The 72,089-nt window shown below is 42.9% G+C and overlaps 1 protein-coding gene across 1 annotated transcript; it reads left to right on the forward strand.

The window, feature by feature from the left end:
* The first annotated feature begins 18,444 nt into the window (after window positions 1–18,444).
* On the forward strand, window positions 18,445–55,997 carry LOC124805584 (myrosinase 1-like). The gene is made up of 11 exons (XM_047266150.1): window positions 18,445–18,580; window positions 19,182–19,312; window positions 20,103–20,237; window positions 31,825–31,947; window positions 32,030–32,210; window positions 37,153–37,247; window positions 37,413–37,560; window positions 41,813–41,928; window positions 45,528–45,662; window positions 45,751–45,857; window positions 55,754–55,997. Exons 1-11 carry the CDS (start codon window positions 18,445–18,447, stop codon window positions 55,875–55,877), a joined length of 1,431 nt encoding a protein of 476 aa, XP_047122106.1. The 3' UTR covers window positions 55,878–55,997.
* The last annotated feature ends 16,092 nt before the right edge of the window (window positions 55,998–72,089 follow it).

Below are 72,089 nucleotides of genomic sequence, written 5' to 3' on the forward strand. Positions count from 1 at the left end.
TTCAGATTCATTGTACAATGGTGAGACAGAGATTTAGGAACTAATTTTTTAAATTGTAAGACTTATCCAGGAGTAGTTGTGTATCCTGACCGCAATTTATTGGTTGTGAACTGTAGATTAAAACTAAAGACATCGCAGAAAGATAGGAAATTAAGGAGAAGGGAACCAGATGAGGTGGAAGGACCAGAGGTTCTTGAGGGTTTCAGAGGCAGCGTTAGGAGACTAGAACTGACATGTGATTACATTTTCACGCAATTTGGGTGCATAGATCCTGAGAAATCAGTACCCAGAACAACAACCTCTGGCCGTAATAACGGGCTTGATACTTCTGGGCATTGAGTCAAACAGAGCTTGGATGGCGTGTACAGGTACAGCTGCCATGCAGCTTCAACACGATACCACAGTTAATGAAGAGTAGTGACTGGCGTATTGTGACGAGCCAGTTGCTCGGCCAACATTGACCAGACATTTTCAATTGGTGAGAGATCTGGAGAATGTGCTGGCCAGGGCAGCAGTCGAACAAATTCTTTATCCAGAAAGGCCCGTACAGAACCTGCAACATGCGGTCGTGCGTTATCCTGCTGAAATGTAGGGATTCGCGGGGATCGAATGAAGGGTAGAGCCACGGGTCGTAACACATTTTAAATGTAACGTCCATTGTTCAAAGTGCCGTCAATGCGAACAAGAGGTGCCCGAGACGTGTAACCAATGGCACCCCATACCATTACGCCGGGTGATACGCCAGTGTGGCGATGACGAATACACGCTTCCAATGTGCGCTCACCGCGATGTCGCCAAACACGTATGTGACCATCATGATGCTGTAAACCGAACCTGGATTCATCCGAAAAAATGACGTTTTACCATTCGTGCACCCAGGTTCGTCGTTGAGTACACCATCGCAACCGCTCCTGTCTGTGATGCAGCGTCAAGGGTAACCGCAGCCGTGGTCTCCGAGCTGCAAACGTCGTCGAACTGTTCGTGCAGATAGGTGTTGTGTTGCAAACGTCCACATCTGTTGACTCAGGGATCGAGGCGTGGCTGCACGATCCGTTACAGCCATGCGGATAAGATGCCTGTCATCTCGACTGGTAGTGATACGAGGCCGTTGGGATCCAGCACGGCGTTCCGTATTACCCTCCTGAAACCACCTATTCCATATTCTTCTGCTAACAGTCATTGGATCTCGACCAACGCGAGCAGCAATGTCGCAATACCACAAACCGCAATCGGGATAGGCTACAATCCGACCTTTATCAAAGTCGGAAACGTGATGGTACGCATTTCTCCTCCTTACACGAGGCATCACAACATCGTTTCACCAGGCAACGCCGGTCAACTGCTGTTTGTGTATGAGAAATCGGTTGGAAACTTTCCTAATGTCATCACATTGTAGGTGTCGCCACCGGTGCCAACCTTGTGTGAATGCTCTGAAAAGCTAATCATTTGCATATCACAGCATATTCTTCGTGTCGGTTAAATTTCGCTTCTGCAGCACGTCTTCTTCGTGGTGTAGCAATTTTAATGTCCAGTAGTGTAGTAAAGGTAGCTGAGGATCAAATAGGTGAGTAGACAAGACGTAGTAGATAACCTTGTATAACAGAGGAGATATTGAATTTAACTGATGAAAGGAGAAAGTATAAAATGCAGTAAATGGAGAAAGTGAGAGAGAATTCAAAAGTCTAAAAATGACACTGACAGGAGGTGCAAGGTGGCAAAACAGGAATGGCTGGAGGATAAATGCGAAGATTTAGGAGCATACTTCATGAGATTTCAAGATTGCTGGCATGTCGCGAAAACAGTCAAACGCCGACGCCATATGGCAACACCCCACTGTCGGGTTGCCTGTCAGCTCAGCCCCTGCAACTACATAACGCACCCACTCCGTCACTTGCAGCGCGACCTGCAGAGGGCATCCGCGTTTACCGGACCACAGCACTGAGGGCGTGTAAATCAGCAAGAGAGGTCGCTCATACCACGAATCTTGGCTGTATGAGCCAATGTCACGGGCAGCCAATCAGGAAGTAGTGTACCTCTGCCGTGACGATAAAGGCAGTTACGACGCAGCCAGCCAAGACAGGAAGTCTGCTCCGGATCCAGCGCCACCGACTGCACACCTCCGTTGCTGCCAAGGGACCTCGGAAACAGCTCGACGGCCTGTGTATTCTGCCAGACTCAGTTGGAAAGAGTGTGGAAACTGTGAACTCAGACAGACCATAACTATCGTGCTAATCTGTTCCAATATGTTTCGCTCAAGGAGAGCGAGGGCTTAAACACTTAGTAGTCAAATAGTAGAGCACGAATTCTAACTGTGATATTCTTCCTTTTATCGTTCAAGTACTTGCGTTTAGTTGTGAATTTATTTCCTTGTTAGGATGTAGTTAAAAAGTTGGTTACTAGTTTCCTTTGACGGTCAACTAAGACCATTTTTGTTGAATTCATTGTGTTTCTAAATATAGAAGATGAACTATATGCTCTCGTGTCTCTTGTAGAAGTTTTCAAAGTCGGGATACTTCAGCTGTAGACGATGATTTGAACGAACTTTCTATGCAACAGTTGCAGGTAGTGCCTGTGTCCATACACTTTCGCCATGGCAACTGCCGCGGGACCTGTGGACATGATCCACCCAGTATCGTTCTGCTGAAAAATATGCAACACACCAACGAACTACTGGAGTACTAACTCGTTGTTCTCGTCCAGTCGATACCTGTGGTTTCTGGACAGTCAGCGCAACTTAACGCCTCCATCAACAACGACTCGCCGCTGTCATCGCCTTTCTGGGAATTCGATCGTAAGGTAGAACCTTGGTCGCCCTACACTGCACGGGTGGGACAGAATTTTCTGATGCATAGCGTCACTGGGGAGACACAACAACGTGCTTTCCTCCCACCCAACTCCGTTCCATCAATTTATCAACTGATACAGCAGCTTCACCCTGAGGTAGAGCCCCATACCCCCCCCCCCCTCTTACGCCCCGTTACGTTCCAGTCCCCTTGACTACTTCGATTCCCAGGTACACGTACCGACGTACCGGCAGCATGCCACAAACTTTTGGTCGTCATAAACTGAGTCATACTGACGCCGTGACCTTGCATGATCCGCCATTGGTATTTGCCTCCCGCCTATCTGGTGGTACACCGTCTACTTCTCACCTCTCCTGGAAGTCAGACACGATGCCGTCGGGGCCGCATCGATCTAGACAGATTGCTGCAGCCACCAGTGCCAACAGTGTCTCTACCGACGGAACTGCGCCACCTGTGGAAAGTCGGGCCACAAAGCGGAAGTTTGCCCGTCTTCAAGGATGATGCACATGCACTGAATCCAGGTTGAGTCACCCACAATTAGGGATGGGCAGACGATGCTGCCGCGCCCATTGCGGTCACTTTGGTACTGTCCCGTATTACACCTACCAAAAAGCTGATGTCTATTTCTGTCTTTATTATTGGAGTGCAGGTGAACCTGCAGATAGACGCCAGTTCCTCCACAACAGTTATGGACTGGCCTATATACAGAAACCTGGGAGCAGCCCCATTGCCAAAATTTTGGCACTCCTGGGGTTGGACCTCTTTCATGCCTCGGACTTACATATCTGCAACCCAGACTCCTCCATTAATGTTGTGGATTATGTACAAAGGGTTTTCTGAGAACCTTTCTCTAGGGTAAACAGTTTCGAAGCACACATCACCCTTTTGCCCTCGGCGGTTCCAAAGTTCTACAAGACTTGTTCCATACCATTTGCTCTGTGAGACAGGCTACGCCAGGAATTGCAATGGCTTCAGGGCGAGGAAATACTCACACTGGTTTCCAACAGCAGGAAAGCTACACACATAGTGGTTGTGGAGAAGCTGAGTGGTTCTCTCCAGGTCTATGGTGATTTTAGTGCTACAGTCAATTCCCAAGCAGTGATAGACTCATATCGTATATTGGATGACATCCTATACTTGGTGGTGGTAACGTGTTTCCCAAGATTGATCTACAGGAGGCCTACCTACAGCCTCCACTGGACACAGCTTCTCAGGAAGTGCTTGTACTCAACATGCCTTTGCGGTTGTTTCAGTATAATCAGCTGCCATTTGGCATCATCAGTGCACCCACCAATTTTCAAACCTACCTTGAACACCTAATCCATGATGTGAGAGGTACTACCAATTACCTGGATGACATCCTGGTCTCTGGCACATCTCTTGACGATCTGGCATCCAACGTGGATGATTTTCTTCCGTCTTTGATAAAGTTCAGTTGCAGTGTATTGAGGACAAATGTATCTTCCTTGTTCGACAAGTGGAATATTTGGGATATCAGCTTAGTGCTTCTGAAATTCGCCCTACTCCTCAGTACATAGAGGATATTCAATGGTTTCCCACAGATAAATCTCAATATAAGTCACTGCTAGGAAAACTCAGCTATTACAGGCGGTTTATACCACATGCTGCAGCACTTGCCGATCCCCTACATCAGCTGCTCCACGGAAACGTGCTGTAGATCTGGTCACCACCATGTGACAGAGCGTTTTGCACACCACAGCATGCACTCCTGCAACCCACCACCTGCCTGACCCCATACAACCCAGCCCAATGATGCCTCGGATAGTGTTGTGCGGGCAGTCCTTTCATACCATGGACCGATCTACTGCTTTTGTTTTGGAGAGCTTGAATTCTGTGCAGTGCAACTACAGCCAGATCGAAAAGGAGGCTGTAGCGATTATCTTTGGAACTAATAAGTTTCAGATCTACATTGATAGTCGGAAGGTCACGCTTCTCACTGACTATAAGCCACTGATTCCACTGCTCCAATCTGCTGCCCAAGTCCCAACCAACATATCATGATACGTACAATGCAGGACCCTCTTTCTATCGAGCTACACTTATGAGATACGGTTTCACTCAATGGCACATGACGCTAATGCAGACTTACTCTCCAGGTTTCCCGTTGGATAAGACCCAACATTTGAATGGATCCAGAGGTGTGTTTCCACATTTCCACATTGATGTGGCTGCAGAGGCGGCAGTCACTCAACCTCCACTGGGTGTCAGTCTTGTCAGATAAGAAACAGTCAGAGTTCCAATCCTCTGAGAAGTTCTCCACTACGTCAACCTGCTGTGGCATTCAGACCATAAGATGCTGCCACATCCGGACTTCCAGGCATTCTGTCTGCAGTGCAAGGTGTCATTCTCTTCCAGGGCTACACATGTGCGTCCTCAACCTTCTTCCTTCTCCACGAAGGCCACTGGGCAGGTGGGGGGGGGGGGGGCGCAGCAGCAACACATCTATTGGAGGGGCAAGGATGCTGCAGTCATCAACACAGTCGCTGCCTGCCACACATACCACATCATGCAAGCTGCTCCAGCTTTGATACTACTCCTAGCCCACTACGATCACACCCTGGTCCTACAGCCATCTCGATTTTGCGAGTCCCTTCCTCGGAGCATCCTGGCTCGCCATCGTTGATACTGGCACACGGTTTCCCTTTCTAATTAAGATGACCTCCACCTCTGGCAGAGAGACAATCGAAGTTCTCACACCCACTTTTGCCTTAGAATTTCTCCCTGAAATCATTGTCATAGACAATGGACCACAGTATACCTCCACATTCTCTTCCTTTTCTGCCATGAATAACATCTCTCCACTCTTATGGCTCTATTCCATCCAGCATTCAGTGGCATAACTGAATGGTTTACCCGCACATTCAAAACCCAAATGGCAAAGCTATGTCTTCACCACTCCTTCAATGATGCACTCGTTCAGTTTTTGGTATCATGTGGGGCCACTCTGCAGGAGAGGATCTCCCCAGTGAAACACTTACATGATCTAACACATTGCTCCTCTCTTTCCGTCCTTCACAACCAAGAACAGCAGAGCCACCCAGAGAGCACTGCTCCTCCTTGCAGGACCCAGTGTGGATCAAGCACTTTGCTTGCGGTCAACCCTGCTGGCTCCCTGCTAAAGTGTCCAGCATCATTGGCCATGCAGTGCATGTTACACTCCAAGATGTCTCCTGTGGTTGCATACACATCAGTCAGGTCCGACCATGGTGTAGCTCCCTTCCACTGATTGAAAACTCATCTCAAAGTTCTGTTCCAAACACTCAGCATGACGACAGATTCCCTGGACATGCCGACCTCGATGCTTCTCTTCAGTGGGATGGAGGCAACCAATGTTACAGCCTGACACCCTGATGGAAGTCAATTCTACTGTGCCTGCACCTCCCCCACCAACCCATGATGTCACAAGTGATCTCGTCAAGGACTTCAACACCTGTCTTCGCCTCGCCTCTGTCATGCTGGGAGGGGGAAGTGGAACGTCGTGTCACAAAAGCCGCCAAGTGCCGACGCCACACGGCAACACACCACCGTCGGGTTGGTTGCCAACTCAACCCCTGTGACTACACGATGTGCCGACTCCGTCATTTGCATCGCGACCTGTAGATGGCCTTCGCATACGCCGGATCACAGTACAGAGGGCGTGTAAATCAGCAAGAGAGGTCGCTCGTGCTACGAACCGTTTTCTGCATCTGCCAATGTCAACTGCAGCGAATCAGGAAGAAGTGGACCTCCGCTGTGTGGGTATTTAGGACCATGTCCGCGATGATCACGGCAGTCACAACGCGGCCACCCAAGACAGGAAGTCTGCTCCGGATCCAGCACCGCCGACCGCACACCGCCGTCGCCGCCAGGGGATCTCGGAACCAGCTCGATGGCCTGTTGATATTTTGTCATACTCAGTTGGAAAGACTGTAGAAACTGTAAATTAGTACAGACCGTAATTATAGTGTTAATCTGTTCCAATGTGCTCCGCTCAAGGAGAGCAAGGACTTAAACATTTGATAGTCAAATAGTAGAGCATGAAATCTGGCTGTGAAAGCCTTTCTTTTGTTGTTCTCAGCGGCCAGTAAACCTTTGGCCGCCGAATTGGAAAAAATTATGTGTCCCACACTACAGGAGACACACAGCTCTGTATTTGCACTATGCCATCGAGCTGCGACTCAGAGAGAGACACAGGGGTGCTTCACACAGAGAGCTTCCCAGTGTGCCCCTGAGAGACAGTTTCTTTTGATTTTTAGTGGAAGGGGGGGAGGGGAGGAGTCAGGATTATGTATTTATGATAATATGCAGTCAAATCACCAGTGAGTTTTACATTTTCACGTACACCAGATCCTTTACACCAAGCATAAACAGCGCCATCTTGATCAGCCATACGATGTCCACGGATCCTCGCTACAAAAGGCATCGTCGAATAATAATAAGGCATAACAGTGTCCTTACTAAAAGCTTCACCAACACTGAAAGTACGGTATGCAATGATATCAAGTGTAATAAAAGTTTGAAGCCCACCAACACATTCAGAATCCAGTAAGACACTCACTTACATCTTAAATATAATACAACAAAAACCCTGAGGTATTTTTTAAACGAAAATTTTCGCAGTAGGTCACGCAAAGAATATAATATGATTATTAAAGTACTGATTGTAATGTAATTCAGCGACGACTGAGAGAAACGTCCAAAGACGGCGAACCTGATCGAAAGATTCTAGATAAATGTCACTAATGATCGCTATTAAAAGATGACAGTTACACATTCACATAGCATTTCAGATTGCCATCTGTTGATTCTGATGGGGCATGATACATCAAGCTAGTAAAGCAATTGCCTACACCAATGTTCTAAGATAATTGACCGATCAAATTGAGAAAAATTCTCACGCAAGGAGCCAAGAGAGATAAACAGCAACTCGACCTCAGAGAGGTTCTGCTTAGCGTCACAGCATGAATAACGAAAGAACGCTGGAAGCTTTTTTCGTTATACCCTCGAACAATTCGTCACCAAAATTTTCATTAGAGCATCTGTAAAAAAAATCTTAGAAGAATCTTAGAAAACAGACCAAACTGCGATTATTAACATAGAGTTTATTGGGTTCAATATTACGGAACAAATTAAACATGAACGGTTGCAACAATACTCTCTATTTACATCAAAAGGAGAGTACATGAAACATATAAGTTAACTTGTACATTATAGATTGTAGCAATCAGTTGTCCTTTTTAAATTTTATTATCCAGATCTGGATTTCGGCTAGAAGCTAGCCACTCTCAGTGCTAAGAATACAAGAAATACATAGTCAGCTTTTGTCATAATGTGTTACAAATAATGGCTTAACTCATATGGTTTGTATGTTACATACCACTATTAATTCGCTCAAAGCATGTAAGTCCCTGTTGATCGGGCTTCACCCACAGTTCATTGAATACTACTGTTTGCGGAAGGCAGACTACATGGAAACATATCGGTTGGCTGTATGGTGCCATCTACATGTACTACGTATACAAAATTCAAGGGAAGTAAACCACTTCTAATCTGCATGAGAATTACATAAAATGAAACATAAGTAAAATTCTTTCCATTATAGTCCCACTTATTTCATATTTTCCGGCAGATAATAAAATTTCCATGTTCACTCTTTGTGAGTCCGTTATTATTGTTAAAACATCTGAATTACATCAGATGGGTAAACTTTTTAAATTCTTTAAAATTTTTCAGGCACAAGAAGACACGTGCTGTATACTTCTGTTAGTTTATATGGCTTAAATATTTTTATCTTTATATTATATCTCCCTTTATTTAAACATAATAAGTATATTGTTCACCATATTTACTAAATAGTTCATAAATGGCGCAAAATGTCAGGGGGAACGAGATAACACCTGCCGTGTTGCCATAATGGAGCAACCACTTGCATAATGCTGTACGAGTATGATGATTATAATTCTGAACCAACAGAACTTTGTCCATGATACGTTAGCGCAGATGCATATACAGTATTATTAACAGGAATTCAGCATATTGGTTGTTTTGCATTTACAAGGAAAATCGGTTGTAAGGGATAATGAGATTAGTGCCCCCTATATCTATAGTGGAATAACCAGATTGCACCAACCATGCATCTGACTGACATTTAGCGCCATATATGAACTATTTAGTGAATATGATGAACAATATACTTATAATGTTTTAATAAAGTGAGATATAATATAAATATAACAATATTTAAGCCATATCAACTAATAGGTGTATACAGTACGTGTCTTATTGTGTTTTATAAATTTTTGAAAATTTGAAAACTTTTACCCATCTGATGTAGTGCACGTGTTTTAATAATAATAACGGACTCACATGAAGTTAGCATTGAGATTTCATTATTTGCCGGTAAATATGAAATAAGCCGGTCTACAATGTAAAGAATTTTACTTGCGTTGCATTTTATGTAATTCTCATGCAATTTTCTTCCCCCCCTCCCCCCCCATGAACCATGGACCTTGCTGGTGGTGGGGAAGCTTGCGTGCCTCAGCGATAGAGTTAGCTGTACCGTACGTGCAAACACAAAGGAGGGGTATCTGTTGAGAGGCCAGACAGAAGTGTGGTTCCCGAAGAGGAGCAGCAGCCTTTTCAGTAGTTCCAGGGGCAACAATCTGGATGATTGACAGATCTGGCCTTGTAATACTAACCAAAACGTCCTTGCTGTGCTGGTAATGCGAACGGCTGAAATCAAGGGGAAACTACAGCTGTAATTTTTCCCGAGGGCATGCAGCTCTACTGTATGGTTACATGATGATGGAGTCCTCTTGGCTAAAATATTCCGGAGGTAAAAGGGTCCCCATTCGGATCTTCGGGCGGGCACTACTCAGGAGGACGTCGTTATCAGGAGAAAGAAATCTGGCGTTCTACGAATCGGAGCGTGGAATGTCAGATCCCTTAATCGGGCAGATAGGTTAGAAAATTTAAAAAGGGAAATGTATAGTTTAAGTTAGAAATAGTGGGGATTAGTGAAGTTGTGAGGCCGGAGGAACAAGAATTCTGGTCAGGTGACTACAGGGTTATAAATACAAAATCAAATAGAGGTAATGCAGCAGTTGGTTTAATAATGAATAAAAAAATAGGAGTGCGGGTAAGCATAGTGAACGCATTATTGTGGCCAAGATAGACACGAAGCCCACGCTTAACACATTAGTACAAGTTTATATGCCAACTAGCTCTGCAGATGACGAAGAGATTGGTGAAATGTATGATAAGATAAAAGAAATTATTCGGATAGTGAAGGGAGACGAAAATTTAATAGTCATTGGTGACTGGAATTCGATAGTAGGAAAGGGAAGTGAAGGAAACGTAGTAGGTGAATATGGAATGGGGGTAAGGAATGAAAGAAGAAGCCGCCTGGTAGAATTTTGCACGGAGCATTAACTTAATCATAGTTAACACTTGGTTCAAGAATCATGAAAGAAGGTTGTATACGAGGAAGAGACCTGGAGATACTGGAAGGTGTCAAATAGATTACGTAGTCTTAAGACAGAGATTTAGGAACCAGGTTTTAAATTATAAGACAATGTTGACTGGAATACTCTCTTTCAAATTCTGAAGGTGGTGGGGGTAATATACAGGGAGCGAAAGGCTATTTACAATTTGTACAGAAACCAGATGGCGGTTATAAGAGTCAAGGGGCATGAAAGGGAAGCAGAGGTTGGGAAGGGAGTGAGACAGGGTTTTAACATATCCCCGATGTTACTCAATCTGTATGTTGAGCAAGCAGTAAAGGAAACAAAAGAAAAATTCGGAGTAGGAATTAAAATCCATGGAGAAGAAATAAAAACTTTGAGGTTTGCTGATGACATTTTAATTCAGTCAGAGACAGCAAAAGACCTTGAAGAGCAGTTGAACGGAAGGGACAGTGTCTTAAAAGGAGATTATAAAATGAACATCAACAAAACCAAAACGAGGATAATGGAATATAGAGCAATTAAATCAGGTGATGCTGTGTGAGTTAGATTAGGAAATTAGACACTTAGAGTAGTAAATGAATTTTGCTATTTGGGGAGCAAAATAACTGATGATGGTCGAAGCAGAGAGGATATAATATGTAGACTGGCAAAGAAATCATTTCTGAAGAACTGAAATTTGTTAACATCGAGTATAGGTTTAAATGACAGGAAGTCGTTTCTTTAAGTATTTGTGTGGAGTGTAGCCATGTATGGAAGAGAAACATTGACGATAAATAGTTTAGACAAGAAGAGAACTGAAGCTTTCGAAATGCGGTGCTACAGAAGAATGCCGAAGATTAGGTGGGTAGACCACATAACTAATGAGGAGGTATTTAATAGAATTGGGGAGAAGAGAACTTTGTGGCACAACTTGACTAGAAGATGGGATCGGTTGGTAAGACATGTTCTGAGGCATCAAGGGATCACCAATTTAGAATTGGAGGGACACGTGGAGGGTAAAAATCGTAGAGGGAGATTAAGAAATGAATGCACTAAGCAGATTCAGAAGGATGTAGGTTGCAGTAGGTACTGGGAGATGAAGAAGCTAGCACAGGATAGAGTAGCATGGGGAGCTGCATCAAACCAGTCTCTGGACTGAAGACCACAACAACAACAAGCAAATTTGAAGTGGTTTACTTTCCTTGTAGGTGGCACCATGTAACCAACCGATGTGTCCCCCATACAGCCTGCCTTCCGCAAACAGTAGTATTCAATGAACTGTGGGTGAAGGCCGATCAACAGGGACTTACATGCTTTGAGTGAAAATAATAGTGGTATGTAATATACAAACCATATGAGTTAAGCCATTATTTGTAACGTTTTATGACATAATCTGATTATTTATTTCTTGTATTCTTAGCATTGAGAATAGCTAGCTTCTAGCCGAAATCTAGATCCGCATAATAAAATTTAAAAATTGCTGCATCTATAATTTACAAGTCAATGTAACAGTCGCTGAGTGCAACGGCATTCCGAATGGAACGTTACCTAATATATGCTTACGCTAAACATCTAGACGACATAACAGCACCTTATTATGGCGAGAATAACTGAAGTAAGCTTTTCGCTTATTTGTAATATAGCTTGCATAGATTTGCGTCATATCAGTAATCTTGGCTCTTTTGTAAAGTCTCTAGAGAAGTTTGGCGTTAAAGACACAAAGACTTTCACACATAAAATGAGACGGAAATTTGCATTTATTACAGCAGTAACATTCTTATCGATATACAATTATTTTATGATTCATACTTTACGTGATTTCCTGGGGGTTTCAGAAATATATCTCGTGAATGACATATGTATTGTTATAGTTCATGGTTATAAGGAATTAATGGTTTACGGTATTTTTAAATTATTGATTTAAAAACATACCTCTTGTAATAACGTAAGCCCATTGCTAGTGCGCACAGTATCGCCCGTCTCTCAACAATTGCAACACTGGAACCCATCACTAAATCTTCAGTTTATACTAGAGTTTCATTCAAAAACAAATTCATGCAGCCAGTGACGAAAAACACGACCGCAAACACAATACACAAATCACAACGTCTATGCAGAACCGTGTAAATCAGGTGCATTATTCATTCAAGCTCTCACTTTTCTTGAAATATTACCATAGGTTCCGTATCTCAAAACACTTCCATATCTCAAAACACTTAGTTTGGGATCCTCAGTGTTTGGAACAGCCTGTGATTGACAGAATGCCAACTGGTTGCTTCCATCATTATCATCACCACTGTATACTGAAACACTGAAAAATATTACAGTTTACCTTAACTTAATATTATGGGGACGTTAAGTATCTCATGTGGTAGCATAACATCAAGAACAAAATATTGTTAAGTGCCAAGTAATGCTATAATGCTGTCTCTGGGCACTAAGCAAACAAATCACGTTAAATGATACTTATGTAGCGAGGTTATAACTAATGTGGAGATACTGAGGGGTTACTACCGTTATATTTTCCGGTCGCAACTCTCTCACCTGTTGAATCTAGCAGTCAGGCGTACTAGATGTGTGGCCTGCCAAGCAAGTGCTTTTAATATTTGTGCATAGGAAATGTTAATATGACTTATCGTAGCCACTGTTACTGTACCTTGATAGCAAAGCCATATCGTCCAACTATTTTTCTATAATCTTTTCTTTTTAACTATCTCAGCAGAATGGAATTAAATGCTGACTAATAAACTTTAAATATGGCCCCGTCTGTAACCATTTCCGCCGGACTCACTCCACCTCGGCGAGACCACATTCCCATTCTAGTGCATTCATTTTAATCAGAGGTTGACTATTCCAGTAATAGGGAGCTTATGGCAAAAATGGCTACCCTGTACTGAGTGATCATGACCAACATTTTGTTCCATTTCTCCTCTTTTACTTTCTGAGATTCTACCACCGCAGTGATACAAAATTTCCTCCAATACATTTAAACATAAAAGAAAACAACGAATTCTCTGCCCAGTGTGCATGATATTATGCACACATTTCAATATCCTATGGTCTCTTAACGTTTTTCCTTATTACTATAGTGCACTTGCTGTATTGGTACGGATATCCACTACCACTACTCTCTCTCTCTCTCTCTCTCTCTATTTCTCTCTTTCTCTCTGACTCTCTCTCTCTCTCTTAAGCTCATTCATTAATAACCTAGAGAATTTACTAACGGTCTGGCTATCACAAGAAAATTCTTGCTTTTTGGTACAGTACTTGTAACTAAGTCACCACAATCTAATTACACAGATTAAACCTGTAAGATAAAACAGTACAACCGACTTTCGCCAGTACGTATCACATCTTCCCCACGACGCAATTTCAATCCAGCTTAACAAGTCACAGACCTTAGGATTGAATCTGACACGTAACCTTTCCTACAGACCTACCACATACTCTGGAGGATTTATGCTCGTCTCCCACTGGAATGTAACCCTCATTGTGTTCCTGGGCAGATGGCTAACTCACCTTTTTCTCTCCCAGAGTATCAAAATTTCTAACTTGCTTCGCAAGAATGTAATTAATAACGGTGATTTTGGTATCATGATTACTTAATTATCTCACACACGGATCCTCAACTGAATGTTTGCACAAGCACTTCTGTTTTCCATTGTCTCTTGGTCAGATTGAAACAGAGTCAATACTCATCATGTGCAAGTGCTTGTTCCTAATTCAAATTCTGCACCCGCAATTCTTGGCATAAGTTTACACACGCGAGTACCTCAGCTTAAAATTATCACACGTGGATTCATTGTGACCGTTGGTCGCTTCCAAAGAATCGCTAGTTCCCCATGCCTACCTTTAAATGAATTTCCCACCAAAAAGTTTTGTTTCCGTCGGTATTCTGAAAACGGAAATCATTATTTCTAGCTACTCTTAAATATTCCACATGCATACCATCCCTATATTCTTTAGTTTTACGGAGCACACTGAAAATAGGTGTTTCAACTGCAGGAACCAGCGACGGAGTGTCGAAACTTGCCTGTTCACCAGGCCACCCCACGCTTCTTCAGAAGTGGGGGAGGATACTGTTACTGTATTGGTCAGCCACACTCCAGGCCCTCTAGTACTCTGGAATACTTCCTTTCCTTCTTTCTACGCAGCTTCACTGTGTGGTTGATGATGATGGCGTCCTCTTGGGTAAGATAAGGAAACAAAAGAAAAATTCGGAGTAGGTATTAATCCATGGAGAAGAAATAAAAACTTTGAGGTTCGTCGATGGCATTATAATTCTGTCAGAGACAGCAAAGGACTTGGAAGAGCAGTTGAATGGAATGGACAGTATCTTGAAGGGAGGATATAAGATGAACATCAACAAAAGCAAAACGAGGATAATGGAATGTAGTCGAATTAAGTCGGGTGATGCTGAGGGAATTAGATTAGGAAATGAGACACTTATAGTAGTAAAGGAGTTTTGCTATTTGGGGAGCAAAATAACTGATGATGGTCGTAGTAGAGAGGATATAAAATGTAGACTGGCAATGGGAAGGAAAGCATTTCTGAAGAAGAGAAATTTGTTAACATCGAGTATAGATTTAAGTGTCAGGAAGTCGTTTCTGAAAGTATTTGTGTGGAGTGTAGCCATGTATAGAAGTGAAACATGGACGATAAATAGTTTAGACAAGAAGAGAATAGAAGCTTTCGAAATGTGGTGCTACAGCAGTGTGTTGAAGATTAGATGGGTAGATCACATAACTAATGAGGAGGCGTTGAATAGGATTGGGGAGAAGAGAAGTTTGCGGCACAACTTGACTAGAAGAATCGATCGGCTGGTAGGACATGTTCTGAGGCACAAGGGATCACCAATTTAGTATTCGAGGGCAGCGTGGAGGGTAAAAATCGTAGAGGGAGACCAAGAGATGAATACACCAAGCAGTTTCAGAAGGATGTAGGTTGCAGTAGGTACTGGGAGATGAAGAAGCTTGCGCAGGATAGAGTAGCATGGAGAGCTGCATCAAACCACTCTCAGGACTGAAGACTACAACAACAAACCAAAGATGACCAGGGAACTGTCTCAAAGATAATTACAGATTCTACATCCACTATCTGTAGTCAGCAGACAACAAACCATTCAGTCATTTCTCAAACATCGCAGAACTGTATATGGGGGTCTATTTTTGAAGGAAGTGCACATACTAATAATCAAATATAGGAATTTCCCCTCTTTTCTACATCAGTATCCAGTTACAGTGTATTGAATAAAATTCTGTTACCATGAAACTGCTGTTCTGACAAGACCAACGAAGTATGTTGTTCTACAACGGGTATTCCCGTACCCAATGAGGAAAAATTTTTGTATCTCGGGTAGTACTGTACCCTTTCAATACCTATTCAGGTCCAGTGGGGGCTCTAGTTACCGCATGGCATCGAAACTTGGTAGATATTTTAATTTATTAATTTGAAAACGATTTACATTGGAAAACAAATTGGTTCCATTTGTGGCCATCAGGTGCAAATCTGGCGCTGTTCACTGTTTGCATGAAGGTATGACATGCGTATTGTCCTTTGACAAACCGTAATGCCAGTGAACAGTATTGCTATAGAGAAGAGAGACCGTGAGCTCTTGGTGAAAGGGTTGTATGTAAACGGCAGCAATTACAGTGCTGCATTGAGGGAGCACTGCCGACTGAAACGTCTGAGCAGAGGCCCGATGTCATTAAAAGCTCTAATGGGTTAGCGTGGTGTGGCATTTAGAAGAGGAAGGGGTTCTGCCCCGGAACAAGGTGGCCTTTGCATCTGGAGTGGTGAATACTTAGATCATGCAAATATTTTATACTTTGGACTGCTGTTACAATACTATGTTGAGCGTTTACCAGTGAGCGAACACTTTTGTGAGTCTATTCTGACGTACGCTGAATGTAATCTTAAGCCATGGCATGTGAAGTTTATGGCTTTTATATCAAATTTATGTATGAAGAGAACCATTAGGCTTCAGTTAATGTCATTTACCACTTTGTGATGTAACAAGGACCATTCCCCCTGAAAAATATATTTTTATAAATACTGAAACTTAGGTCGAGGGCTAAATAAACCTATGATTTGCAAGTGGTTGGCTGATTTTTTTTTCAGCCTCTTCAAACAAGTACAGTTGCTGATTCGAAGCCATTTTTAAAATTTTCAAGTAAGGAATATTTTGTGGTCTATTTTATTTTAGTACCCATACAAGATCCAGACGGTGCAACAACTGAAACCTCTATCTCTTCATCATCAGCTTGCGATGTCGGCACTTTTACCTGAACTGTCGTTGTCGGTGTTGGTCTGCGGTCGATCCTGATAAGAACAGCCCTGTCACTCAACTGTTCATAGTTCCTTACACTCTGCTCTACCTTTCTATTCATAACGAATCCGACTGCCGTTATACCATTTTCTTCTTCCGTTGATATTACCGTATACTCAACCGACCACAAATCCTTGTATTCTCTTCATTTCACTTCACTGAGCCCTACTGTATCTAGATTGAGCCTTTGCAGTTCCATTTTCTGATTTTCTAGCTTCCCTGCCTCGTTCAAGCTTCTGACACTCCTTGCCGCGACTCCTAGAACGTTATCCTGTCGTTGGCTATTCACTCTTTTTTATCATGGTCACCTCCCCCTTGGCAGTCCTTCCCCGGAGATCCGAGTGGAGGACTATTCCGGAATCTTTAGCCAATGGAGACTTCATCATGACACTTTCAATTACAGGCAACATGTCCTGTGGATACACGTTATGTGTCTTTCATGTGGTTTCCATTGCCTTCTGCATCCTCTTGCCGTTGATCATTGCTGATTCTTCCGCCTTTAGGGTTAGTTTCCCACCGCACGGAGAAGAGAGTGATCTGGACCTCTGTCCGCTCTTCCGTCCTCTTTGCCAAAGCCTTGGCAGAATGATGGTGACGTCTTACGCCGGATCTTCGGCCACAGATACTGATTATTAATCAAAATTTAATCTGTGGCCAGTTTCGAACCAGGGAGCGAGGACGTTTTGATTACTTATCAAAGACGCTACCCCCCCTTTTTTTTCGTTGCATTTGTTCGGTGCGGATGTCCCATGACATCCGTTCAAGTACAGTGTTGATCCGTTGACTCAGTTTTTTTATTACAGAGGGCAGATAACCCTCTGACCGAACACGCTGAGCTACCGTGCCGGCACCACTAGAACGGGAATATGTCCAGAGAAAGAAAACAATATTTTTCTGGGGTAGGTGAGGAAGTTCGTATTCGCCATACTTCGGATACTCTCTGATCTTGGATGAAATTTCCTAACATGGGTCCTCAGTTTCTTTGCCCAGCAATTGGCCGCGGGTTTTTCTGCACCCTGCTGAAACATTTCAAAAGATACCATATATATTTATAATCCGAAACATTTCTTCTACTATAAATTACAGTTTTTCTGTGTGTAGCGGTCTTTTAGCTGGTACAGTACTTAAGGTGTAAAAATTACACACTTTAAGAGACATACAATCATACAAATTGCTAGTAGGAGGTGAAATGTCATACTGGCTACAAATTACCACAGCAATGCACGTAAGTCGCCTATGAACGGGTGGAGGAACAGCTTAACTCAAATAATTTTTTTACTGTGATGTTTGACTATAACACAAAAGTTTCCTTTGAAGAGTAAATTACAGTTACGCTAAAGTGCCGAATGTGTAAGGAATGATTCTCTATTCTATGAGAAACTGCCTCTTCGTAGAATTTCATCAATATGTAGATTTTCCCAAAGCACTTAAATCATTATTGTGTTTTTAATTTATAATTTGTACTTAGCTAATGTGAGCCACATGTTCCCTTGTAAGGATTGACGACTGTACTTTTCTCGGGAATCAGTGTCGCTAATCATCGGACTCAAGAGTTTCAAGCACCATCGAGATGGGACACTGGAGAGTATCCATCCGGTACTGATAACAAAGCTTCTAACGATACCACTGAATGACACACAGCTTCTCCCAGAAGTTTTCCTCCATACCTCTCCGATAATATCAGTCAGAAACACCTGTGCGTTACAACAGAAGTAATCTCAAAAGAAATCTGCTGATTAATGGTGATAAGAGAAAACTGACTAATGTATTTGCGGTTTTGTAATGATGTTACGAAACCACACTGTAACTACATTATATATATGTAAACCTGCAGTAGCTCACCGAAAGACGCTGGACACTGAGAATCATGAGGCTGCTGACTGTGTTCACGGCTGTGCTCGCCGTTGCTTCGGCACAGACAGCCACTAACCAGTTCCCAGATGACTTCATGTTTGGAGCTGCGACAGCCGCATACCAGATCGAAGGAGCCTGGAATGAAGATGGTGAGTTTAGAAGTATTAGCTGTATTCCACAGCAAAGTAAGAAGGAACAAAAGAGAACTTGGTACTGGAGAAAGCTCCGTTATTATTTCCTTCATAAGCAGGTCCACATACTCAACGTAATTCTTGAGAGCAAAGACCATTTTTAATTTATCCGTACAATGTCAAATTGTTTATACAAGATGGCCTACATTGTATAATGTGTTATATCACATTACGGGCAGTTTAGGCCAGTGGCCACATCCAGATCCCTATTAGAAAATTATTTGTGGGAGAGAGGTCAAGTTTTGGTGTCCCTGTAGAACTAAATAGCTTTTAAGTATCATCGACGCAACTGCTCTTGAAAATTGCCACAGGCATAAATTGGCTAGTAATGTGATGTGACATTAATGCGATGAAGATCATCTTGTATAAACAATTTGACAAAGTTACAGTGTTTATTTAGAATGGTTTTAACATTCAACCGTTCCCTTACGTTCAGTATTTACAACAGCTTGAGTCGTCAATACGTTCCATGTTGTTGCTTGTCCAAAACAAACCCATTTACAAATTTCTATGAAAATACTTATATTACGTATTGCAATGTTCTGGCATGTCTGTACAGGAAAGGGAGAGAGTATTCAGGACTACTTCTTCCACAACTATCCTGAATACATCACAGGAGACACCGGGGACGTCGCCTGCGATTCTTACCACAAGTACCAGGAGGACGTGCAGATGCTGAAGGCTCTCAACGTAAGTACATTTTTCAAAGCGAAGAGGACTTTCCCTGTTTTTTCTCGTGACTGCGACACTATGTTTCTCCTCATTTTATCTTCCATTCATTCGACATAACAAAACGCTGGTGACGTACTTATTAATTTTATGTGCGTATGAGGTGTTCTGCATCTACAGAAAACGGGGCGTAGGTTCGTTTACAGGTATAAGTTGCTTTGGATATACACTTAAAAGTGAACTAAATGTTGCACCTCAATTACGTGGTTCTGTGAAAAAATTCCTTATCAGTTACTAACGAATGACATGCTATTACGCATATAGTACTATGTAAGTTGTGTGTGTAGTTCTTAATTTTCAGTGTTCACTATCGCATCCATCCGTCTATTGAATAACTGCAAGGTAGTCTTGTTGCGTGTTATAAAAATTTCCTTCTCACGTTCTTCATGTCTATCACTGCACGTTTCTAAATTTATTTATAAGTCACTTATTGCTCTTTAGAATGACAAACAATTTTTGACCTTCATTTCATCGAATTTTATGTTATATATCGCAAAGACAAGGAAGATTTACATTAAAGAGTCTCAGCCTTTTTTAGTTTACTAGATAAAGCATAAAAATGTTGTCCACAAATAACGATCTCTGTGAGACAATTTCGCTCTTCTGTGTAGCTGTCTTGTACTGTATTGGTTAATTAGGTGGTTACCATTTCAATGTGTCTTATTTGTTGAGCTCAGTAAATTAATGATCACGTATCAGCTATCTATCAACAATATTTAGCCGCAACTTTTAATACACTGTGTTTGAACAGGCGGACGTATACCGATTTTCGATCTCCTGGGCACGAGTGTTGCCTACCGGGGACGTGGACGTTATCAACCAGGCTGGTATCGACTATTACAACAACCTCATCAACGAGCTACTCGCCAATGGAATACAGCCTCTGGTAAGTAAGAAGTGACAGAATTCACACAGGTAGTAAACTCTCTTGCATTTAAAAGCACCTAATATTAATATATAGCACCCCTGTAACCGATTCCAATACGGAACAAACAAACAATGCTTTTTTTTTACAGCTATGGCAAAATTACCAGGGTACTTCTGACACAGGCAGACAATATGCGAATTTTTTTCCCTGATATATAAATATTAAGGCTGAAACATCTTATCATTTCGGGCTACCTAACTAGGCACAGACCACATGAAACACATCAATTTTAAAAAGAACTGACGAACGATAATTTTGATTGTAACACTTTCGGCACTTCGGATCATGCGTTATGAACATTTCACATAAATATTAATGGGATTTTGATATAAATTAACAGCGATTGTTCCCAGACCTGCTCTGAGAAACGAGTTAGTTCTACATGTCTTTCAGTAAGGAGGTCATAGTGTGCAGGGAGAGCTGGAAGGACATTACAAGAGATTCAGCCATGCAGCTACATGTTTCCTTCCCCGTGAGGCAATGTCCCATTCGGTTCAGTAGAAAGGAATTGAGGTTGGCGAACGACGGAATCCTTAAACTAGAATGGAAGGAGCGAGATTGAACTTCATCCTTCTGAATTTGAATCCAATATGTTAACTACTTTGCCGCTTTCAACAGCGATAATAAAAGCAATGTTAATAGTAAAACAAATATTAGCAGCTGTATAGTGGTGTCAGAGGCCTATAGAAATTTCGTGGTAGTAGTACGTACAACAATAGCGTCTAACAAGCAATAATAATTAACACCTAAAATTGCTTTGCTTATGTAAGTAATAGGCCAATTGTGTAAAAATAAATAGGTGAACCTAGACTTATAAATAACATATTTTCAATAAATGTGGTATTTATTTTAATCTAGTACAATTTACGAAGATTGTGTATGGATATCTTCAGAATTAAAGAAGGTGTTCTCATGTGGAAAGTAGCTGGTTTAAGTCTCGCCCTAGGTTAACACTGTTATAACCGACTGCATGAGTGACACTGGGCAGTTACGTTTCAGGGAGCGTTGTGACTGAGGGGTGAGAGAGGATGGCAGGCTGTTTCCACGGCATGATGAGGTGGCGATCATGTCCCTGTCCCGCAGGAGTGGATTAGTATTTGGTCAGCTGGTAGTCATCGTTTGATGAACTGGCTCAAACACGTGCTGGCACCTTGCTTAGCTGATGTCTGTACTCAGCGCTGGGCCTGCAACAATACCAGTGGTGCGTACTGGGATCTTGCATAGGAAACCCGTCTTCCATGAACGACTGCACCCAGGCGACCAAGGCGAATGGCAAGAGGTCCTTCCAACAAATCATCAGAAGGCTGCAGCTGTTTCCGGGATGCAACCCGCTACCTCCTAGCACGACTCCAACTGCTACTGGTGCGGACCAGCAAACCAATTGTGCTGTGGCATCAAGTCAAGAGGGTGCACTTACTACAGGAAGCAGGGTCGCGAACACACAGCTGCTGCTAGTGGCTCCATCTCTTCTCTTCATCTGCCATAGCCCCTGCGTCATGGTGGTATTGCAGCAAAGCAAGTGCATCGGCTATAAAATCAACAGTTATTTATTATAGATAGCAGTGCATTTGTGGTGCCTATGTGACTGACAGTCCTAGTCATGTACTCAGCAAGACCCCTGAAATTCACATAATGGAGACATCAACTTGCTTCTGCATTCATTACCACTGGCAAGTTACATCTACCAGGGCTAATTCATGGCGCAATAATTTCACAAGTTTGGTGTGTTAACCCAAACAACGGCATGCCAAACTCATTGGCCATTAGTGGGTAGTGCAATGTTACACTCAACTTCTCACAAATTTTACTCTTAATCTGGTAGTGGTGCTACGTACCCGCCCTTCCTCCCTGGAGAAGATACCCTATCGTACGTCTAATATGCAACATAAGTTCCTCTTAAAAACATCTGGCAGTGCAATTTTCAATATTCAATGACTAGATTTGATTTCGAACCCGACATGTTGAATGTCTCTTGATGCTCTTTTGTTTTCTACCCTTACCCCATGTAACAGATCATTAGCTCCTAAGAACCTTTCATAACTTTGTGCTTTTATGCTTCTGTAAAGTTGGCCAATGGAAAGTTGCTCAGGATCTAATAGGGATTCAGTCAAGATAATGGTTGGAATAAGAACAAAGTATTCTCATCGTAAATTTGATCAGTCCTTCAGCTTTATTTCTAATCAGTTGGTGGACTTCTTCCACCTACTCTATTCTGGAAGTGTTACCTCATCAACATTATCTTGTAAGTATTACTGTGTGAGTGTAGTTTGCCCAGCAACTTGCATGGACTGATGTCGGCATCCAGCTAGTATCCAGTACCAGCTAGACCAGGTCAAGCCATGGTCCATAAGAAAACTTCGTTACCCCGAATGATGAGTAAACATTTGCTTAAAATAAAGTATTTTCAATGTTTGTTGGCCCACTCGTAAACTTGCCACATTCTGTCAAAACATAAGCTCTTGACAATTTGCAAACCTTCCCTTTTATTCCATGGCCTTATATCCTCTTATATTCTATGAGATACCATTTTTTTTAATTCACTATATTCCCTGTCTAGGCATCCAGTCTACTGCGATCTGTATTACAACTGGATGAGTCAGCTGGAAGCCTTCCTCCTCAGATAAATGAAGGCTAGGCAAGGCAGAGTTAGAGTCAGTATGGCTCAAGATAACTCAAGGTCACAGTTAGTCATTGTTGCCCTTCCTGACGTTGTTCAACATGCTGCATTAATTGCTGCACAGGGATTACCTCCACTTGAGTGGTTATTAATTGTTTCAGGTAGTGGATGAGGTCTGGTTTCTGTCTTATGGTTCAGCAAGGTTAGGTTCTACCTGGGGAGTATCTCCAGTAGCTCGTCCATCCTGTCCAGTTCGAGCTGTGATATGTTCAAGTGAGTATCTATTGTCATTGTGGCTCGTATGTGGGAAGTTAGCGATCTTATGTCACATGCTGTCCCACTAAATTTAATTTCCCACTGTCGTCCTCCTGCGGGCCTTCCTTGTTCATAGCAAGTCTCTACTTTTATTAATACACTACCATATGATGAATTAATCCAATCCAGACCTCGTTTCTGGAAATAAGGCGTCTCTTGGACCACGCCGACCCCTGTTCTTCGCATCAGTAACTGTGCTGTACATGTTTTGTGCATATGAATCACATGAGCTGAGCAAACTGTAACTTTTCACTCACAGACATGGTTGCAACTTTTCCTTTATCATTACTGCGTGACTGTCTCTCTCTCTCTACTCAGACATCAGCACCACACCACATGTGTTCACCTGCGCCAACTACCCTATGACATCCTATTTTATCGCATACGAGTATTTGGTGCAGCATTTGCGTGACTGCCCAACACTGGGATCATAAACAATGTGTACAATAATACCTGCTCTATCTTCACTTCCGCCTGGTCTATCTTCACTTCCACCAATGCCATATGATAATCAAAAGGGAGATTTTTCCCTCTAAGCTCCACGTCAGTCCCAGCTTTCTCACCCCAGACAGATACCGTTCTTGTCACAACAAGATGAGACCCAAGTGTCCATGTAACATATGATGAACAGCTTCTGACAAGCTCGTCATCTCCACTCTCACGTCCCACATGCGGCTAGTGTTTATGGTAGTCTTGTCATGGTGACTGTGCATCCACTACTTCTACCTATATGTGCCTGACCTCTAATTCACATACCTCATCACCTGCCTTGTCAGCTTCCAGAACACATGCATGTTGTTCAACACTCTACTCTCTAAGCTCGCTAACTGCATGATATGCCAACTTACCCAACGCCTTCACTGCCTTCATGGTCCTGTTTAGTTCCTTTATGTCACCAGCATCTGCTGTTCCACATACAGGCTTCAAAATCCTTTTCCTGATGTCTGCTAAACCATTGTTCTGCCGTCCTAATGAATGTGCAACCATCTCCACTGCTTTCAATCTTTTCTCGCAACTGCCGATGCGCTTTATGCAATTTCTCACTCTCTCCTGACATTTCCCCAAGTACTCACTGTTCTTTGTTAACTGTCACAAACCAAAAAACACCCCCTCCAGTCTCCTTATTTCGTTCTGGAATTCCCATACATTAAATATTAAACTCAATGTCCACTGACGACTAGTAATCACGGGATCATCACACATGGAAAACAGAACTCTTCCCCCCAGGAGTGGATTCCGCAGTGCCTCAGAGTACCCCAGGCAAAGACTTACAGCAATACCATGAGCAACATCTTCCCCATACTTGTCAGTGTATATCAACCTGCGGACAGGGACTGTCCTTCCACCTTAAAACAGACTGCAGTCACCAGTCACCACCTGTTATCAAAGTAAAACAAAAGAAGCATATTCTAAAACAGGACTGCTTCCGGTACCCCAAACACAATATCTTAAGCAATTATTAAGACACACAATAAAACTACGTCTCCCGCTTGCTTGATCTCAGTGTATATTGCACTCCCTGCACTCGTTCATTTACACTTTAACGTGTGCTCCTCCACTACCTCATGTTTGCTTCTCCTCTGTTTCCACCCTTACTATCCTTGAGATCGCCTCCAGACTGTCTCTGAGTGATCATAGACATCCAATACTCTATTGTCGGCCTCTTCAACAATGGTAGCCTAAATCTGACCGAATATGTGGTTTCTATTAGCTGATAAGAATCTTGGTGTCTCATCCCGAATATTTTCGTCTCGTCTTTTGATATATAAGCACTAGACAGTATCACCCACCTCGCACTCTTTGTTGTGGTAACCCTCATATGCATTTGACAGCTGCCCCAGTCTCTCCAATGCCTTGGTGTCCCACTCAGTACGCGCTTCTATGTATATGTGTTAAAACAATGAGATGGGAAAGAGGAAGGGTGATAAAAATCAACACTAATAAAACTCACCTCACTCTGTAGCCAATCGACATAAACAAACTTGCGCACCACGGTGCGGCGGCGCCCCAGTTACCAGCACATACTGAAAATCCCAACAGACCTCACGCTCGCTGCCGCGGCAGTATAGCCACGTGAGGGCCCGGCATTCACGAATACAAGTAGCAAAAGCTGTCGACAAGAATACTACAGTCCAAGAACAAATAAATTAAGCCAACATAACTCCAGCTTCTTCTAACGTTACTCGCCAAACGGCGCCTTTAGGAGCTAATGCTAATAAGCCAGCAAATTATTCATCAGCTACGGGTTTAGAAACTCCTTAACGTGTTTAAGTAGTTTAAAACAAGAAAAATTTACAGCACTACTCCCCAACGAATCTCAAGGACAAAAGCTAACTCGAAACAGATAAAACGGAGAGAACAACTTAAGATCCAGAAAACATACTTTGAATGTAAGGCCTTACCAATACAGATCCGTTAACGCAATCATTATCTTGAAGGATGCATAAGCCTTAGCTCTATAGCTTACGGTAATTAGCATAACCTTTTAGCCACCAAGAAATATATCAAGGTCTTCAGCTTGTACAATAGGGTCTAAAACTATTCAAACACATATTAACAACAGCCTCCAAAATAAAATAAAATAGATGTTTAAGAAAAACACAAATCTCTAAAAAAATAATAAATGAGATGCAAAAAATTTTAAAGATGTATCTAAGTCTAATTAATTTTCCAATTTTACGCCACAACTTGACCCATAATAACCTCATAATTCCTAAAATCACACAAGATAAGTTAAATACACATCAGTGCTCTCTGAGTAAATAGAATTGTACCTCCTCCATCAAATTAAACTACAACAAATCTCAGAGAGACATGCGAGGCAGGAACTGAGCAGACAGGTAAATAACACAGGCTGTTGCACAAGAAGTGCTGTACAGTCCCAACACTTAAAATATCAGTCAACGAACGGACGGGCAAATCCGTAGTCACTGCAATCCAATCCAATCGCAGACTCACAACACCAACAACGACGACGATTTCTCCAAGTCAAATACTGTCTTCCTCAACGCGCAGGTGTGATTTTCCAATGATCTGGCCGCCATCATCCAGCGTCGTACTCCAGGACTCGAGTCTTAACCAACTCCCCGGCGGGCACGCTGGGCCTTTTTTTTCCCCCTTCACGTCGCCACGGCACCGGTAAGTCCAGGGTCACTGTACTATAATCGTACCACCTATCGAGATCCATGTAAACCAGACAAATTATTGAGTCAATGATTCGATTCGAGCTATCACTGCTCATTAATTACTGGCGTGGTTTCAACCCATTCAGAAATCCATCCAACAAATGCTGCCACATCGTAATAGCATTTTTTCAGCCTGGCGGCATCCTCTGATATGCTAAAGACTGCAGGGTAAAAATGCTGCCTTTGGTCAGTCATTCAGAACCATCTACAACTAATGGTATCCGCTTGTAAAAATCCATGATAGAAACATACGTTCACTAACTCAAGTTGCCAAAGGTCTCTGTGGTGCTGTGTATGAGGTATGCATTTATTACAGTCTTCCTATTAAGATGGTGGTAACCTAAGCGTAATCTATATTTCTTGGAATCTTCTGTAGACGTTTGGGCGCAAGGACAATTCCTGCTCCGCATGGACTATTGCTTGTTTGTATTATCCAATCAGACAACTGCTGGTTAATAAACTCCTCCAAAACTGGTTACAAATACTGGAGTATTGGATATGGTTTCCTGAAGAATGGTGCTTCTTTCCCTGTCAAAGCTGTGTATGAGTAACTGGTGTCATAGGCAACGGACCCCACGGAATGAATATATCCTCATATTCCACCAAGAGCTCCTCCCTTTAGGTGTTTCACCTTCTTACATAATACAGACATAGTGGTGTCGTATGGCTGCGTATGGCATACCCCTCTGTGGAGCTATCCTCCTCTCAGATAAGCCCAATCTAAATATCAAGATCCTTTTTATAAACTTTACATCTTCAGCCCAAAACTGTCAATACTGATGAGTACTACTTTCCTGTCACCTCTCTCTTACATGTCTATAATACATTTTCTCCTTTTATAAAAAATATTTCTGAATCTAATACATAGTTAATTTTTAATGGTTATATTATGTATAACGTATCGAATGGTATGTCTGGCTTCAGCCCCGCCCAAATCGACGTCCCAGTGCCCTTTAGGATACAAACCTGCGATCAAGCCTTAATGTATTTGTACGCGGTTTGATCGGGCTGGCCACTATGATTGACCCAACTCGCGACAAATCAACGTTGGGTATGGCTCCCACTAGCTCTAATGTCTACCTACTAAGTTCCGCCACACGTCACCTATTTTCAATATTGTCATGATGTTCATGAAAAAAGTCCAACCCCAGGATATTGCTGCAACCCCCGCTTACATAAGACACTACTTCCACACACCACCAGAAAATCTATTTCCACCGACCCCAAAGGCTAGCATTATAACCCACCCTAAGCAATCTAGGGTGGTTAATTCCATCGTCTCTAACCTCCTAGATCCCTACTAACTACTGGCACATGCGCCCCTGTGTCTGTTAAAATATGAGTTTCTCACAACATCTAATATGTATTCTGTCTCTGTATACTTACTTTTTACATCTAATTTTAATGGGAACCTTCTTTTCTCCTCCCTGACCACCCCTACTTTTTTAAAAAAGTCATCAGTCTTCTGACTGGTTTGGTGTGGCCTGCCAAAAATTCCCTCCTGAGATAATCCTACGCCTCCAATTATTTGGTGGATGAATTCCAATCTCTTTCTTCCTCTACAGATTTTACCCTCTGCAGCTCCCTCTAGTACCATGGAAGTCATTCGCTGATGTCTTAACAGATGTCCTGTATTCCTGTCCCTTATCTTTGTCAGTGTTTTTCACATACTCTTTTTCTCTCCGATTCTGTGCATAACTTCCTCATTCCTTACCTTATTAGCGTACCTAATTTTCTACATTCGTCTGTACCACCACATCTCAAATGCTTCGATGCTCTTCTGTTCCGATTTTCTCACAGTCCATGTTTCACTACCATACAATTCTGTGCGCCATACACACATTCTCAGAAATTTCTTCCTGAAATTAATGCCCATGTTTGATAATAGTAGACTTCGCTTGGACAGGAATGCCCCTTTGGCCAGTGCTAGTCTGCTTTCGATGTCCTCCTTGCTCCGAGGAATGCCCCTTTGGCCAGTGCTAGTCTGCTTTCGATGTCCTCCATGCTCCGTCCATCATTGGTTATTTTGCTGCCTAGATAGCAGAATTCCTTAACTTCATCTACTTCGTTACCATCATCTTGACGTTAAGTTTCTCACTGTTCTCATTTCTGCTGATTCCCACTGCTTTCGTCTTTCTTCGATTTACCCTCAGTCCGTGTTCTGCAATCATTAGGCTGTTCATCCCATTCAGTTTATCATGCGATTCTTCTTCATTTTCACTCAAGATAGCAATGTCATCTTCGAATCGTATCATTAATATCCTTTCACCTTGAATTTTAATCCAACTCTTGATACTTTCTTTTATTTTCAGCATTGGTTCTTCGAAGTACAGATTGAACAGTAGAGGTGAAAGACTACATCCTTCTCTTACACCTATTTAATACGAGCACTTCGTTCTTGGTCGTCCACAATTATTATTTCCTCTTGGCTCTGAGCACTATGGGACTTAACATCTGAGGTCATCAGTCCCCTAGAACTTAGAACTACTTAAACGTAACTAACCTAAGGACATCACACACATCCATGCCCGAGGCAGGATTCGAACCTGCGGCCGTAGCGGTAGCACGGTTCCAGACTGAAGCGCCTAGAACCGCTCGGCCACCACGGCCGGCCTCTCCCCTTGTGTCTTACCCCTACTTCTCTCAGAATTTCGAACATCTTGCACCATTTTACATTGTCGAACACTTTTTGCAGGTCGACAAATCCTATGAACATGTCTTGATTTTTCTTTAGTCTTGGTTACATTATCAACCGCAACGTCAGGAATGCCTGCCTGGTGCCTTTACCTCTCCTATAACGAAACTGATCGTCATCTAACACATCCTCAATTTTCTTTTCGCCGGCCGGAGTGGCCGAGCGGTTCTAGGCGCTACAGTCTGGAACTGCGTGTCTGATGTACTTATGTTACTTACGTTTAAGCAGTTCTAGGTTCTATGGGACTGATGACCTCAGAAATTAAGTCCCGTAGTGCTCAGAGCCATTTGAACCATTTTGAATTTTCTTTTCCTTCTTCTCTATATTCTTCTTCTCGGCAACTTGGATGCATGAGCTGTTAAGCAGATTGTGCGGAAATTCTCGCACGAGTTGGCTGTTGCAGTCTTCGGAACAGTGTGGATAATATTTTTTCGAACGTCGGATGGTATGTCGCCGGATTCATACATTGTAGACACTAACGTGAATAGTCGTTTTGTTGCCACTTTCCCCAGTGATTTTAGATAGTCTTCTGAAATGTTATCTGTCGCTTCTCCCCGGCTACTGGCAGATAATGGAATGTTCCACAGCACGTTCCCACAAATCTTACTCCTAATTTGGTAGCAGCCCTACAGTATGGTGTGGATGGCACTATTGACTTGTTGGATGTCACGTATCGTCATTCACTATTTCAAATAAGAAATTTAACGAGATCGTGATTGCTTAATGAATGAATTGTGTTGTTAAAGGGATTCAGGGAGAAGGGTGAGTGAAACATGGCTCCAACACGAAATCTAATCAGGTCCCCTACCACCAAGGTGGCAAACGAGCTTAACGTTCCTATCCCAATGACAGATCCTCTGTGTAGTGCACCATAACCGTATTAAACTATGGAAAAGAGATTGAACTCAAGTCAATAGTACATACTCCATTCAACAAGAAACTGTACACCACAGTTCCTTTCCCGTTGCAGTTTTCCCTAGTGACATTGATTTTTCCCACGGACTACATCCGAACAGTCACACCAATTCGACTGCACTGCATATTAGTTCGTTCTCTATCTCTGACGGCACGTTTTGGGTGCTCTTCACAATTTGGAACATATGCAAAAAATTTCAGTAAAAATAGTAGAAATAGGGGAAATGTTACGAATTTCGGACACATCACTTAAAGTTAGTCATTGAATACTTGGACGCTGAAATAAATTGTATACTGTCATGACCTTCTTGTCAATATACATTATAGGTCCTGGTTGCGACAGTAAACAGACGAAATACAAAGATCTAATCCCAGTCAAGCAAACAATTTTATTGCTACGAAAATAAAAAAAAAAATTGTAACGTTAAATCGTTTTCTAGCAGAAACATTACACGCTGTCATGCTTGCGTTCAAGTTGTGGACGTCATTAGGCATAAGAAACGTAGCAGACTGTCTTGGATATTGTAAAGGAAGACACACAACATTTTATCATAATTTTTGTCAATTACACTGTGTGGAACTTATAATTGAGCAGACTTTTTTTCTATCGAGGAGAGCTACACAGCTATAAATGAAAACATGCAAATTTAATTCCGATTCACCTACTGTGCACACCTTTTTTTCCACAACCGATTCGAAGGCGGTCATATTTTATTTTAACTTCCAGTGCACTTCTATCCTTTTCGCCAACAACGCAATAAAAATCAATCGCACAGGTTGCCAGCGCCCATTTAAAATCAGCTCATAGGTGCAATGCACAAGCTAGTACCTTGCACGTGGGGCGCTTCATGCTACATGGTCACCATTTCTAATGTGGTGTAAGTGTAGGCCACATATTGGTAAGATTGGGAGTCACAATGAGGTTGATAGCTTCCGTATATTTTACATAATTCGTAATGGATGTGACGGTTGGATACTTCGCGGGAGAAAGGCCGGAATTTGCTGTTCATATGTCATTGGTTACATTTCCTTTTGTTTCCCTCAATCAGCTCATGCAAATGGTGCAAGGATTTTTTTGGTAAAACCCCGGCCGATATCTATCTCTATTCTGGTGCTAAATGGGCAAATGCTGCCCTCTCGCACTGTTGTTGGGACATTGCTTTTCTATTTGCATTAGTCCCAGGAGTTTAGTGCTTGAAAGTCTTGAGGAAACCTATTTTTCCACCGCACCGTGTACTTACTCGGTGATTAAAATTAAACAACGAAGTCAGGATACAAATTTTTATTGACATAGGTTCATAGTGTTAAAGTAAGGATAGCTGTAATTTACATGTCAAGCCAAAATTGGCGCAGTGAAGTGAAAAACTGTCATTCCTGTAAGCTGAGAGTGGCTTGTACAAACATGCTCACCATACAAATATGTATTCCACCCATCAACACTATGTTTGTCCGCCACACACTGCACTGCTATAATCCTTCCATCACTATTGCTACTTGTTCCCATCTGCATAAAAGTATACACGCCGTATCGGTAGTTAGGTTCCGAGAAATTCCAAATAAGGTAAGGTTCTCGTTTTCTAAACTTGTACAGCCCCGTTTCTTATCGAAGACAGTACTATAGATGTTGTAATAATATTAGGTTGGAATCATCATATATTACCAAAACACTGGTTACAAAAAAAGTTAGAGACATCATTAAGCAACTACCAGCCTGAACCTCTGCTTCAGAATCCCGTAACAACTACAGGTATAATTAAATGAATATGATTACTTGAGCAAAGTTTTGTAAGGTTTCACACTGTATTATGCCCTCTGCAGGTAACGATGTACCACTGGGACCTGCCTCAAGCACTGCAGTACATCGGAGGCTGGCCCAACGAGTTGCTGGCAGACTACTTCGTTGAATACGCCAGGGTACTGTTTGAAAACTTCGGTGACAGGGTAATCAAAATCTTAATATACTTACAGGCTTCACTCACACCTAATTTACCTGATAGCATATTGACAGGGTATGGTTTCACAGGTGAAATGGTGGATCACATTCAACGAGCCAGCCGTCTTCGTGAATGGTTACGCGACGGCTGGTTTCGCCCCCTCTCAACCTGCGTCGGGCATTGGCGACTACCTAGCGACACACACCATCGTCAAAGCCCACGCTAGGGTCTGGCACCTGTATGATGAGCAGTTCAGAGCCTCGCAGAACGGTCAGTACGTCATGAATATATGGAGGGCCCTCCTGATGCTCTTAAAATTTACGATAGACAAATACACTGATGAACCAAAACATGATGTCCAAAGCCAAGTTCGATACTGAATGCCATGTGTAAAGTATGTATAAAGTGAGATGATTGATAAATCACTATAACGGCGATATGGGCCGCAAAGGGAGAAACCCACTGAGATAAGTGATGTTCATGAAGGACATACTGTTATGAGCGAGCAGCTGAAGCAAGCGTCGCGGAAACAGCTAGAATGGTTGGCTATTTGCGTTCTGTTGTCGTGAGCATCTGTGGAAAGTTAAAACCACGAGTGAGCGAAAAGGTGTTTGGTATCGATGCATCATCATGGAACGTGGATGTCAAAGACTTCCTCGCTTTCTCGATCATGAATCATGACAGACGGCTGTCTGTGCCAGAACTGACGACAGAATACAAGGCTAGTGCAGGCACAATTGTTTCGCAGCGTACCGATGAGCGCACATTGATAAAAATTGGGCTTCGTAACAGAGCACCCCTATGTGTCCCAATATTGACACAACCAAATGGCTCTGAGCACAGTGGGATTGGACATGTGAGGTCATCAGTCCCCTAGAAATTAGAACTAATTAAACATAAGGACATCACACACATCCATGCCCGAGGCAGGATTCAAACCTGCGACCGTAGCGATCGCGCGGTTCCAGACTGAAGCGCCTAGAACCGTTCGCCACACTGGTCGGCACACAACCATATCGTAAATAAGCACTGCAGATGGCATAGGATCGTCGAGATTGAATCGGCTGGTTGATTGAATCATGTTTTGTGATACATCAAGTCGATGGCCGTGTCTGGATATGTCGCCATCCATGTTATTGGCTGCATGAGGCATGCACTGTGATGGACGCAGGCTGGTAGAGGAAATATTCTGCTTTGGAGACCTCCATCTGGGCTTCTGTCGGACATATGATATTTATGTAAGGCAAAATGTCAACTGTGTGAAATACGTGAACATTTTTGAATAACGTGAGCATGTCCTCATAACTGATGTCCACTCTGTTGGCAGGATAACTGCTCGTGAAATAAAGGTACAAACATGACACATAAGATTGAGGAGCAAGACAGCGAACTTATTTTGACGATTTTGCCACCGTATTCGCCTCATCTGAATCCGACAAACAGCTCTGCGTTATCAGCTCCAACTCTGCACTCACAAAAAAATTGCCCGTGATTCTCAGAAACCTTGTGAGCTGTGGGTAGCTATCTGTTGTTACATACCTCTGGAGACCTACAAAGAACGTTTCAATCCATCTCACGCAGAACAGCTGCTGTAATGCGTTTCGTATCAGAACACTGTTAAACCGGTGATCGTAACGTTTTCTTTCATCAGTGCTTGGTAGATAATAAAGAATATATTATGTGCACCTGTCATTGGATCAAAGTCATCGACGTAGTAGTGTTCCATCGTGAGAGTTGCGGTGATGTTGTAGCGTGGACGTGGGACAATGAATTCACTTTGGACTCACCCTGCCCCACTACTGTGCAACTGCTGCTTTCATGTGAAGGACTTTGGTGAAGGCTGTGTCTGAGGCAAATACACTTTTCTCCAATGCATTTCTCTTGCGGACTCCACTGCCTTTCGATTAACATGACATGCATCACACGTCGCTACAGCAGTGCCACATATGTCAATTGTGCCTGACACGTTCCACATCATTACGAAGTGTCGTATTCATGATCTATGGAACGAGTACTAATCTAATCTAATCTAATCTAGTTAAGCCTCCACTAACATGGAGTGGGTAGCCAGCGGCTGATGAACGTTGCTTTGCCTGCTGGGCCGCTGATAGTTAAATGAGATGCTGGACAAGACTTCATAAAAGATTGCGCTTGTATACTGGACTAATCGAAGATTGGAAATAAACTCACACTTTGTGTTCCGCGTTGAAAATTCTGATTGGAGGTGTCAAGTTCCCAGGCGTTAAGTGTCAATGAACAAGTAATTTTGGTCCCACTGTTGCAATCTAATGTTCATGTAGTGTTCCTTACACACTTATTACCCAAATGAGATGCTGCATTGATTTGACACAATTAAAGATAGCTTCCGGAGTTTTGTATTCTAATGAAAAGACCCGAATGATCGTCTATTCGAATCCAATTTCTTCACTTGGTATGCAAACGTGAACGTATTTGCAGCGACAATCAAAGTATGTAAACATACTTCCATTAAATGGCTGAAGGGGTCGTTTTGGAATTCATCGCTCTATGTTATTAATTACGTACCCATATCATGTTATTATCTTGTAGCGAATATGTACCATATTGAGACACTTAAATTAGTAAAACAGTTTTGCTCTTTGGGGAGCAAAATAACCGATGATGGTCGAAGTAGAGAGGATATAAAATGTAGACTGGCAATGGCAAGGAAAGCGTTTTTTAAGAAGAGAAATTTGTTAACATGGAGTATAGATTTAAGTGTCAGGAAGTCGTTTCGGAAAATATTAGTATGGAGTGTAGCCATGTATGGAAGTGAAACATGGACGATAAATATTTTGGACAAGAAGGGAATAGAAGCTTTTTAAATGTGGTGCTACAGAAGAATGCTGAAGATAAGATGGGTAGATCACGTAACTAATGAGGAGGTATTGAGTAGGACTGGGGAGAAGAGAAGTTTGTGGCACATCTTGACTAGAAGAAGGGATCGGTTGGTAGGACGCGTTCTGAGGCATCAAGGGATCACCACTATAGTATTGGAGGGCAGCGTGGAGGGTAAAAAACGTAGAGAGAGATCAAGAGATGAATACACTAAACAGATTCAGAAGGATGTAGGTTGCAGTAGTTACTGGGAGATGATGAAGCTTGCACAGGGTAGAGTAGGATGGAGAACTGCATCAAACCAGTCTCGGGACTGAAGACCACAACAACATCATGTGTTCCGTCTCCTTAGCGTATAGGCACTGGCGGTGATTCTGCACCTTTGCCGTGACACATCAAACGCGAGGGAGTGTTCTTGGATGGCAGAGTTACTCTACAGCTATTGGAGTCCAGCACTGGATTTGCGAATGTTTTGCAGCGCTTTGGTCCGTCTATTCACAGTTTGCAAGAGTTTATAACGATTCATGTCACAAACAATTTGGACCCCACACAATTAACATCTGACTGCAATTTATGACGAATTACGGTCTCGAGTTACCCCCTTGACAAAGCGAGACGTGAGAGGGACAGTGTCTGCACAATCTCGAAGATCGGCCAGTCAACGTCCAGTCACGATCTTGCCGAGCTAAACTCGATGCACATTGTACGCTCGACTGCTGTGCTGTTGGCCCGTACAGAGCTCCACGATATGACCAGTTCCACTTGCCCTCGAGCAGGGGAAGTTATTCACCAACACAAAGGCTATATGTAACTGAATTTTTAGTCAGGGTATCGTGCATTATAGTTGTAGTCGCTTGTTCTGGTAACACAAAGAAAGAAATGAACAGCATGAAGATATTATAACTGAACTAGTGGATGGGCATATGGCAAGAAGCAGAAAGCTTACTTTCGAAGTAAAATGTAACTATAATGGCGAGGAATATTATCCCTCCGCGAAGAACTACAAGTCAGTCAAGTGAATTCCTCATAGAGAACAAAATGCATGGACTTGAGATTTTTTTTATAGTCCTCCTAATACACTCTCCCATTGCTCCATTCGCTAACTTTACTGATTTATTTCGAACACAGATTGTTTCATCCTCTGCAAAGGCAGGCACCTACAGACGAAATAATCGTTTGTGAAACCACTGCTTCAAGAGACAGTTACAAGACAGATTTCTTTCTATTAGTATTACCTAACAGTTTGACTGGACAATCTTAACGCATATAATTCGTGTCGGGTGAGATAATTTCATGGTTTAATGACAAACAGGAGCAAGTAAATACCTTATATGATTTAACGATACCCATAATACAATTTGTAAAAGACGAATATTTTGGAAAATTTGGAAATTCGTGGTAGGTCTTACGGGACCAAACTGCTGAGGTCATCAGTTCCTAAACCTACACACTACTTAATTTAACTGCAACTAAATTACGCTATGGACGACACACACACCCATGCCCGAGGGAGGACTCGAACCTACCACGGGGGGAGCCGCACGGAGCGTAACAAGGCGCCCTAGACCACGAGGCTATCCCGCGCGGCGGAATATTTTGGAATTACGAATAACGTTCCAAGTGTATCATTAACTTGAAGCGGAAGGTTGTTCTCAACAAGTATCGAATAAGTTTGAATCTGACTAGAATGTTGTATATTCTACAGTAGCACAGTGTCATGCATAAAAAAGTCCTCCACTTACTAAATAGGAGAGCTGGACAGTTACTTCTTTTGTCCATGAAAACTGTTTCATTATCAGAGAAATGAAAGGCAGTGTAAAAGTTTCATCAAATACCCTATAGTAGGTTTCAGAGACTGCATTGTTGCCTAACTGCAGTAGAGCTTATTGCTTACAGTTGCAGTCACAGAATTCTAGAAAAAGTGAATTCTTGTTATATATTCCTTGTTACAAATGAAAATGAACATTTTTAAAGCCCCTTAATTGTAATTAAAATTTTTATCAGGTTCTTTAGAATTACCCAGTGACAGGCGTAAGTACCGAAGGCAGAATGATGTGCTCTTCTGACTTACGAACCGAATGTTTGTAAATAGACTCTCCTGAATTTGCAAATCAAAAATCAGAACCTTGATTATATTAGTTAGGATTAAATCTGTACAAAGTTTGCAGAAATTTTGGTAACTGCGTGAAGAAATACTCAAGACCACATTATTTCCATCTCAGAAATGTAGATAAAAATCTATTCCGATACCCTGGCACTTTGAATAAATTTAAATCATTGTTTCCAGTCTATCAATATTATTTTGTTCAACATTTCAACGAATAAACTGATGTTTATATTTTCATATGTTTTGCAGGTAGTGTGGGTATTACTCTTAATATGGATTGGCCGGCAGCACTGACTAACTCGACAGAGGACGAAGAGGCTGGTGAGAGAGCACGACAATTTCAGGTGAGTGTCATAATACTGCCCTCAACCAGCTGGACCTTCTATAACTATCCAGTATGTTGCTATTTATGTAGAGTGTTCAACGAACAATAATCACGGTACTCACAAGGCCTAGATACAGCACACTGAACACTGTGAGGGAGGCTAACGTGTCACTCTCCTCTTCAGATGGGCATCTTTGCACACCCTATCTACACTCAGGATGGGGATTACCCAGCTGTAGTGCGCCAGTTAGTGGATGCCAACAGCGAGGCTGAGGGGCGGCCCCGATCAAGGCTGCCAACTTTCACACAGGAAGAGATCGAATACATTAGGGGTGAGTATATAAATACACTTGAGTAAATAAAAACACAACAACCGGGGTTCAACAACTTAGGACATAACTTCATCCAGTACAAGACAGGACCTGGTTGCAATACAAATTGTCCATCTTAAGTCAGTAGTTCTAATGATATTTTGTGAGTGAGTCATGTCGTCACTAGAAAATGAATTCCATCCCAATAGACCTTTTCTGCACTCCTAGGCAAGTCTTGATACCGATGTATTGATGCAGAAGCAGAGAACAATGAAAACTAACTCACGAGGAAACCTTCTGATTAAAAATAAACTACATCAATTCGTTTCAGTGTTATACCATGTGCAACAAAGTGTCTTCGATTAAATATGAAGCGTCAAGTAAAATTATGAGACAAACATTCAATACATCTGACTATTATGATCCTGTAATCGTTCAACAACAAGGATGATACCATAGCTTTTTGTGCCTACAACACTACTGATTGTAAAGACTATACATTCCCAACGTTACCATTCTCCTCGGGACGTTAAGCACATTTCATACACAGATCTTTCTGAATTCTCTCGCTTGTCAAAACAATATTATTTGCATCCAACCTCTCTGCGTAGAGTCAACTGTTGTACTTATAATGAGCTTCTGTACGGATAGTGTACTCTTATAGCATGTGCATTTTTCAATTGTCTGTAGGTAAGAAAATAACAATTCCCTAGCGAACATTACCTTCAAGAGGAGAATATAAGGATACAATACCTGAAGAAGGTGCTAGTCTTGAGACTGTATGTAACTGTTAATGTTCTGCTCATTGTAACTGCAAATAAAGTAGTTTCGAAAAAACTGATAATCGTTGAAGCTCTGTCATCATATGACTAATACACACATACCCTTCATTTTTGTTTCTGTCAGTCTCACAGGTACTAACAAACTTAAATTTCAGTTATCCTCTCATTGTTCGGTATTTACAGTTCATTGGAAAGCATATTCTTTCCCACTATAAATGTAAGTCAGAACCTAACGTTTCGATGTACTCTTCCTGTGCTACATATGTATATCTTCCAATGGTACTGTTTCACACGATTTTGCATGACTTTTGTAGTATTTCTTCAATTCAACATGAACTGATTCAGATTTGTTGCCCTGTGGATGCAGGAAAGCTATCGCCACACGAGACTCCACTTTATCTCTGGGTGCGACATTTTCTCATATCATCTGTAGCGGCGTGTTGCCCTGTTGTGAGAAGGGGATATAAATGAGTACCTGGAGTATGCAAACCAATACAGAATTATTATCATAGCTTGTTTTTTCTAAGCCGGTAACTGAAGTTTGAGAATAATCCAATATGGGTAGCAAACATTTTATGTTATACAATTTGACCACAGATGATGTATCCTCCCACTCTCCACTGAGCGACCTGGTACATATTTGCTCACTTGTGGCCCCTCAGACCGCTCTTACTTGCCGTTCTGCTTTGGTCACTATGCTGCAACTCGCTAGCAATCTATCGCTCAGTTATACATACCATTCAGTCTTTTTTTTGGGTCATCGGTCTTCTGACTGGTTTTATGTAGGCTGCCACGAATTCCTCTCCTTCACTAACTTCTTCATCTCAGAGAAGCATTGCACCCTACTTCATCATTTATTTGTTGGATGTTTTCCAATCTCTGTCTCCTCCTACAGTTTTTACCCTCTGCGTCTCCCTCTATTGCCATGGGCGTTATTCCCTGATATCGTAAAACGTGTGCTATCATCCAATCACTTCTTGTTGTCAGTAATTTCCATATATTTCTTTCTTTGCTGACTCTGCGTAGAACCTCATTACATATCTTATCAGTGCCCCTGGTTTTCAACATTCTTCTACAGCACATCTCTAACATTCGATTATCTTCTGTTCTGGTTTTACCACTGTCAGTGATTCACTAGCATATGATGTTGTGCTTCCAACGATCAGTTTCAGATATTTCTTGCTCAAGCTGAGGCCTGTGTTTGATGCCACTAGACTTCCCTCTGCCAGAAATGCCATCTTTGGCTGTCCTAGTCCGATTTTTATGTTCTTGTTTCATCCGTCGTGGATTACTTTGCTTCAAATTTAGAAGAATTCCTTAATATCATTTACTTCGCGATTACCAGTTCTGATGTTAAAAATTCTCGCTTCTCTCATTTCTCCTATTCCTCATTAGTTTTATCTTTTTCTGGTTTACTCTCAGTCCTTATTCTGTAATCGCTAGACTGTTCACTCCATTCAACAGATCCTGAGATTGTTCTTCACTTTCACTGGTGATATAAATGTCATCAGGGAACCTATCATATATATCATTTCAGCCTGCATCTTATTCCCACTTTGGAACCTTTCTTTTGCTTCCGTTATTCCTCCTTCGATGTATCGATTGAAAATTAGAATCGAAAGACTACATCCCTGTCATATATCCTTCCTAATACGAGTACTTCGTTTTTGATTTTCCAGTCTTATTGTTCGTCCTTGGTTCTTGAACCTAGTGTATTACCCGTCTTTTCCTGTAGGTCACTCCTATTTCTCACAGAATTCTGATCAACTTGCAACATTTTATACTGTCGAACGCTTTTTCTAGGCTGTCTAATCGTATGAGTGTGTCTTGATTTTTCGTCAATTTCGCTTCTATGCTTCAGACCTTTCTGTCTGGTGTCTTTACTTTCCATACCATGACCAATATATTCATAAGGCGAACTCCTTGTAACATCGCAAACACAGATTTGGAGTTAACTTGTGAGCGGATGTAGTCAATGGTAGGTTCACAAGTCCGTATCAGAGTCCTTTCCGATTAATAGCACCAGTGTGTAGCATTTCTGAGAGACGTACTCACATGGTTCTTGTAAGATTCCTACCTAATCTTTGTGCACCATCCGTTACGGGACATATCATTATCACGGCAGCACTCTGTACAAAATGCTTGAACAGCTCTGTATAAGGAGCTACACAGAGCTGTTCCGTATGGCCGGTTACGCTCGGTATATGATGTGGCAATCACATTCGCGCGTGAAAGGCGACCATAAGATTCAGTGAAGATTGTGATATGGCTGATTTGCCTTGTATTCTCTTACACTACGAATTATTATCGGTGGGAAATCAACATAACCGTTTATAGAAATATTGTAAAAACTACTTGTTTCCCTCAAGCAGTACCGGCTGAAAATTGAACAGTTTTTATATTGGTGAGAGAATATTTTGCGCACAAAGCAACGACCATTGCACCGTACTTCCGAGATAGTCAGCTGCATTACGTGGAATGGATTTCTGAAGTTTCGTCCTGGGCTCCTTTTGAATGAACTATACTGTCCGTCGCGCTGCACATTTGTTTGTTCAAAAACAGCACAAATACTTTCCACGTTTCATCACGAAGAACGGTATCAAAGTCCATATTAGTTCTTTTGAAACGTATTCTGGAAGATTAAACGGTGCACTAGTGGTCTTGTAGGTACATACGCTGCTATGTATATATGTACATCAAGATCTGTAAATGGCTCCACAGGAACTGAAGTGATGTGATTCCAAAAGTTCATGGCAACACTGAACCGTTACAACTCTATTCTGTACTTCACATCATTCATTCTTGTAGCAACATACAACTATTGATCATTGCAATAGTAGAGTTCTGTAGCACGTTATACTTGTTTACTAACCATTTCCTCTGACATAGGAAGTGAGCTTTATGTGCCACAAAGTGTAGTGACAGCTATTTTGCCCCCTTTGGATTTAGTGATCCATTTTTTAAATTGGTGGTTTCTAGAACTTTGTTCTACACCCTTCACAAACGTCCGAAACACAAATATTACATACTTACAGTCATATTGTTTTTTATTCATTGGTTATGGATGAAGAGATATAGGTTTTAATATAATATTTATTGAAGGAACAAAAACTAAATATTATATAATTATAGTGGTTAAAAATATCATAATTTATTTGTGACATTCTGAAATCGTGAACCAGCCTAGTCCTGTTTCCCTAATCACGTTCTATAGAGTATCGTCATCTACCAAAGACGCTCTTAGAGTCTGTGTCAGGGATTGACTGAAAACCTTTACTCGGCAATCGTTCCTTGAGAATGTATGTGTCTTCTTAAAGCACTTTCACGTGAATCATTACTCGTAAATAATTTCCACAGCGTTGCCATTACTTAATGAAACAAAGCATCACTGCAGACAGAGACAGACAAAGCTTTACAAATTTGTTCGTGAAATTAGAGCAGTTCTATCGTTTTATTAGATGGCTGAAATAGCGGAATAAACTTTGTTACAGGGTCGGCAGACTTTTTTGGGATGAACCACTACACAACGAACTACGTGACGTCAGGCGTGACAGGCGAATCACCTTCCAAAACAAGGGACTCTGCTGTAATTTCATCGTCTTACGAGGTGAGCTCAAACTGCTGCTTGTACAGAACTACAAGGAGCCACAGTGCGATAGTGAAAAGAATTCTGGCGGCACCAAACTTTTTATAAACTGGTGATTACAAAGATAATAAAATTGTTACTGTGTATTTGCTATAGCTCACGTTCCCATCCACTCTTAGAAATACATTCTACTTCTTACTTTCGGCTGTTAGTACATACTACTGGTAACAACTTCTGAAATGCGGTCAGAGGCTCTTGAATTGAAATATTGCATACTACCTTACAAACGCATTGGTTATAAAATGGAACACATCAGATCTTTATCCCTGTAGCTCATGACCATGATAATGTATTGCAGTTACGTTCTATTTAATCAAGACTATTTTTCGCCAAGCAGTTTTCTAAATTTTGCTAATAGTTTTTCGTAACGGGATACCATTCGAATTTTGTTACCAAATATACAGGGTGATTCAAAAAGAATACATAACACAACTTTAGGAATTTAAAACTCTGCAACGACAAAAGGCAGAGCTAAGCACTATCTGTCGGCGAATTAAGGGAGCTATAAAGTTTCATTTAGTTGTACATTTGTTCGCCATTTCAGCCAATAAAGTTTTTGGTCCCTTTTTCTTCGAATGTGCTACTGTAACTGGACTACAGTATCTGGAGATCTTAGAGAATTGGCTGTTCCCTCAGCTCGAACAAGAAGCACAACAATTCATATTTCAGCAGGATGGAGCGCTACCACATTGGCACTTATCTGTCCGTAACTACCTGAACGTCAACTACCCGAGGCGATGGATCGGCCGCCAGGTAGCCCGTGACAGAGCACTTCATCACTGGCCTCCAAGAAGCCCTGATCTTACCCCCTGCGATTTTTTCTTATGGGGGTATGTTAAGGATATGGTGTTTCGGCCACCTCTCCCAGCCACCATTGATGATTTGAAACGAGAAATAACAGCAGCTATCCAAACTGTTACGCCTGATATGCTACAGAGAGTGTGGAACGAGTTGGAGTATCGGGTTGATATTGCTCGTGTGTCTGGAGGGGGCCATATTGAACATCTCTGAACTTGTTTTTGAGTGAAAAAAAACCTTTTTAAATACTCTTTGTAATGATGTATAACAGAAGGTTAAATTATGTTTCTTTCATTAAATACACATTTTTAAAGTTGTGGTATTCTTTTTGAATCACCCTGTATAATAGCACACAGCTCACAAAATGCGATACAAAATCAGACTCAGCATTTTGACCCAGATTTAAATTATTTATTTTCACATTTTTACCACCCTTTGAACTCACTGTGATAGGTAAAAAATTGAAATGCAGCCTACAGTCATAAATGTTTTAGGGAAAGTAATACTACTTTTATAATTATTACCATCTTACTGCCAGCTTACAAACATGTTTACTTGTATATGTTGTCCTTTTATAATAAGTATACTTCGACTACATTAACAATATATTCTTCCACTGACTTGATAATGGAAACGTATATTTATTGACAACTGATTAGATCTCTTCATTCACGTAAATTCTCATACACACACATCAAAAAAAAAATTTCATCACCTTAGTTCTGAGAGTTCCGGAACCTGTACAAAAAAATTGAGTAGAGATCAACATAAACATCATATCTGCCCATTTTATTGCTCATAAAAACTACGCATTGCATGTTGTATCCCCATGCAGCGAGACCTTCACGGGTGGTGGTCCAGATTGCTGTACACACAGGTACCTCTGATACCCAGTAGCAGGTCCTCTTGCATTGATGGATGACTTTATTCGTGTGGCATACTATCCACGAGTTCATCAAGGCACTGTTGGTTCAGATTGTCTCACTCCTCAACGGCGATTCGGCGTATATTCCTCAGAGTGGTTGGTTGGTCACGTCGTCTATAAACAGCCCTTTGCAATCTGTGCAGTTATGTTCGATAGGGCTCATGTCTGGAGAACATGCTGGCCACTCAAGTCGAGCGATGTCGTTATTCTGAAGGAATTGTTGTCCATGAAGACGAATTCTTCACCAATATGCTGCCAATATGGTTGCACTATCGGTCGGAGGATGGCATTCACAAATCATACAGCTGTTACGGCGCCTTCCATGACCCACAGCGGCGGACGTCGGGCCCACATAATGCCACCCCAAAACAACAGAGAACCTCTACCTTGCTGCACTCGCTGGACTGTGTCTAAGGCGCTTAGCCTGTCCGGGTTGCCTCCAAACTCGTCTCCGACGACTGTCTGGTTGAAGGCATATGCGACCCTCATCGTTGCAGAAAACGTGATGCCAGTCCAAAGCGGCCCATTCGGCATGTTGTTGGATCCATCTGTGTCGCGCTGAATGGTGCGTGGCTGCAGAGATGGACCTCGCCATGTAAGTCGGGAGTGAAGTTGCGCATCATGCATCCTATTGCTCACCGTTTGAGTTCTAACATTATGACTTGTGGCTACACGAAAGGCATTATTCAACACAGTAGCATTGCTGTCAGTGTTCCCCTGAGCCATAATCTGTAGGTAGCAGTAATACATTGCAGTAGTAGCCCTCGGGTGGGCTGAGCGCGGCATGTCATTGACAGTTCCTGTCTCTCTGTATCTTCTCCATTTCTGGACAACATCACTTTGGTTCACTCCGAGACGCCTGGACACTTCCCATGTTGAGAGCCCTTTCTGGCGTCAAGTAACAATGCGGACGCGATAGAACCGCAATATTGACGTTTTAGGCATGGTTGAACTACAGACAACACGAGCCATGTACCTCCTTCCATGTCTGGAACTGATCGGCTGTCGGACCCCCTCCATCTACTAGGTGCTGCTCATTTGTGGTTGTTTACATCTTTGGAAGGGATTAGTGACATCCCTGAACAGTGAAAGGGAGTATGTCTGTGATACAATATCCACAGTCAACGTATATCTTCAGGAGTTCTGGGAACCAGGGTGATGCAAAATTTTTTTGACGTGTGTATGAACGTACATTGTCAATGGATATTGATTTCTGTATCCCTGTTGCTGTATAAATCAAAATTTACATGTGCATTAACCACAATATCTTTGTGGATGCTGATATTTCAGGCTAGAATGTAACGGGCATTTGAATGAAACCGAGACAGATGGAAAACAATTAAGTAAATTCTTGATTATTTCAAATGTAATCGCCATAACTGTCAATGCATTTATCGCATTCTGTGGTAAGATGGTCAATGCCTCCGTGGAAAAGTCGTGGTTGCACTCAGGAGAGCACCTCTTCGTCAGAAGCAAATCTACAGCAGTGAAAATCTTCTTCAGGACTCCAAACATTTGGAAATCGCATGGGGAGATGGGGACTGTAGGGGGGATGTGTAAGGACTAAGGACTAACGCTGCCCAGGTCTCATTTTCTTAGTATATGAGTGACTCTTTTAGTTATGAGAAATCCCGCCTGAGTACATGCATAGTATACAGTGTAATATAGAAGTCGGAGGAATCAAAAAAAAAGAAAGACGTAATTAGTACAGTGTACTAAATATCCAACTAGCATAGAAATAAAACTTCCTAAAAAGTAAATATTATAGCTGCACATCCACTTTTAAGAAATTCGTAGGGACAGAAATAGCGTCTGTAATTCGTATCTTAACTTTCAGCGTAATCCTTGGGGACTGCGGAATCAACTGAACTGGGTTGCCAATCAGTATCCTGGATACCCAATCATCATTTCAGAGAACGGTTACTCCAATTCTGGAGGACTAAACGATACTGACCGCATCCAATATTTTACTGTAAGTAGAAATTTGCACACAGATATGAAAACAAATTTTGTCTTTCTAAAGGCATACCATTACCAAGAATGCGCTCTCTTATTTCTAGGCATACCTCGGAGCTGTCCTGGAGGCGATAAACACTGACGGTGTTCCGGTTATCGGATACACAGCCTGGAGTCTCATGGACAACCTGGAATGGAACTCGGGGTTCACGTGAGTAATTGTCATTTTTTCCCCGTTCAATGAAATAATTTGGATAAAACATAGATATATTCACTTATCAATAAGCCACTGAGCCATTCTTTGAGCTTAATACAATATAATATCAAGCTGACTATTCTGCCATATTTATAGAATTGTTTCACTCGTTACCGGTACTTGATGGAGAATTTAAAACGCAGGGAGGAGATAAGGAGGTCTGGACTGGAATCTGCTAAACATGATCGTGAAAACTGCCATGTGTCAGTGCATTCATTAATCAACAAATGTCATACGCATTTGCAGGTGTAAAAATCGACTTTAGTATGCCTAATAGTTCAAATAAACTCCTTTTGTGTATTAGGACGATTGAGCAATATCATATACATACTGCTGTGCGTAACTTCTGGATGATAAGTGTGGTGTCACCGCCAGACACCACACTTGCTAGGTGGTAGCCTTTAAATCGGCCGCGGTCCGTTAGTATACGTCGGACCCGCGTGTCGCCACAGTCAGTGATTGCAGACCGAGCGCCACCACACGGCAGGTCTAGAGAGACTTACTAGCACTCGCCCCAGGTACAGCCGACGTTACTAGCATTGGTTCACTGACAAATACGCTCTCATTTCCCGAGACGATAGTTAGCATAGCCTTCAGCTACGTCATTTGCTACGACCTAGCAAGGCGCCATAGCATTTTATATTTATATGTTGAAGCATGTACAGTCAAGAGAGATGTTCTCCAATTGTGGATTGAAGTTAAGTATTCCAAGAACTACGTTCTTTTCTTTATAGGATAATTGCTTTACCTTGTTCCAGACCTCACGCCAATCTGCGTGAGCTTAAGCGCGTGCCTTTTGGCTACCTCAGAGTGGCTTGGCTGTCTTGCCACGCCACTACAATAAGAACTGTTTCATGGTGTGTCACTACCAAGTGACATATCTCGATAAACCTTTGACCATACATAGAGCAACAGCGAAGTAACCAAGATATATGATGGTCCCCTGGACATAACAAAAGGCGGGACATCTTTGTTAAGAGGGCGAAAGATCACCACGGACAGCACTGCATGCACTACAACGTCCTCCCATGCTGTTTACAGGGCTGGTAAGGAGTTCTTGAGTTATGATGTTCCATTCCTCCTCCAGCGCGGATGACAACTGCTGAGTGGTCCTTTGTGCATGTGGACATTCTGTAAGAAGTCTCCCCAACGCATCCCAAATGTGCTAATCAGATTCAAGTTGAGGGAAACGGACAAGCTTGTCCACTTGCCAAATTTCCTCTCGTTGTAAGAGCTCCTTCACCTGCTCACTTCGATGGGGCCACTCACTGTCATCCATAAAAACGGAGCCAGGGCCCAATGCATTGCTCAAAAGTCGCACATGACGAAGGAGTAAAGTGTCACCATAACGTTGACACGTTAGTGTACCGTATTAGAATATTTGGAGGTCAGTAACTCATAAAACATTAAGCCTCCCCACACCTTAACGCGTGCACGAAGAAAACGTTCATGTTCAGCAATGTTCCTGGGTGCATTATGTGTTCCCAACTCTCACACGTGACGATACGTCCAGAAACATCGCTCAGACTGAATTCGCTCTCCGTCGAGAAGATCAAGCGTCTTCACTACCTTATGGTTCAGTCTCACAGTCTCAGGTTCCCAGATGTATGTGACACCTGATGTCTAGGCAAAGGATACGCAACTCCTGTAACCCAGGTGCCGGCGATTTGTAGACGTGGATTTGGCACCCGTCAAGGTCCCAGATGTGTTCCATCCGGTTCATATCAGGCGAATTTAGTGGCCGAGACATCAACGTGAGTGAACCATTGTGCTTCTCAAACCTCTGTAGCACGATTTTGGCTTTCTAACGCGGACAGTGACTCAGCGGAAAGATGCCGTCGCTGTCAAGTAAGGCATTAAGCATGAAAAGATGCAGGTAGTTCTCAATAATATTCAGGGTCCTCAACTGTCATGTAAGACCAGGTAATTGACCTCCGTACTGTAATACTGCCCCAACCGTCCCCCACCCATGGCGTGGTGAATTTTTAGAGCAGCGGCTCGGCTGGATGACAGACTGCCAAGACACGTATCATTGTCCAGGTATAGCAAGAAAATGCTTCATCTGACCAGGTTACACTTTTCCACATGATTCGAGGTCCAATCTCAATGATTCGGTGCCCACTGCAATCGTAATTCGACAACTTCTTCACCCCCCCCCCCTCATCCCCCACCATCCACACATACTTGCATTACCAAACTGACTACACTTTTCAAGCCGCGTGTCCCACGTAAGTGTTTCTCCTTCGGGTTACAGTATTCCATAAGGCTGTTAAAGATCGAAACGGCGCTGTTGTTACGTCGCTTGGCTCGCATTCCTTAGGAGAGTAGTTACTCGTGTGATCTCCGTCTAGCCATCAATATTTATGTTCCGAGTACCTTCCATGAGCTGTTGTTACGAGGCTTGGCTCGCATTCTTTAGGAGTGCAGTTATGATCTCCGTCTAGCCATCAATATTTATGTTACGAGTAGCTTCCCTGAGCTGTTTAAGCCAATCGCCGGGAGAGTTCCTTTCGCGAGGCCACGTACACTTTCCTTCGATCCTACCACAGACGGGGCTTCTTTTCCTTTTGTAATGACTCCGTCATCAACAAATATTAAATCCTTATTATCCTTCTTCTCTTTCCATGTGTGTAATATACCTTCAATCCGTACAGTATCTACACTTTAGGGAACATTAACCATCCATTGAGTAACACTGCGGTTGAAATATCTGACGATTCTTATTTACTAGTACTGCCATCGATTAGGTTACTGTTCTACCAAAAACCGTGATTTTCAGAACTAGATTCCGCGTAAAGGACGACAACAGCAGATTTCCTATGACGAAGACTGCATCACTGCTGTTAGGATGCTCTGGTTCAAATAGCTCTGAGCACTATGGGACTTAACATCTGAGGTCATCAGTCTCCTACAAATTTGAACTACTGAAACCTAATTACCTTAAGGAGATCACACACATTTATGCCCGAGGAAGGATTTGAACCTGCGACCGTAGCGGCCGCGCCGTTCCAGACTGAAGCGCCTAGAACCGCTCGGCCACAGCGGCCGGCTCAGGATGCCCTATTTTATCATTGTCCATCTATAGTAGGAGACATGCCCTCACCGATCTCAGATAGTGTTCACCTCTCCTGCTGTCTCTTTATCAGCTGTGGTACCCTAATCCTACGATCTAAGCGAGTCCACTATTCCGTTCTTACTTTTCACTTAAAACTAACAATGGCTGCGAAACTTATAATCCCCTTCAGGTTGGACCCTTCTGAGATGCTCTTTTGGTACAAGACACTGCATCATAATGGAGGGAACGTATCATACATATTGGATACGACTTGCAATTGTCTAGAATTATAATGCATTATCGTGTGCGTTATTAGAGCAGCGGCTGTGAAGAAGGGCTCGACCAGATCATGTGGGCACCCACCTTAGATACTGCAGCTTCACTTTGGCCCCAGGGCTTACACATTCAAGGAACAGGAAATACAAATTCTCATGCAGTAGTGGCTCAGCACATGCGCATTCAAGGAATCGGAAATACAGCCTCAGATTCATGTATCACTTCTACATCTGTAACCTACATACATTGACTGGTATTGTAGTAATAATTACAATTCTCCAATGAAAATTGGTTGCTGCTGCCTAATTCCCCAGCGAACAAGAAGCAGCCGTGAGGGTTTGTCATCCCAGAAGACAAGATAAGATACACATTCATAAAAGCTTGGCGGACCACTTCTTATACTTCCATTATGTTGAGCTCCAACCTGCTGTGACAGTGAGCTGGTAATATTGACACTAAATTCTGCCTATTCAGGGTGTTTCAGGACGATTGTCCAGTATTCAGTACTATGCCAGAACGTTCACATAAAAAAAAAAAGGAACTTGAAACTTCATGTGGACGTAAGCCCTACTCCGAATAGTTTTCGGAGTAGTACACGTTTTATCTACACTGTTATTTATTCTCTGTATTATTCAGCACAATATTGGGTTTAGAAATGTACAACAGCTAGTCAATATTACAACATGCGTTTTACAAAGGGTCAATCCAAAAAAATATATTTTTAACACATTCACCACTAAGCATTATCGTACACGTCACAATACAGATGGGTACAGTTCACAATAAATGTTCGAATATCCCACCGACAATTTCAAGGCATTTGCGCACTCTTGGGAGAACATGTTATGTTGCTTGCCTGAGTGCCTCTGCACTTTACGGAATGAAGGCAGCAGTGGGCATGATGCGAGCAAGCAGTTCTTCTATCGTATGCAACTGTCGTTTATATGCCTTAGACTTCGTCCAGCTCCATAAACAAACATCCAACGGCGTAAGGTCTGGCGATCTTTGTGGTGAGTTAACTATGTTACCACGACCAACACAGCAATTGGGGTAAATTTCACGAATTTTCATATGTACAAGGTATTTTACAGGATTAAATCTGTGATACATGAGTACGCTTTGTCATTCATTTGCTTGAAGGCACATTCTATAACAGAATCATGAATAATCAGACATTTTCTATCGCTATTGCGGATGACATGTTTGTGCTGTGGCCACATGGAGCAGAAAAACTTCAACACTTCCTGGAACATCCAAGCTCTATCCAACGTAACATAATATTCAAGACAGAACTTGATAAAGAGGGCAAGCCACTTTTTCTCCCCTTGTCATTTAAGAGAAAATCTGACAGGTGCATAGGTCACAGTGTACATCGAAAACCTAAACACACTAATCCCTACGTCCACCCCTTGAACTATTCTCATCCGTCACAAAGAAATTCAGTGCTGAGGACTCTGATCTATGGATCTCAAACACTAAGATACAGATAGCCTCGCTATAGCATTACAACGCCGACGACTGGTGTTCCGAAGGAATGGATACGCAGAGCATCGAAATGAACGGATGATGTACTCAAAATCAAGAACGTCTGGGAAAGAAGTTGAGACTGAGACCGAGGAAGAGAAGCCAAACGTCACTTATGTGCCTTACGCTGGTCCAATATCCGGAATGATCGGTAGACTTCTAAGGGGACATGGCATCCAGTGTATTGTATTTTGCTTCCTTCAACTAAGATAAAAAGTAGTCTTTCCAATATTAAAAACAATCTTGGTCTTCAAAAGCTGTGAGTTCCATGTAAAATGTGGCATGTCTTACGTTGGACAGAGTATCAGTGCAGCCGATGAGACATGGAATATCAGCGACACAACTCACGAAAACAAATAATCGAATCAACTGTCGCCAAGCTCAGCCTTCAATATAATCATGAAATGCAACATGTGAGGACCAGTGTCGTGGCGCAAACGCCAAGTTTTTGGGACAGCATAGATAAAGATTCTTCGGAACGAAGTTGTCAGGAAATCTAATAAACAGTAATGAAGGTTTCAATTTAAATAATGTTTGAATCCGCCACTCAATTTATTAAAGTCTCGCTTACTGTCGCATCCATCAGAGTTGAAAAACGCTGAGGGAATTGCATTTCATTGAATAGAAGTGCACACTCTATTATAGAAAAGAGAGAGAGCAACAAAGAGTGTAGTGGACATCGGGAAACGAACTCAGCTGTAAATGGTGGCGTGAAGCCAACAATATTTCACAATCCGGTTGGAGTCTAGGTAGCGAGTATACGTAGCAGCAAACCTTGCAGCACGGTTAGGTCTGCCGTCGAAATATTGTGCAGAAAAAAGAAACTATAGCTCGTCTAAGCACCCGGAAACTTGCTGTTATTCAGCAAAATGGTTAATGTAAAATCACCACCGTTACGTTAATGGCTCAGCATGTCACTGCAAAGGACACTGAATGATTTATGCTGACTTATACCACTGAAGCCTCCTGTTTTTGTGAAGGGTTTGGAGAAAGTGGAGTTAATGACATGTTGCCAGAACATGACGTGCGTGATAATGAGGCATTCAAATCAAAATACGTGTTGATGAATATGAACGAGTTATTGCTAAGTTAAAAAACTTTTTTAAATCGGAGGTGGCACGATTGTCACGTGTGTGATTCTCCATTCGATGGCAATCAGTGGAACGGACATTCGTGTTGCGTAATGAAATAAATGTAATGTTTCTTGACACGAATGACTGGAATAAACTGTGTTGTTGAATAATGAAGGAACTGTTATTCTTCTCATAACAAAATTTATGGCTAGAAACTTTTGCCTGTTTTTTTCTCTCTTCCTTTGCAACATATTACATAAAGAAATATTTGGTTGTTGATACTTTGGCGCAATGTGAACATGTTGTCCTTGCTGACTTCAATGTAATCAGCATGCAGACTGAAATAGCTGAAGAACTGCATTGCCCAGAACAGGAAGTCTATCTGAGGAAAGTGGCTATCAGAAAGGCAAATCTTGATTATCATCAAGCTGATATGTTAGATTTAGTTCTATTTTCCAGATAAAATTCAGGCTATGAAAACCTATTAATAGTAATGCATAGCAAACATGCATGAAACGCTGTTCTAAGGACAGGCCGCAGATGAGCTTAGAAAGACGTACGGAAGATGTAATAGGAACCTGAAACATTTACAAATAGTCTTAGGTAAGGAATTTTACAACACTCATTTCAAGGAGCTAATGCAAAACGTTAGATTAATCTCTTGGGACTCATTGCTTTCAGCTTGAAAGCTACAGTCGTGGAGTAGTTCAGTAGAATTCATAAGGGTAAAATGTTTAAACATTAAACTGCTCAGGCCATTTGTCAGTTGGTTTGATATGGTGCAAGAGCTAGTAAATTTGTATAATCACAAAAAACATCCATCAGTTAATGTGGAACTTGTGATGTGAAAGATAATATATAACAGATTCTTTTATCTGGTGTGTGTAGCAATATTAAGATGATAGATCCACAAAAAGCTGAATCATATGTCACCAGCTTTGTCGCAATTAGCAAATATAATATGATTTCCGGGAAAGCTTCACACCAAACCGGCTTGATGACATATTCAGAAATCGAGCTATTCAAGTATCCATACCATAATGGCAGAAGACGGATTGTTTTTAACGTCCCGTCAACATCGAGGTCATTAGGGACGGAGCACAAGCTCGGATTGTACCAAGAAAGGGTAAGGAAATTGGCCGTGCTCGTTGAAAGGAACTATTCTGACATTTGCTGGAGCTGTTTAGGGAAATCACAGGAAACATAAAACTGAACGGCCAGACGAGGGTTTCAACCGTCGTCCTGCCGAATGCGGATCCAGTGAGCTAACCAATGTGCCGTCTCAAAAATGTTCAAATGTGTGTGATATCTTATGGGACTTAACTGCTAAGGTCATCAGTCCCTAAGCTTACACGCTACTTAACCTAAATTATCCTAAGGACGAACACACACACCCATGCCCGAGGGAGGACTCGAACCTCCGCCGGGACCAGCCGCACAGTCCATGACTGCAGCGCCTAAGACCGCTCGGATAATCCGCGCGGCTGTGCCATAACACTCGACTATCCCATAATGTATGTGCTGGAAGATTACAGACCACAATCCCTTACAGGAAGTTTCTTCAGCAAGGAAATACAGAAAACGACATACCCATCCACATAATTAGTTGAAAGTATCATGCAGGGAAAAGGAAACAAAGGTTTCCTAAAATGGATGAGTTTGGATAATACTTACAATTTCTGGATTACCTTATAACAGAGTACATGTGTATACAGGCATCTCACTGCAGGGTGGAAATCTCTGACAAGAGGCATTTCTTTTCATGTGTTGTCTGAGGCTTTGCCATGAAAACAAACAGTTCAGTGTTGACTTCAAAGGACGCCAGTTGTTTAACACTGATATGGCGTGCGCCCGATCTCAGGTGTGTGTATGTGTGTGTGTGTGTGTGTGTGTGCATGTGTGTGTGTATGAGAGAGAGAGAGAGAGAGAGAGAGAGAGAGAGAGAGTGAGAGAGAGAGGGATAGGGACAGGGATAGGGAGAGAAAGAGAGAGACAGGGAGGGAGAGGGAGAGAGACAGAAATTTGGATATTTGTGGTATGGCCCTATGGACCAGACTGCTGAGGTCATCGGTCCCTAGGCTTACACACTAATAAAACAAACTTAAACTAACTTTCGCTATGGACAACACACGCACACACACCCACGCTCGAGCGAGGACTCGAACCTCCGCTGGGGGGAGCAGCGCGAACCTTGACAAGGGGCCTCACACCCCTCGGCTACCCAGATCGGCGGAGAGACAGAGAGAGAGAGATCTGAATTTGTTGGATGATGGCACCTTACACATTACAGGTGAAGCTTATATTTATATACTAATGCTGTGTGTGCACAAGGAGAATGATGATTATCTTAACTGTAACGTCAGAGGGGCGTGAGGTGTTACAAAGCACAATTACGCTATTTTATTCATTTTGATTTCATTAATTTACCTGTCAACCCCACCTTGCATTTTTTTTTAATTTCGCGAAAATGTGACATCATTTAGAGGTTACGTGGCTTGTGAAGTCATGATTATGACATCATTCATAAGATAACCTGGCTTGCGTTTTCACGCCTAGGTCGCTGACCTCCTGTGAAAGTGATGTCATAAAAGTAAACAAAGCCTTTCAGGTGCCCAACAGCCATTCTACTATCACAGCATATACAACATATAAAACTTCTCTTTTTCTTAGCTACGGAAGAAATAACACTTATCAACTAACTAATCAATTGAATGTAAGACACGTGAATGGAATATACTGACTTCCACTATCCTCAGAACTCCACCAGTATTCATGAAACCAACAGCACAGACACTTTGTAATAGATGTCAAACAAGTAACAGTACTACAATAATGTACCAGTGATATTAATGGTACACAGTGCCACATATCAAGAAGGCAGAATCTTTGATGATATGGTTGAAGGCTCTATAACGCTACGGATTGTTTTAGGCATTGAATAAATAAATTATTTAAGCTATACTGTACTCAGATACGCCGTTATCATAAGGTGTTTCGTGATATTAAACACCGAAAGTCCAGTAAAATATTGGGCATGGCCTTTAAATTTAAGGATAGTGTATCCAGACCTCCTTAATGTGACCCATCTTATCATATATTTTCTTTTCTCAATATAAACATTTTGTGGTCATTAGAAAGAGTCTCGATCATTATAAATAACCCTGCATATGTTCACGATAGTATGAGATTCAGTGTGGAACTATACAGGGTGGTCCATTGATCGTGACCGGGCCAAATATCTCACGAAATAAGCGTCATACGAAAAAACTACTACGTCTAAAATTGTGAGCCATATGTTTGTGACTCTTACAGCGCCATCTATCACCAAGCTAAAAAAGTGGTCCACCTGAAACATTCATATTTCTTTACGTAATACACGAATATGTAATAAAAAATGGAGGTTCCCATTTAAAAAAAAACGCAGTTGATATCCGTTTGACCTATGGCAGCGCCATCTAGCGGGCCAACCATAGCGCCATTTGGTTTCCCCCTTCAAGTTAGACTAGTTTCGTCTTTGTAGTATTTTTGTTTGATGCTTTTTTTGAGAGATTTTCGGTCCGGTCACTGTCAATGGACCACCCTGTATATGCTGGTACAAAATACTTTAATAAGCTGCCTGCTACAGGACAATAAGAAATCTGAAACCCAACATGTCACTGAAATTAACTGAAAACACTGGTTATTAGCCATTAACCTTTTAATATGTAAAATACGGAAACGCAGATCTGAGAGTGGCACTGAGTGGAATAATGTTCGTAGTTACTGTAAGTAATTCAGTACAACACAGTCAATTACGATACTTGCTTCTCTCTGTTAATGTACTCACTGTCTCGTCCGACGTTAGTGATGGTCTTCTTTTTCATCTATGTATCACTGCATCACGACATTTGTCTGAATTGACATGCTCGTATTTCTGTACACAGGGTTAAGTTTGGTCTGTACGAGGTGGATTTCAATAGTCCAAACAGGACCAGGACGCCCAAGGAATCGGCCGGCTTCATGGCGGAAGTCTTCAGTAGTAAGCAGCTGCCAGAACAGTACAACTAGTAGGAGCTTCTGCGCTCCCCGCAGGAGAACTGCACATCATTATGTCAATGAAGTGATTAAATGGATCACTTGACAAATTCACTACAATTACATGAGGCAATAAATGTATCGTATGCAACTACTATATGTAGATGTCTCCACGCACTTCCTATGTTAATAAATTTCTAAATAGAAAGTCTGCACTTCGACCAATGTCTTTTTTTCTGGTACAAAAAGAGTATGAAAAGCAAATGAAAGCGGCACTGATGGCTTCATGGCAGAAGTATTCAGTAGTAAGCAGCTGCCAAACCATCACAAAAGGCGACGAGAAGCTGTCGGCGTTGAGTGACTGTAGGAGGATACAAGACGACCTGCACAAAATTTCTAGTTTCTTTGTTGAACTGCAGCTAGCTCCATATCTAAAAAAGTATAACTTAATGCAAATGAGTAGAAAGGTAGCCTCCCTTCGAGCATAAAATAGAAAAATTGGGAGATTAGATCAAACCAGTCAGAAAATGAACGACCTATTGAGAATCCCCACATCATTTTATTCTCCAAGTGTTTCCTTTAGTTTTTCGCTGAAATAGAAATACATTGAATAATTTAGAACCATTTCGCCTTTTTACGACTATAACAAGTGGATACGGAGAGTAGGGACATTTCTCTTTCAAAATTTTACGAATTAATATTATGTAATATAAACATGAAGAGGTTGAGCATCAATATGGAAACACTGCGGGAAACACATGCTTGAACATAAATGATGATGTTAGCCAAGCCTGCAGGTTGCACTGTTTTATATGCTCAACAACGACACCTCCGCAGTATCCTCAATACGTTGCAAGTATCGTCAAATTTCCCCTTATCCTCAGGCACACATACCTGTAAGGATTCAGTCTTGTTGGCTCGATCTTTAGCCATTCAAGCATTTCTCCCCCTTCCTCTCTTTCTCCTTCCTCTTTGGAGAAGGTAGTACCAACACAAAAGGCGACGAGAAGGTGTCGGCGTTGAGTGACTGTAGGAGGATACAAGATGACTTACACAAAATCTCTAGTTGCTTTGATGAACTGCAGCTAGCTCCAAATCTAGAAAAATATAACTTAATGCAAATGAGTAGGAAGAATGAACATTTTGTTTCACGTATCGATACCACTCCACAGGCGTCAAGGTTGGCAGCGGAAGTCCCCGTTCCTGTCAGACGCTGATGGCAGACATGGGGTATCCAGCGGACCCAATGGTGCACACCCGCTGTGCCACGCATCCAGCAGCAGTGGACTATGAACGCCCTCTGCCGGTGCTATGTAAGTCGGTGGCACTCCTACAACGACAGTTGCCGCACCCCTCTGCAGCCCTGCTCTCGTTACCGTCGTGTATAAAGTCGTGCACAACAAATCCCATAACGAAACTTCCTGGCAGGTTAAAACTGTGTGCTGGACCGAGACTCGATCTCTGGACCTTTGCCTTTCACGGGCAAGTGCTCTAACATCTGTGCTACCCAAGCACGACTAACGCCCCGTCCTCACAGCTTTACTTCTGGCAGTATTTCGTCTCCTACCTTCCAAAGAGTCTGCGGCAGCAGCACAGCCTGTTTGAGACAGCACGCATGCCCTTCCTTGAAACGTCCAACACGAGGCTCGACAGACGCTCTTTGAACATGCAAGATGTTTGCTTGTAGTTTTTAGAGTTCTATGCGTATTTGAATCACGTTTTTTAAATCATAGATCTTGGAATTGTGGGCGCATTTTGTTTCCATTTCAGAGTGCCTTGGTAAAAGACAAAAAAAGGTTATATCCTAAAGTAACAGATGGGACGAATGCAATTATATTTAAATGAAAATGATCGCTTTCAAACACGCAGCCTTTGTGTTTCATAGATATACTTTTAGTGTGTATTATTTGTGCGTCGTGGAGAAATGAAAGTGTATCAAGTATACTAACAACTGACTGAACAGACAACTAAAAGCAAAGGTAGGCAAAGCACTCGGTAGTAGATGTGCGTCAGTCTGCTTACTTTTCTCCAGTCTTTGTCGACCATTGCTAGAAATTTCCAAAAAGTATATTTTCTGTTTATTACACCTATTCTGGTATATGCTCCTGTGTATCTGTAATGAACCTATTCACATAAAGGGAAGGTTATGCTGCTTGCAGTTTTTGGAGAACTAATCTGCTTTGCAATTGTGAATGATAAATTTTCCAGCTGAAACACTTCTAGAAGTAAGTAATAATACAGGATTTTATGTTTATAATCGTCTTTGCCACATTCACCATAAGATCAATCTGCCATCGTTCAAATCGATACCTAAAACTATTCACAGATGAATTTAAAAGGCCATGTTGATCGAACCCTTTCCGTTAGACAGATATCACAAACATACTGTGTAGCATTTAAATGTTCAGGTTACTTTCAAATTACAACTCCTTCTTATCAGAACAAAGCAATTGATGCTCTGATATCAACTCGAGCTTTCGGGTCGTGTCAGACTATACGACTTCATTGTTCATTGAATAGTACATGAAATAGTGGCCTCATGGTGGGCATTAAAGTTTCTGTACTGGCTAACACTCGTGTTACTGTCTTTGATTCAATGATTCCTCTTGATAATAATTGTGGGAAGGCTTGAATATTTATTTATTCAGTTAATTAGATAAATTTTGAACTGAACAACTGAACACAACGGATGACACAGTGGAAGGAGCAAGCAATCAAAGGAGATACGTGAATGAAAATATTTGCATCAGTCTCTGACACGATCATTTACCGATGGGTTTCTGATGTACAGAATAATTGATTCAATAGTATTTTGGGATAAAACTGTTATTGTTGGTGTTGTGATCTTCAGTCCTGAGACTGGTTTGATGCAGCTCTCCATGCTACTCTATCCTGTACAAGCTTCTTCATCTCCCAGTACCTACTGCAACCTACATCCTTCTGAATCTGTTTAGTGTATTCATCTGTTGGTCTGCCTCTACGATTTTTACCCTCCACGCTGCCCTCCAATACTAAATTGGTGATCCCTTGATGCCTCAGAACATGTCCCACCAACCGATCCCTTCTTCTTGTCAAGTTGTGCCACAAACTCCTCTTCTCCCCTATTTTATTCAATACCTGCTCATTAGTTACGTGATCTACCCATCTAATCTTCAGCATTCTTATCTAACACCACATTTCGAAATCTTTCTCTTTTTGTCCAAACTATTTATCGTGTATGTTTCACTTCCATACATGGCTACACTCCATACAAATACTTTCAGAAACGACTTCGTGACTCTCAAATCTATACTCAATGTTAACAAATTTCTCTTCTTCAGAAACGCTTTCCTTGCCATTGCCAGTCTACATTTTATATCCTCTCTATTTCGACAGTCATCAGTTATTTTGCTCCCCAAATAGCAAAACTCCTTTACTACTTTTATTTTCAGTGTCTCATTTCCTAATCTAATTCCCCCAGCATCACCCGATTTGATTCGACTACATTCCATTATCCTCGTTTTGCTTTTGTTGATGTTCATCTTATATCCTCCTTTCAAGGCACTGTCAGTTCCATTCAACTGCTCTTCCAAGTCCTTTGCTGTCCCTGACAGAATTACAATGTCATCGGCGAACCTCAAAATTTTTATTTCTTCTCCATGGATTTTAATACCTACTCCGAATTTTTCTTTTGTTTCCTTTACTGTTTGCTCAATATACAGATTGAATAACATCGGGGTAGGCTACAACCCTGTCTCACTCCCTTCCCAACCACTGCTTCCCTTTCATGTCCCTCGACTCTTATGACTGTCATCAGGTTTCCGTACAAATTGTAAATAGCCTTTCGCTCCCTGTATTTTACCTCTACCACCTTCAAAATTTGGAAGAGAGTATTCCAGTCAACATTGTCAAAAGCCTTCTCTAAGTCTACAAATGCTAGAAACGTAGGTTTGCCTTTTCTTAATCTATCTTCTAAGATAAGTCGTATGGTCGGTATTGCCTCACGTATTCCAATATTTCTAAGGAATCCAAACTGATCCCCCCCGAGGTCGGCTTCTACCAGTATTTCCATTCGTATGTAAGGAATTTGTGTTAGTATTTTGCAGCCGTGGCTTATTAAACTGATAGTTCGGTAATTTTCACATCTGTCAACACCTGCTTTCTTTGGGATTGGAATTATTATATCCTTCTTGATGTCTGAGGGTATTTCGCCTGTCTCATACATCTTGCTCCCCAGATAGTAGAGTTTTGTCAGGACTGGCACTCCCAAGGCTATCAGTAGTTCTAATGGAATGTTGTCTACTGCTGGGGCCTTGTTTCGACTCAGGTCTTTCAGTGCTCTGTCAAACTCTTCACGCAGTATCATATCTCCCATTTCATCTTCATCTACATCCTCTTCCATTTCCATAATATTGTCATCATGTACATCGCTCTTGTATAGACCCTCTACATACTCCTTCCACCTGTCTGCTTTCCCGTCTTTGCTTAGAATTTGGTTTCCATCTGAGCTCTTGATATTCGTACAAGTGGTTCTCTTTTCTCCAAAGGTCTCTGTAATTTTCCTGTAGGCAGTATCTATCTTACCCCTATTGAGGATTGCCTTATGAGATAGGGTCAGGTCTATGATATTATTACCATGAACAATGACGTTGCTTCTCATTAAGCATACAATTTACTGTAGGGATTCCTTCGAACCTTAGTTGAAAACAAAGCATATACAACGTACTTGATGCGCTAAGGATGCTCAGTATCTAAACCTAAGCTATCTCGTATATTATTATGCACGGTATTTGGAGAAAGATTATGTTGGTTCGGGGATTAAGGTGGTTGTCAGATGTAACCTCCGTTCTCATGGTATCCATGCACGTCTAATGCTCAAAGCCAGATATACGTATTCGCCATTAGGATCGATCTTGGATTAATAGCAAAGCTTCACACGAAACACAAGTAAAACCTATATCATAATTACACAAAACCTTGTTGCAGTTGTGAAATGATACAGATGTGTAAGCTACCCACTTGAGTAACCTAGAAAAGCGACACTAACACTTTTACAAATGTCCTTTGCTAAAACTTTCCTCACATAATAAACATTCAAATGAGTTTAATTTTAGGAACTGGGTAACCAAGGTCTAACACTTGATCAGATTCTTGCAAAGGCAATCCATCCAACGGAAATAAATGTGGCTGTTGTCGAAGCACTTTTCACTATCACTTTGCTGCTTACCTTGGTTACCTTTCAGATAGTTTTATGTTATCCACCAAATAATAGTACCATAATTAGCAACTGGGGTAGAAACCGTATAATCTTACTTCACATCTGTGTTGTGGTATCTCGTGACGAAATTATAGGTAGCAGAAGCGAAGACGAGTGAAAGATGATGGTGTCGACACACCCAGAAGTTTCTTAATGGTGTTGTTGTGCTGTCGCTGCAACTTCAACAATGCGAGATTTTTTAACCAGACGCTTTTCGCTTCATTGAGGTAAAGCATCATGCATTATGCATTATAAAGCAACTACGGACACTATGGCCACACAAATGAAGAATTTACACCCAGAAGAGTTTCGACACCCCACCGCATCTGATCGCTTACTTAGTCTGACGAGGTTGCCAATCCGCGCAAGTCAGCGTCGAAGACGACAACATTGTCTCTCTACCGAGGCAGAGGTGCTACAATTGAATTAGAACTCTGACAAGAGACCATTATCTTGTTCTGCATGCTCTGTAATAGAAACAGATATTCATGACATTGCTGTGGACATCAACTGTACAAAGTTACGTATTTCAAGTTGTAATAAAGCGATCTGATATTTTATAATTTGTACTATCATTTCGGCTCATCCAGGTGTAAAGCTAAGATGATGATGAGGTCTCATACTCCGAGAAGCGTAGGGGACGATGCGGGAGACCCGCACCGCCGTACTAGGCAAGGTCCTAGCAGAGGTTGTTTGACCTTGCCTTCCTCCGACCATAATGGGAATAATTGATGATGATGAATAAGACGACACAACACCCTGTCATCACGAGGCAGGGAAATCCCTGACCCCGCCAGGAATCGAACCCGGGACCCCGTGCGCGGGAAGCGAGAACGCTACTGCAAGACCACAAGCTGCGGACTAAAACCAAACAGTTGAGCCAAGGAATGGTATTGCGCCCGTCACAAAAACATTCATAAATGAAAAACATTAAGAAACAAAACAGGAAATGGTCGCCAGTCTCCTGAAAGTACAAAAATAAAATCTTCGTACCTTGACAAAAATGTCATTCTAGACACAAAGGAGTTAAAGACTTTTTCTAACAATGAGCACTGATTTATATCAATGTGTAAGTTGAAAAATTTGTGCCACACCAGGATTCGAACCTTGATTTCCTGGTTTTTTTTATTTTTTCTTTTTTTTATTTTTTTTCTTTTTCTATTTATTTTTTTTATTTTTTTTACATAAGAGTTTGTCACATAAACTGAAAATAAAAAATTAAAATTTTCACTCGAGGGAGGACTTGAACCTACGACCTCTTTTTTTTTTTCTTTTCTTTTTTTTTTTTTTTTAAATAAAGAAAATATTAAGCAACGAATAAGGTTTGAACTCAGAACTTTTCACTTAGCAGCCAAACACTTTTTATTTTTATTTTATTTATTTATTTATTTATTTTTTTAAGAAGGTGGGGGAGGGCGCGGAAGGCAGAGCGATCAGGGGTCGTAACCCGAGGCCTGGTCGCAGTGTCCCCCTCGTCCGTCAAGGAATCAGGGATGGGAAGGGGAAATCTTTTGTGGGAATTATTGTTTATTTATTTATTTGTATTTACTGTTTTAATACATTCTTAATGTGGTTTTACTTTATACCACAACAAAAATAAATGTATCTAGCACCGCATCGTGCTCTGAGAAAAAGAAAACAATATCTCGGCACGTTCCGACACCGAGGTAATGTATATGGGGAAAACGAAAAAAAAAAGTGCTTCATACAGGATGCAGAAGGGTGTGTCGTTACTCTCCTTACGCTTCATCATCCAGGTACGTCTTCACGTATATCATGTTGTTCCACCGAGAATCGAACCTAGTCATGTCAGCTCACTCAATGGGTATCTTCTCCTACCTGTTGATGATCCAGCTGCGCGGAGGGTCGCGTAGGGCACTCCCTAAGTAATTAGAAAAATACTGTCTGTATTTAGGGTTCCGTACGATCTTGCAATGACGTTCTTGTAGGTAGTTCCAAAAGTCTAATACATCTTTAGGTCCATCGTGAAATAAGTAGTGTACCGCATGCGCACGGATCCACGTGACAGCGTTGGTCTTGGCGCGCGGGAAATACTGTTGATCCGGAAATAGTAGAAACCGAGGTGTAATGTGTTCCGGAGTCACTCGTAGAAAATACGACAAAATTTGTCGCACCAAGCGCCATACGTCTTCTGCCGCGCCACATGTGAGACGGTGTTCGTCCGTGTCTGGTATCCCGCAGTCTACGCAGAGAGGCGATTCCGCCATGTTTATCTTGTGGAGGCGTGATCGGGTGATCTGTTTACCATTGACTGTGATGTACCATATGGATCGGACGGCTGTGTCCAGTGGAATCGCGTGAATCGTCTTCCACACCACCTTCCAATTAACCTGAGGGCTTTTCGTCTCCACGATGTTTGGTGGGCGCCTCTGCTGTAGGACATGATATATATCCCGCGCCGACGCCTGTTTCGTCGGTGGTACTGCGATACGGAAATAGCTGTGTTCAATGTAAAAGTTCCCGAAGTAGTAGAAGGGTGGGGGTATGTCTTGCGTCGTCAGTGGGGGCATAATGGACGGCGGAGCTAAGGACTCCAACAGCAAACCTGTCAAACTTTCCGGGTGGTGGCGCCACAGCTTGATGTGTGAGCTGACGTACAAGGACACAGCTCTGTCGTGGACATGGACAAGGCCAACACCTCCCCTTTCTGGGGGAAGGGTCAGTGACTCATAACTGACTTTGAAGAGCATGCCTGTACTGACGTAGGCTCCGAATGCCGCTAATAGACGTCGAGCCATCAGTAACGGTATTGGGAGAACACGCGCTATGTGTGGAAGGCGCGATGCGAGGTAAACATTAACGAAGTGTGTCCATTGGAGAATGCCGAGGGTCCGCAGACGAAGGTTGAAGATCTGGACCCGAATTTGTTGTAATAAGCGGCGGTAGTTAAGAGCCGCGGTGCGCCGTATGTCGTCGTGAAACTCTATTCCGAGACATTTGATAGTGCCACGGAGCTGTAGGGGTTCGACACACGCTGGGGTCAACCCGTCTCCTATGGCCATGGCGACCGATTTGGCGACGTTGAGACAGCTGCCGGAAGCCACACCGTACGTGGTAATCCATTCTAGTGCTCTGTTGACATCATCGCGATTGCGGAACACGAGAACCAGGTCGTCTGCATATGCTGTACAGCGAAATGTGACGTCACGTAGGGTAAGACCGGTGAGGCGTTGACGGAGACCACAGAGGAGCGGTTCCAGTGCCAGAGCATATAGTAACGTCGACAAGGGGCAGTCTTGACGGACGGAGCGGAAAATCGGGAGGGACTGCGAGAGACGCCCGTTAACGAGCACTTTGGAAGTCGCTCCTCGGAGTAGGCGCATCACGACGGCTGTGAATTGCTGTGGGTACTGCATGTGCTGGAGAACGGACGTTAGGTATGCGTGATCCACTCGATCAAACGCTTGGCTAAAATCTAGTGATGCCAGCGCTCCCGGGACGCGGCGTGCCCTGGCTAGGGCTATTAAGTCACGGTATCGACACAGTGCTGTGTGGATGTTGTTGATACCCCCTAGGGAAGTCTGATCTGGCGAGATGACGTAAGGTAGGGTCGGTCGTAGACGGTTTGCTAATAGTCTGGTGAATATCTTCATGTCGCAGTTTACGAGTGTTAGCGGGCGGTAATCTTGTATTCGAGCCCCACCTTTAAGCTTGTGAACCGGTATAATTATTCCTTCTACGAAGGTCGCAGGGAGCGGCACCGCGGGGGACATAAGCTCCCGACAGATGTCTGTTAACTTGGGAGCCAGTAAATACTGAAAAGTTCTATAAAACTCCACAGGGAGCCGTCCTCAGTGGTGATGGCATGTATCAGCGCCCGTCTTCGCAGTGTACGTTCTCGGATGACGTGGTACAGGGTGGGTCGTTCCGTTGCGAGTCTGTCTTGTGTCCGCGCTCGGACGATCGTCCCTTCGAGGTGTCGGCGCATATGGGCTACGATCTGTGCTTTCGCACGCTGAACTGTCAGCTGTCGTTCCGGTGTGGGTGGCAAGGAGGCGCATTCGCGAAGGACGGTGAAATAAAAATCAAGGGTCTGCCGCCTCCAAGCAGCAGTCTCACGACCATACGTAATAAAGGTTCGCCGTAGGGCCGGCTTGGCGCAGGTTAACCACCAACTAATCGACGTAGGATACGTTGGGAGGCGGCGGACGCACAAACTCCACGTGTCTTCGATGGCGCGTCGACAATCCGGAGAAGCGAGATGAGCAAGGTTTAATTTCCAGGGATGTCGGCTGCGCCACACCCGTTGGCGACGAAGGGTGACGGCACATATATAGGCCTCGTGATCAGAGAAGGCTACTGGCCACACCTCCGCGTCACTCACCGTTGCCGCGAGAGAACGGGAGACGTAAATCCTATCGATGCGACTAGACGAGTGACTCGTGAAATGGGTGTATCCCGGTCTATTTCCTCGGACATGTTCCCATGTATCTACTAGCTGGAGATCGCCGATGAGTGTCCCAAGTTCGGGGCACGGTGAATGGCGTGGCAGCTGATCTTTAGGTGCTTGGGTGCAATTGAAATCGCCCCCTAATATCAAGTCATCGTGCCTGCCCTGAAAAAGCGGTGCTATTCCTTCTGCGAAGAAGAGCGATCGGTCACGACGGCGATTCGTTCCGGAAGGGGCGTACACGTTGATAAACCGGACCCCTTGCACCGTTACGGCCATTCCTCTAGCGTCGGGGAGATATCGGACTTTGTCTGCCTCGAGGCCCTCTCTGAGGAGAATGGCGACTCCACTGTTAGTTGGCGAGGCGTGGGACATATGAGCCGTATAACCATACATACCCGGGAAATCTTCGACGAAGACTTCTTGGAGAAAGACAATGTCAACGTCTGCTGCATTGAGCATGCCTTGGAGCAGCGACAACTTCGTACGTGTCCGAATGGTGTTAATGTTGATGGTCGTTAAGCGATAGGTTTGTAGATCGTCTCCTGCGGTGGGGGCTGCCGTCAGTGTCGCCGTAAAAGGTGGGGCCTGTGATCTGCTGGCCGCGTCCGCGCCGTCATCTGTTGCTACTCGGGAGGGGCCGAGGTGTGGGAGGAGAGACCCCTCTCCTCATCCACACAGCGGCCGTAGAATCGTCTTCAATGTCATCCGCCCAAGGTCTGCAAGTTAACGGTGGCTGCGGCAGAACACTTGTGGGCTGAGTGACTAAGGGTGAATCCGCAGTTGTTTCCGGTTGTGTACCAACGGCGGGCGCTGTGCTGGCCATCCGTTTGTCCGAGGGAGCGGAAACGGATTTGTCAAAATCAGACAAAGTGACAGGTGAGGGCGATCTCGTGTCATCCATTCTCCTCGTCGTTTCGTCGGCCGTCCGGTCGTCAACTGGAGAAGACGTCCGCTGGAGGCAATCGTCTGAGGGTGTGCAACGTCGCTTTTTATGTTTTCTCGGTGACCTTTGTTTGCGGACGTGGGTTTCTGAGTCCGAAAGAGTTTGTGGTTCCCGTATAGCATCCCCCTCAGGGAGAAAGGCAGAGGTCGGTACAACCCTAGCGTCGAGTTCCATTCTCTCGTCCGAATCTTCTTGTGGAGTCGATGGGCGGCGTTCTTCAACCCCTGCAGACACCGTAATGGTGTTGGTCAATCCAGGACCGGCGACAGGTGCGCATTCTAACGCTTCCTGTCTTCCGGGGGGGTTGTCGTCTGTCATGACGGTCGATCGTGTCACCTCTGCGTAATTGAGGGGGAGGGCCGTGAGCGTAGGAGGTGGTGTCGTGTCATGCAATGGAAGTTGTGTAATCCGACGTTGAATACACGCCGAGCGGACATGACCCTCCTGGCCGCAACCAGAACAAGTACGAGGTTGGCCGTCGTACATTATTATTGCTCGACAGCCACCTATGACTAAGTAGGACGGCACATGTTTCTTTAATTCAATTTTCACTTGTCGGACGCCGTTGAGGACTTGGTACGTCTCGAAGGTGTTCCATTTTTCGGCCACGTGGCTAATTACCGTCCCATAAGGGCGGAAAGCTGAGGTAACGACGTCCGGTGGTATTTCGAAAGGGAGTTCGAAGACTCTTAGTGTGCGTAATCCTAGTCCAGCATGGTCAACAGTAACCTCTCCAATGTGACCATCAGAGTGTTTGAACTTGAGAGTGTTCGCGCATCTGTTCACAACTGCGTGACATAACTCGTCATCGACCATCTTGACGTAAACGACGCTGCTTGTGATGGATAGGTGGATACCGATGATGTGCTGTGTTGGTATTTGAACTTCGTCAGGGATAAATCGTTCGACTTCAAAGGCTCGTGGTCGTGCGTAGTCGGGCTGGAAGCTGATCTTGATGGTAGCTTTTCTGTACGAATGAGCCATGGCGACTCAGTGTTAACGGACGCGAGTATTAGCTGCGGCGAGGAAGGAAACAAACTACGCGCGCTCGCGACTCTGCCGACGGGACCGCGACACTGCGGACGGGACGTAAACAAGACGTCCTCGCCGCTCACCGGCCGAAAGCAGACTGTGGTTAGTAGGAAGGTGCGCTGACCACTACGCCATCTGGTCATTTATGTCAATACAACTGCCTTTACTTCTCTAGGATGCCACCCTTCAGATACAAGTTCTGAACTGATCCACTGCTACAGATGCGGTGCCGTCGCCCATTATCCTCATTACTCAGATTCCCGTAAGACAAAAATCATTGGCTGATCCTGTCACTAGCTTCCACCGTTTGCTTTAGTGAGGAAAAGGATGATACAATCAACGACGATTTCCATAATTTTCTTTCTTTCTTGCGGCCTTGGTCCCACTTCAAAGCGGGGCCGGCAGTGTTACTATTGATTTGTCAGTGTTAGTTTCAGAGGGTGGCCGGATTCCCTTCCTGCCGCCACCCCGAAAGGACCCCAGCTGTCTGCATCTAGTGTAAGCCATGGAATAGTGCGAAACGTCTTCAAATGTCTGCGAGTCGTGTAACTGAGGCGGAGCGCGGGGAACAAATCAGTATTCACCTAGTGGGATAGGGAAAACCGCCTAAAAACCACATTCAGGCAAGCCAGCGTACCGGCCCTCGTCGTTAATTCGCCGGGAGGATTCGATCCGGGGCCAGCGTGCTTACCCAAGTCCAGGAAACAGCGCATTAGCTCTATCGGCTACCCTGGCGGAGACCATAATTTCCACACTACTACAGTCACAATTACTAAGTTTGTTCAAATATGAAATGCAAAACAAATCGAAACTTTCTGTCACAAGCTGTTTGTAGTTAATTGATGGTGAACTAATGTCACTGCAACCATTCTCCTTTTAAAGCAAGGGGGGAGGGGGGGCTTACATTTACTTTACCGGAATAATCGAGTAGCAGTGTGGAACAGAAATTCACCTAGTTACGAAGATGTCGTACGGAACAACTGCCTGGTGCAAGTATTTCTCCTTGATACTGCATGTACCGACAGGGGTGGCCACGCGCTTCTAGGCGCTGCGGTCCGGAACCGCGCGACTGCTACGGTCGCAGGTTCGAATCCTGCCTCGGGCATGGATGTGTGTGATGTCCTTAGGTTAGTTAGGTTTCAGTAGTTCTAAGTTCTAGGGGACTGATGACCTCAGATGTTAAGTACCATAGGGCTCAGAGCCATTTAAACCATTTTTGATACTGCATGTCCGACAAAAGAACTGAAAACGAATATAAAATACTTTGCAAGCAACAAAGAAACGTACGAAACGATGAAAATGTTAAGGAAATAAATAGTCCATTGACCCTAGCATAGTATTTGTAAGAGTTCTACATTGTTCCAAATAGTTACCAAGAATATCAACTTTAACTTAACTCAGTGCTACACTTCTAAAGAAATACAACGTTCTTCCCTTCCAAATGTTGGACAAACATGTGAGCAATAATCGGCCAAGACGCTGGAGTGTTTCATTTCTCTTACAACAAGTTAAGCTCCAGCTCATCATCTTGCTGTTCTGTAAACAACATGATTGCAGTACTTTTTAGAAATTGTGGACCCAGCAACTTTAACCTTACACTGCCTTAGAAATGTTACATCTGCGGCGATACACGATGGTCCATTGATAGTGACCGGGCCAAATATCTCACGAAATAAGCAGCAAACGAAAAAACCACAAAGAACGAAACTCGTCTAGCTTGAAGGAGAAAACCAGATGGCGCTACGGTTGGTCCGCTACATGGTGCTGCCATAGGTCAAACGGATATCACCTGCGTTTTTTGAAATACGAGCCCCCATTTTTATTACATATTCGTGTAGTTCGTAAACAAATATGAATGTTTTACATGGATCACTTTTTTCGCTTTTTGATAGATGGTGCTGTAATACTCACAAACATATAAGTACGTCGTATCACGTAACATTCCGCCAGTGCGGACGGTATTTGCTTCGTGATACATTACCCGTGTTAAAATGGTCCGTTTACCAATTGCGAAAAAGCTCGATATCGTGTTGATGTGTGGCTATTGTGATCAAAACGCCCAACGGGCATGTGCTATGTATGCTGCCCGGTATCCTGGACCACATCATCCAAGTGTCCGGACCGTTCGCCAGATAGTTACGTTCGTTAAGGAATCAGGAAGTGTTCGCCCACATGTGAAACGTCAACCACGACCTGCAACAAATGATGATGGCCAAGTAGGTGTTTTAGCTGCTGTCGCGGCTAATCCGCACATCAGCAGCAGACAAAATGCGCGAGAATCGGGAACCTTAAAAACGTCGGTGTTGAGAATGCTATATCAACATCAATTGCACTCGTACCATATTTCTATGCACCAGGAATTGCATGGTGACAACTTTGAACGTCATGTACCGTTCTGCCACTGGGCACAAGAGAAATTACGGGACGATGACAGATTTTTTGCACGCATTCTATTTAGCGACGAAGCGCCATCCATCAACATCGGTAACGTAAACCGGCATAATATGCCCTATTGGGCAACGGAAAATCCACGATGGCTGCGACAAGTGGAGCATCAGCGACCTTGGTGGGTTAATGTATGGAGCGGCATTATGGGAGGGAGGATAATTGGCCCCCATGTTATCGATGGCAATCTAAATGGTGCAATGCATGCTGATTTCTTACGTAATGTTCTACCGATGTTAGCACAAGATGTTTCACTGCATGACAGAATGGCGATGTATTTCCAACATGATGGATGTCCGGCACATAGCTCGCGTGCGGTTGAAGCGGTACTGAATAGCATATTTCATGACAGGTGGATTGGTCGTCGAAGCACCATACCATGGCCCGCACGTTCACCGGATCTAACGTCCCCGCATTTCTTTCTGTGGGGAAAGTTGAAAGATATTTGCTATCGTGATACACAGACAACGCCTGGCAACATGCGTCAGCGCATTGTCAATGCATGTGCGAACATTACGGAAGGCGAACTACTCGCTGTTGAGAGGAATGTCGTTACACGTATTGCCAAATGCATTGAGGCTGACGGACATCATTTTGAGCATTTATTGCATTAATGTGGTATTTACAGGTAATCACGCTGTAACAGCATGCATTTTGGGAAATGATAAGTTCACAAAAGTACACGTATCACATTGGAACAACAGAAATAAAATGTTCAAACGTACCTACGTACTGTATTTTAATTTAAAACTGTGGGCCATAAGTTTGTGACTATTACAGCGCCATTTATCACAAAGCGAAAAAAGTGGTCCAACTAAAACATTCATATTTCTTTACGTACTACACGAATATGTAATAAAAAAGGGGTTCCTATTTTAAAAAAACGCAGTTGATATCCGTTTGAGCTATGGCAGCGCCATCTAGCGGACCAACCATAGCGCCATCTGGTTTTCTCCTTCAAGCTAGACGAGTTTCGTTCTTTGTAGTTTTTTCGTTTGACGCTTATTTCGTGAGATATTTGGCCAGGTCACGATCAATGGACCACCCTGTATAAGAGAAACGACTCATTACTGCAACTGAACAGAAAAGAAAGCGTCGTCTGACAATGTTCCAAGCTGCCCTTTACCCAACACACTCGCTCGTCAGTAGCGTCCTCCAGCGGCTCTCCTCCAGTAAAATTCGGTGTACTTCCGCTACTGGAGTAATGGAAGGCTACCTCCAGAAACAGGTAAGCATAAATTGATTGCATTTGGTATTAAATTTTCGGCAAAGCTAACGTATACTTTACTACACTAAAGTGCCATAGAGGCTGGTATAGCCACGCGTATTAAAACACAGAGATATGTAAACAGATAGAATACCGTGCTGCGTTCGGCAACGCCGATGTAAGGAAACAAGTGTCTGGCGCACTTGTTAGATCGGTTACTGATCCTATTATGTCAGGTTATTAAGATTTAAGTATGTTTGAATGGTCCGCAGCTCGTGGTCGTGCGGTAGCGTTCTCGCTTCTCGCGCCCGGGTTCCCGGGTTCGATTCCCGGCGGGGTCAGGGATTTTCTCTGCCTCGTGATGACTGGGTGTTGTGTGATGTCCTTAGGTTAGTTAGGTTTAAGTAGTTCTAAGTTCTAGGGGACTGATGACCATAGATGTTAAGTCCGATAGTGCTCAGAGCAATCTGAACCATTTGAAGTTTGAATGTGGTGTTACAGTCAGCGCACGATGAGACACGGCATCTCTGAGGTAGCGATGAAGTGGGCATTTTCCTGTACGACGATTTCACGAGTTTAGTGTTAATATCAGGAATCCGGTAGAATATCAAATCTCTTACATCACTGCAGCCAGAAAAAGATTCTGCAGTAACAGGAACAACAACGACTAAGCCCGCATCTCGTGGTCGTGCGGTAGCGTTCTCGCTTCCCACGCCCGGGTTCCCGGGTTCGATTCCCGGCGGGGTCAGGGATTTTCTCTGCCTCGTGATGGCTGGGTGTTGTGTGCTGTCCTTAGGTTAGTTAGGTTTAAGTAGTTCTAAGTTCTAGGGGACTGATGACCATAGATGTTAAGTCCCATAGTGCTCAGAGCCATTTTTTGAACAACGACTGAAGAGGATCGTTCAGCGTGACAGAAGTGCAACCCTTCCCCAAATTGGTGCAGATTTCAATGCTGGGCCATCAACAAG

Source organism: Schistocerca piceifrons, chromosome 7, assembly GCF_021461385.2.
Source record: "Schistocerca piceifrons isolate TAMUIC-IGC-003096 chromosome 7, iqSchPice1.1, whole genome shotgun sequence".
Lineage (NCBI taxonomy): Eukaryota > Metazoa > Arthropoda > Insecta > Orthoptera > Acrididae > Schistocerca > Schistocerca piceifrons.

Excerpts from the sequence above, each read along its gene's own strand:
- LOC124805584 (XM_047266150.1), top strand. The coding sequence starts at position 18,445 with ATGAGGCTGCTGACTGTGTTCACGGCTGTGCTCGCCGTTGCTTCGGCA. Across the intron at positions 45,663-45,750 it reads ACCGCATCCAATATTTTACT|GCATACCTCGGAGCTGTCCT; the intron begins GTAAGTAGAAAT and ends TCTTATTTCTAG. Across the intron at positions 45,858-55,753 it reads GAATGGAACTCGGGGTTCAC|GGTTAAGTTTGGTCTGTACG; the intron begins GTGAGTAATTGT and ends TTCTGTACACAG.